General features: G+C 50.3%; 1 protein-coding gene across 1 annotated transcript; it reads right to left on the bottom strand.

Annotated features, from left to right (window-relative positions):
- Positions 1-16,429: 16,429 nt before the first annotated feature.
- Positions 16,430-39,442, bottom strand: TBX22 (T-box transcription factor 22). Its single transcript, XM_083160673.1, has 6 exons — positions 39,345-39,442; positions 39,072-39,246; positions 33,769-33,933; positions 26,960-27,024; positions 26,791-26,876; positions 16,430-17,531 (listed from the first exon to the last, which is right to left on the bottom strand). Exons 1-6 carry the CDS (start codon positions 39,440-39,442, stop codon positions 16,957-16,959), a joined length of 1,164 nt encoding a protein of 387 aa, XP_083016799.1. The 3' UTR covers positions 16,430-16,956.
- Positions 39,443-72,089: the final 32,647 nt, after the last annotated feature.

Raw genomic sequence — 72,089 nt, forward strand, 5'->3', positions numbered from 1 at the left:
AACACAATGGGTGCAGCTAGCAGGTCTGAATGACCCCCTATGTCTGATGGACGAGGTGACCGTCCCGGGGAATAGGGAGAATGTATATAACGTGTATCACCCCCTAATAACACAATGGGTGCAGCTAGCAGGTCTGAATGACCCCCTATGTCTGATGGATGAGGTGACTGTCCCGGGGAATAGGGAGAATGTATATAACGTGTATTACCCCCTAATAACACAATGGGTGCAGCTAGCAGGTCTGAATGACCCCCTATGTTTGATGGATGAGGTGACTGTCCCGGGGAATAAGGAGAATGTATATAACGTGTATCACCCCCTAATAACACAATGGGTGCAGCTAGCAGGTCTGAATGACCCCCTATGTGTGATGGACGAGGTGACCGTCCCGGGGAATAGGGAGAATGTATATAACGTGTATTACCCCCTAATAACACAATGGGTGCAGCTAGCAGGTCTGAATGACCCCCTATGTTTGATGGATGAGGTGACTGTCCCGGGGAATAGGGAGAATGTATATAACGTGTATCACCCCCTAATAACACAATGGGTTCAGCTAGCAGGTCTGAATGACCCCCTATGTCTGATGGATGAGGTGACTGTCCCGGGGAATAGGGAGAATGTATATAACGTGTATCACCCCCTAATAACACAATGGGTGCAGCTAGCAGGTCTGAATGACCCCCTATGTCTGATGGAAGAGGTGACCGTCCCAGGGAATAGGGAGAATGTATATAACCTGTATCACCCCCTAATAACACAATGGGTGCAGCTAGCAGGTCTGAATGACCCCCTATGTCTGATGGAAGAGGTGACCGTCCCAGGGAATAGGGAGAATGTATATAACGTGTATCACCCCCTAATAACACAATGGGTGCAGCTAGCAGGTCTGAATGACCCCCTATGTCTGATGGACGAGGTGACCATCCCGGGGAATAGGGAGAATGTATATAACGTGTATTACCCCCTAATAACACAATGGGTGCAGCTTGCAGTGCTGAATGACCCCCTATGTCTGATGGAAGAGGTGACCATCCCAGGGAATAGGGAGAATGTATATAACGTGTATCACCCCCTAATAACACAATGGGTGCAGCAAGTAGGTCTGAATAACCCCCTGTGTCTGATGGACGAGGTGACCGTCCCGGGGAATAGGGAGAATGTATATAACGTGTATCACCCCCTAATAACACAATGGGTGCAGCTAGCAGGTCTGAATGACCCCCTATGTCTGATGGACAAGGTGACCGTGTCGGGGAATAGGGAGAATGTATATAACGTGTATTACCCCCTAATAACACAATGGGTGCAGCTAGCAGGTCTGAATGACCCCCTATGTCTGATGGACGAGGTGACCGTCCCGGGGATTGGGGAGAATGTATATAACGTGTATCACCCCCTAATAACACAATGGGTGCAGCTGGCAGGTCTGAATGACCCCCTATGTCTGATGGACGAGGTGACCTTCCCGGGGAATAGGGAGAATGTATATAATGTGTATCACCCCCTAATAACACAATTGGTGCAGCTGGCAGGTCTGAATGACCCCCTATGTCTGATGGACGAGGTGACCGTCCCGGGGAATAGGGAGAATGTATATAACGTGTATCACCCCCTAATAACACAATGGGTGCAACTGGCAGGGCTGAATGACCCCCTATGTCTGATGGACGAGGTGACCGTCCCGGGGAATAGGGAGAATGTATATAACGTGTATTACCCCCTAATAACAAAATGGGTGCAGCTAGCAGGTCTGAATGACCCCCTATGTCTGATGGACGAGGTGACCGTCCCGGGGAATAGGGAGAATGTATATAACATGTATTACCCCCTAATAACACAATGGGTGCAGCTAGCAGGTCTAAATGACCCCCTATGTCTGATGGACGAGGTGACTGTCCCGGGGAATAGGGAGAATGTATATAACGTGTATCACCCCCTAATAACACAATGGGTGCAGCAAGTAGGTCTGAATAACCCCCTGTCTGATGGATGAGGCGATCGTCCCGGGGAATAGGGAGAATATATATAACGTGTATTACCCCCTAATAACACAATGGGTGCAGCTGGCAGGTCTGAATGACCCCCTATGTCTGATGGACGAGGTGACCGTCCCGGGGAATAGGGAGAATGTATATAACGTGTATTACCCCCTAATAACACAATGGGTGCAGCTAGCAGGGCTGAATGACCCCCTATGTCTGATGGAAGAGGTGACTGTCCCGGGGAATAGGGAGAATGTATATAACGTGTATTACCCCCTAATAACACAATGGGTGCAGCTAGCAGGTCTGAATGACCCCTATGTCTGACGGACGAGGTGACCGTCCCGGGAAATAGGGAGAATGTATATAACGTGTATCACCCCCTAATAACACAATGGGTGCAGCAAGTAGGTCTGAATAACCCCCTGTGTCTGATGGACGAGGTGACCGTCCCGGGAAATAGGGAGAATGTATATAACGTGTTCACCCCCTAATAACACAATGGGTGCAGCTAGCAGGTCTGAATGACCCCCTATGTCTGATGGACAAGGTGACCGTGTCGGGGAATAGGGAGAATGTATATAACGTGTATTACCCCCTAATAACACAATGGGTGCAGCTAGCAGGTCTGAATGACCCCCTATGTCTGATGGACGAGGTGACCGTCCCGGGGATTGGGGAGAATGTATATAACGTGTATCACCCCCTAATAACACAATGGGTGCAGCTGGCAGGTCTGAATGACCCCCTATGTCTGATGGACGAGGTGACCATCCCGGGGAATAGGGAGAATGTATATAACGTGTATCACCCCCTAATAACACAATGGGTGCAACTAGCAGGGCTGAATGACCCCCTATGTCTGATGGACGAGGTGACCGTCCCGGGGAATAGGGAGAATGTATATAACGTGTATTACCCCCTAATAACAAAATGGGTGCAGCTAGCAGGTCTGAATGACCCCCTATGTCTGATGGACGAGGTGACCGTCCCGGGGAATAGGGAGAATGTATATAACATGTATTACCCCCTAATAACACAATGGGTGCAGCTAGCAGGTCTGAATGACCCCCTATGTCTGATGGACGAGGTGACTGTCCCGGGGAATAGGGAGAATGTATATAACGTGTATCACCCCCTAATAACACAATGGGTGCAGCAAGTAGGTCTGAATAACCCCCTGTCTGATGGATGAGGGGATCGTCCCGGGGAATAGGGAGAATATATATAACGTGTATTACCCCCTAATAACACAATGGGTGCAGCTGGCAGGTCTGAATGACCCCCTATGTCTGATAGACGAGGTGACCGTCCCGGGGAATAGGGAGAATGTATATAACGTGTATCACCCCCTAATAACACAATGGGTGCAGCTAGCAGGGCTGAATGACCCCCTATGTCTGATGGACGAGGTGACCGTCCCGGGGAATAGGGAGAATGTTTATAACGTGTATTACCCCCTAATAACACAATGGGTGCAGCTAGCAGGTCTGAATAACCCCCTGTGTCTGATGGACGAGGTGACCGTCCCGGGGAATAGGGAGAATGTATATAACGTGTATCACCCCCTAATAACACAATGGGTGCAGCTAGCAGGTCTGAATGACCCCCTATGTCTGATGGACGAGGTGACCGTCCCGGGGAATAGGGAGAATGTATATAACGTGTATCACCCCCTAATAACACAATGGGTGCAGCTAGCAGGTCTGAATGACCCCCTATGTCTGATGGATGAGGTGACTGTCCCGGGGAATAGGGAGAATGTATATAACGTGTATCACCCCCTAATAATACAATGGGTGCAGCTAGCAGGTCTGAATGACCCCCTATGTTTGATGGATGAGGTGACTGTCCCGGGGAATAGGGAGAATGTATATAACGTGTATCACCCCCTAATAACACAATGGGTGCAGCTAGTAGGTCTGAATGACCCCCTATGTCTGATGGATGAGGTGACTGTTCCGGGGAATAGGGAGAATGTATATAACGTGTATTACCCCCTAATAACACAATGGGTGCAGCTAGCAGGTCTGAATGACCCCCTATGTTTGATGGATGAGGTGACTGTCCCGGGGAATAGGGAGAATGTATATAACGTGTATCACCCCCTAATAACACAATGGGTGCAGCTAGCAGGTCTGAATGACCCCCTATGTCTGATGGACGAGGTGACCGTCCCGGGGAATAGGGAGAATGTATATAACGTGTATCACCCCCTAATAACACAATGGGTGCAGCTAGCAGGTCTGAATGACCCCCTATGTCTGATGGACGAGGTGACCGTCCCGGGGAATAGGGAGAATGTATATAACGTGTATCACCCCCTAATAACACAATGGGTGCAGCTAGCAGGTCTGAATGACCCCCTATGTCTGATGGATGAGGTGACTGTCCCGGGGAATAGGGAGAATGTATATAACGTGTATTACCCCCTAATAACACAATGGGTGCAGCTAGCAGGTCTGAATGACCCCCTATGTTTGATGGATGAGGTGACTGTCCCGGGGAATAAGGAGAATGTATATAACGTGTATCACCCCCTAATAACACAATGGGTGCAGCTAGCAGGTCTGAATGACCCCCTATGTGTGATGGACGAGGTGACCGTCCCGGGGAATAGGGAGAATGTATATAACGTGTATTACCCCCTAATAACACAATGGGTGCAGCTAGCAGGTCTGAATGACCCCCTATGTTTGATGGATGAGGTGACTGTCCCGGGGAATAGGGAGAATGTATATAACGTGTATCACCCCCTAATAACACAATGGGTTCAGCTAGCAGGTCTGAATGACCCCCTATGTCTGATGGATGAGGTGACTGTCCCGGGGAATAGGGAGAATGTATATAACGTGTATCACCCCCTAATAACACAATGGGTGCAGCTAGCAGGTCTGAATGACCCCCTATGTCTGATGGATGAGGTGACTGTCCCGGGGAATAGGGAGAATGTATATAACGTGTATTACCCCCTAATAACACAATGGGTGCAGCTAGCAGGTCTGAATGACCCCCTATGTTTGATGGATGAGGTGACTGTCCCGGGGAATAGGGAGAATGTATATAACGTGTATCACCCCCTAATAACACAATGGGTGCAGCTAGCAGGTCTGAATGACCCCCTATGTCTGATGGACGAGGTGACCGTCCCGGGGAATAGGGAGAATGTATATAACGTGTATCACCCCCTAATAACACAATGGGTGCAGCTAGCAGGTCTGAATGACCCCCTATGTCTGATGGATGAGGTGACTGTCCCGGGGAATAGGGAGAATGTATATAATGTGTATCACCCCCTAATAAAACAATGGATGCAGCAAGTAGGTCTGAATAACCCCCTGTGTCTGATGGACGAGGTGACCGTCCCGGGGATTAGGGAGAATGTATATAACGTGTATCACCCCCTAATAACACAATGGGTGCAGCTAGCAGGTCTGAATGACCCCCTATGTCTGATGGACGAGGTGACCGTCCCGGGGAATAGGGAGAATGTATATAACGTGTATAACCCCCTAATAACACAATGGGTGCAGCAAGTGCCTCGGTCTGGGAGTAGTTTGTGCCTCTCCCCCACCCCGCACACAGGTGAATGGGGCTGATTAGCTGCTAACCGCTGCCAGCTGTGGGTTACTCAGTGAGGAAATTGTTAGCATCACGCCCAGCGCAGGAAACACTCCCTGTCTGTCATGGACGAGATGCCGATCTAGGACTTTATTTCCCAATATTTAAAGAGTAATAACCTTTCTCTGAGCGCCTGGGAAATGTGCGCACAATAACGAGGCACTAACGAGCAATCAGCCACAGTCTGAGAAACAAAATATGTTTGTTTCACGGTAATGCTCTGTACACACAGTGCTCAATGCAGCATGTCTCCCTGAAGGAGAGGGGCGGGTAGGTAAGTATGATGTACACACAGTGCTCAATGCAGCATGTCTCCCTGAAGGAGAGGGGCGGGTAGGTAAGTATGGTGTACACACAGTGCAATGCAGCATGTCTCCCTGAAGGAGAGGGGCGGGTAGGTAAGTATGGTGTACACACAGTGCAATGCAGCATGTCTCCCTGAAGGAGAGGGGCGGGTAGGTAAGTATGATGTACACACAGTGCAATGCAGCATGTCTCCCTGAAGGAGAGGGTCGGGTAGGTAAGTATGGTGTACACACAGTGCTCAATGCAGCATGTGTCCCTGAAGGAGAGGGGTGGGTAGGTAAGTATGATGTACACACAGTGCACAATGCAGCATGTCTCCCTGAAGGAGAGGGGTGGGTAGGTAAGTATGATGTACACACAGTGCTCAATGCAGCATGTCTCCCTGAAGGAGAGGGTCGGGTAGGTAAGTATGGTGTACACACAGTGCTCAATGCAGCATGTGTCCCTGAAGGAGAGGCGCAGGTAGGTAAGTATGATGTACACACAGTGCACAATGCAGCATGTCTCCCTGAAGGAGAGGGACGGGTAGGTAAGTATGGTGTACACACAGTGCTCAATGCAGCATGTCTCCCTGAAGGAGAGGGACGGGTAGGTAAGTATGATGTACACACAGTGCTCAATGCAGCATGTCTCCCTGAAGGAGAGGGGCAGGTAGGTAAGTATGGTGTACACACAGTGCTCAATGCAGCATGTCTCCCTGAAGGAGAGGGGCGGGTAGGTAAGTATGGTGTACACACAGTGCACAATGCAGCATGTCTCCCTGAAGGAGAGGGGCAGGTAGGTAAGTATGATGTACACACAGTGCAATGCAGCATGTCTCCCTGAAGGAGAGGGGCTGGTAGGTAAGTATGATGTACACACAGTGCTCAATGCAGCATGTCTCCCTGAAGGAGAGGGGCAGGTAGGTAAGTATGATGTACACACAGTGCTCAATGCAGCATGTCTCCCTGAAGGAGAGGGGCAGGTAGGTAGGTATAGTGTACACACAGTGCTCAATGCAGCATGTCTCCCTGAAGGAGAGGGGCAGGTAGGTAGGTATAATGTACACACAGTGCTCAATGCAGCATGTCTCCCTGAAGGAGAGGGGCAGGTAGGTAAGTATGATGTACACACAGTGCACAATGCAGCATGTCTCCCTGAAGGAGAGGGGCGGGTAGGTAAGTATGGTGTACACACAGTGCTCGATGCAGCATGTCTCCCTGAAGGAGAGGGGCAGGTAGGTAGGTATGATGTACACACAGTGCTCAATGCAGCATGTCTCCCTGAAGGAGAGGGGCGGGTAGGTAAGTATGATGTACACACAGTGCACAATGCAGCATGTCTCCCTGAAGGAGAGGGGCGGGTAGGTAAGTATGGTGTACACACAGTGCTCGATGCAGCATGTCTCCCTGAAGGAGAGGGGCGGGTAGGTAAGTATGGTGTACACACAGTGCTCGATGCAGCATGTCTCCCTGAAGGAGAGGGGCGGGTAGGTAAGTATGGTGTACACACAGTGCTCGATGCAGCATGTCTCCCTGAAGGAGAGGGGCGGGTAGGTAAGTATGGTGTACACACAGTGCTCGATGCAGCATGTCTCCCTGAAGGAGAGGGGCGGGTAGGTAAGTATGGTGTACACACAGTGCTCAATGCAGCATGTCTCCCTGAAGGAGAGGGGCTGGTAGGTAAGTATGATGTACACACAGTGCTCAATGCAGCATGTCTCCCTGAAGGAGAGGGGCAGGTAGGTAAGTATGGTGTACACACAGTGCTCAATGCAGCATGTCTCCCTGAAGGAGAGGGACGGGTAGGTAAGTATGATGTACACACAGTGCTCAATGCAGCATGTCTCCCTGAAGGAGAGGGGCAGGTAGGTAAGTATGGTGTACACACAGTGCTCAATGCAGCATGTCTCCCTGAAGGAGAGGGGCGGGTAGGTAAGTATGGTGTACACACAGTGCACAATGCAGCATGTCTCCCTGAAGGAGAGGGGCAGGTAGGTAAGTATGATGTACACACAGTGCAATGCAGCATGTCTCCCTGAAGGAGAGGGGCTGGTAGGTAAGTATGATGTACACACAGTGCTCAATGCAGCATGTCTCCCTGAAGGAGAGGGGCAGGTAGGTAAGTATGATGTACACACAGTGCTCAATGCAGCATGTCTCCCTGAAGGAGAGGGGCAGGTAGGTAGGTATAGTGTACACACAGTGCTCAATGCAGCATGTCTCCCTGAAGGAGAGGGGCAGGTAGGTAGGTATAATGTACACACAGTGCTCAATGCAGCATGTCTCCCTGAAGGAGAGGGGCAGGTAGGTAAGTATGATGTACACACAGTGCACAATGCAGCATGTCTCCCTGAAGGAGAGGGGCGGGTAGGTAAGTATGGTGTACACACAGTGCTCGATGCAGCATGTCTCCCTGAAGGAGAGGGGCGGGTAGGTAAGTATGGTGTACACACAGTGCTCGATGCAGCATGTCTCCCTGAAGGAGAGGGGCGGGTAGGTAAGTATGGTGTACACACAGTGCTCAATGCAGCATGTCTCCCTGAAGGAGAGGGGCTGGTAGGTAAGTATGATGTACACACAGTGCTCAATGCAGCATGTCTCCCTGAAGGAGAGGGGCAGGTAGGTAAGTATGGTGTACACACAGTGCTCAATGCAGCATGTCTCCCTGAAGGAGAGGGGCAGGTAGGTAAGTATGATGTACACACAGTGCAATGCAGCATGTCTCCCTGAAGGAGAGGGGCAGGTAGGTAAGTATGATGTACACACGGTGCTCAATGCAGCATGTCTCCCTGAAGGAGAGGGGCAGGTAGGTAAGTATGATGTACACACGGTGCTCAATGCAGCATGTCTCCCTGAAGGAGAGGGGCGGGTAGGTAAGTATGGTGTACACACAGCGCTCAATGCAGCATGTCTCCCTGAAGGAGAGGGGCAGGTAGGTAAGTATGATGTACACACGGCGCTCAATGCAGCATGTCTCCCTGAAGGAGAGGGGCAGGTAGGTAAGTATGATGTACACACGGTGCTCAATGCAGCATGTCTCCCTGAAGGAGAGGGGCAGGTAGGTAAGTATGGTGTAAACACAGTGCTCAATGCAGCATGTCTCCCTGAAGGAGAGGGGCAGGTAGGTAAGTATGATGTACACACGGTGCTCAATGCAGCATGTCTCCCTGAAGGAGAGGGGCGGGTAGGTAAGTATGGTGTACACACAGTGCTCAATGCAGCATGTCTCCCTGAAGGAGAGGGGCAGGTAGGTAAGTATGGTGTACACACAGCGCTCAATGCAGCATGTCTCCCTGAAGGAGAGGGGCAGGTAGGTAAGTATGATGTACACACCTTTAGCTGTATGTGCTGCTATAGAGGTAGGATGGATCTGTGACACTTGTATATTGGGGATTATTCTAGTCTGTTCAGTTCCCAGTGCGGACCGATGTTTTCGTTAACTGCATACGATGAGGGCGAGCAGGCAGTGAACTACAACCTACCAGTGCGGACAAAGGGAAATCCCCCCAGGTCACACAAACACAGAATGTAGGGACTGCACCCAGCAGAAGCGGTGTAGGTAACGCCTCCCCTGCGATGTAGGTAACGCCTCCCCTGCGGTGTAGGTAACGCCTCCCCTGCGGTGTAGGTAACGCCTCTCCTGCGGTGTAGGTAACGCCTCTCCTGCGGTGTAGGTAACGCCTCTCCTGCGGTGTAGGTAACGCCTCTCCTGCGGTGTAGGTAACGCCTCTCCTGCGGGGTAGGTAACGCCTCCCCTGCGGTGTAGGTAACGCCTCTCCTGTGGTGTAGGTAACGCCGTGACGCCTCTCCTGCGGTGTAGGTAACGCCTCCCCTGCGGTGTAGGTAACGCCTCTTCTGCGGTGTAGGTAACGCCTCTCCTGCGGTGTAGGTAACGCCTCCCCTGTGGTGTAGGTAACGACCTGACGCCTCCCCTGTGGAGTAGGTAACGCCTCCCCTGTGGTGTAGGTAACGCCGTGACGCCTCTCCTGTGGTGTAGGTAACGCCTCTCCTGTGGTGTAGGTAACGCCTCCCCTGTGGTGTAGGTAACGCCTCCCCTGTGGTGTAGGTAGCGCCTCTCCTGTGGTGTAGGTAGCGCCTCTCCTGTGGGGTAGGTAGCGCCTCTCCTGTGGGGTAAGTAGCGCCTCTCCTGCGGGGTAGGTAGCGCCTCTCCTGCGGGGTAGGTAGCGCCTCTCCTGCGGTGTAGGTAGCGCCTCTCCTGCGGTGTAGGTAGCGCCTCTCCTGCGGTGTAGGTAGCGCCTCTCCTGCGGTGTAGGTAGCGCCTCTCCTGCGGTGTAGGTAGCGCCTCTCCTGCGGTGTAGGTAGCGCCTCTCCTGCGGTGTAGGTAGCGCCTCTCCTGCGGTGTAGGTAGCGCCTCTCCTGCGGTGTAGGTAGCGCCTCTCCTGCGGTGTAGGTAGCGCCTCTCCTGCGGTGTAGGTAGCGCCTCTCCTGCGGTGTAGGTAGCGCCTCTCCTGCGGTGTAGGTAGCGCCTCTCCTGTGGTGTAGGTAACGCCTCCCCTGTGGTGCAGGTGACGCCTCCCCTTTGGTGTAGGTAACGCCGTGACGCCTCTCCTGTGGTGTAGGTAACGCCTCTCCTGCGGTGTAGGTAGCGCCTCTCCTGCGGTGTAGGTGACGCCTCTCCTGCGGTGCAGGTGACGCCTCCCCTGCGGTGCAGGTGACGCCTCCCCTGCGGTGCAGGTGACGCCTCCCCTGCGGTGCAGGTGACGCCTCCCCTGTGTAGGTAGCGCCTCTCCTGCGGTGTAGGTAACGCCTCTCCTGCGGTGTAGGTAACGCCTCCCCTGCGGGTAGGTAACGCCTCCCCTGCGGGGTAGGTAACGCCTCCCCTGCGGTGTAGGTAGCGCCTCTCCTGCGGTGTAGGTAGCGCCTCTCCTGCGGTGTAGGTAGCGCCTCTCCTGCGGTGTAGGTAGCGCCTCTCCTGCGGTGTAGGTAGCGCCTCTCCTGCGGTGTAGGTAGCGCCTCTCCTGCGGTGTAGGTAGCGCCTCTCCTGCGGTGTAGGTAGCGCCTCTCCTGCGGTGTAGGTAGCGCCTCTCCTGCGGTGTAGGTAGCGCCTCTCCTGCGGTGTAGGTAGCGCCTCTCCTGCGGTGTAGGTAGCGCCTCTCCTGCGGTGTAGGTAGCGCCTCTCCTGCGGTGTAGGTAACGCTTCCCCTGTGTAGGTAGCGCCTCTCCTGCGGTGTAGGTAGCGCCTCTCCTGCGGTGTAGGTAACGCCTCTCCTGCGGTGTAGGTAACGCCTCTCCTGCGGTGCAGGTGACGCCTCCCCTGTGTAGGTAGCGCCTCTCCTGCGGTGTAGGTAACGCCTCTCCTGCGGTGTAGGTAACGCCTCCCCTGCGGGGTAGGTAACGCCTCCCCTGCGGGTAGGTAACGCCTCCCCTGCGGGTAGGTAACGCCTCCCCTGCGGTGTAGGTAACGCCTCCCCTGCGGTGTAGGTAGCGCCTCCCCTGCGGTGTAGGTAGCGCCTCTCCTGCGGTGTAGGTAGCGCCTCTCCTGCGGTGTAGGTAGCGCCTCTCCTGCGGTGTAGGTAGCGCCTCTCCTGCGGTGTAGGTAGCGCCTCTCCTGCGGTGTAGGTAACGCTTCCCCTGTGTAGGTAGCGCCTCTCCTGCGGTGTAGGTAGCGCCTCTCCTGCGGTGTAGGTAACGCCTCTCCTGCGGTGTAGGTAACGCCTCTCCTGCGGTGTAGGTAACGCCTCCCCTGTGTAGGTAGCGCCTCTCCTGCGGTGTAGGTAACGCCTCTCCTGCGGTGTAGGTAACGCCTCCCCTGTGTAGGTAGCGCCTCTCCTGCGGTGTAGGTGCTTTGAGGATACTGGCGGCCGTGCTCCCCGTACATCTGCTGACAATAAGGTCACGTTACATATTAGCAGTCAGCACAAATTTGTAAACATTCACGTTGGAAAGTTCTGCAGGAAATGCAATTTGCCCGGTCTCCTCGCTGACGCTTTATTGGAACAGCATGTAGGGCTGGCAGCGATGGGATGTTTGCTGAGCTGGATCACTGCCTTCCTCTGCGTTCATTGCCATACAATCCGCATTGGTTTACATAATTGTCATACAAATTGTCATGTAATTAGGGGGTAAGCTGTAACGGATTAGCCGCACAACCCCGGACTTCCATCTTCTATCCTGCAGAGGGGGGGGGGGGGTACGGCTCAGTAACCCTCCACTGAGCGCTGCTAATGAGCTGCAGCTACAGGGGGATACAGGACACGGTGGTTATCTTAGCTGGGAAAGTGTGTGGTTACTGGTGGCAACTTTCACCACAACAGCGAGAACATGGCTGGTGGCGTGTGGGCCTCACCGCCTGGTTCCTTTCACTCTCGCTCTCTCTATATATACATATATACTCACACACACACACTGTTTAGCCCTAGGAGCTGACACTCACTTCGCATTGTAACAATTTGTGTCTTCTGCGCTGAATCCAGCATTGTAGTTACCTGCTGTCTGTTACATTTTCTCAGTGTAACTAATTACAGCTCAATTACGATAAATTGATTACAAACCAATTGTTGCAGGTATCTCACACTTTGATTGATAACTGGTATGTAGTGCATTAACATAATTATCTGTGGCACTGAATGAATCCTTTCATTTGAACTTACAACTGCTGTTTTTTACACCCTTCGCTAATTTAGCATTTGTATTTCTATTATTACATTACGTAAGGGATGTTACCAATATTCTTAATCAGCTGTCCCGAGCACCTGTGCTAACATTATTGGCAATCCTAGCTCACTGAAAATTAATATTTGCTGTGACTGCTAGCTTCTGCTAATGTAGTTATATGCGCCCAAGTTACCATCACCCTACATAACTCTAAGTGGCATTAACTAACAGGTTGAGAGAAGAGAAAATTTGCAGTCACCTGCAACCTTTATTGTATTACTGACCATCAATCTAAGGTCACTAGACATCCCTCTTCTCATAAAACTATTTCTGCTCTTATTTTTGTCTTGCACAAGCAACCGTGCTACCACCCACTGAAGTGCAAACTTTACTTCCTTCTACACTTCACCACCCTGGTGGTATCGCTCAACTTCTGTTCACTACAGATTTTCTGTACACAGAAGATAGCAGCAAACACCAGGGACAGGGTGAAGGGGTACCTTATACCTTATTTCTATATTGGGTTCTCTCATTTCTGGGGGACCCTGGATCCGACTCTGCGCTGTACTTTGTATAACAGAGCCGGACAGGTCACCCCTAGAAACAGCAGAAACTCCCTCATCTACATTCTGACACCTGTGACGCTCTCGGAGTCCACTCAACTGTGCATTCACTGATTAACGTCACATGCACAGGCAGCAGCGACTCCCTGAGCATACCTATACTCAGGTGTCTCTATATCTATACTATACTGCCAGCGACCAGCAACTCAGATCCACCCAGTCCAGACCATTCTGTCACCTACAGGAATACGATTACTAATTGAATTTAGCTTATTCTGACATTTTATTCTAAATATTGATTGGTATTTGAGGCTTACCACTGTCTAGTAGGATTCCATACGTGTATATGTATATACTGTGATTTATTGGATTATTTTCTCTGCTGAATCCCCAGACAGACCTACTCTGAAATAATATTTCACTACTTTCTCACGTACTTTACTCATAAGTGTTATCTGTTTGTCTGTACTGTTTGTCTTCTCTTGACCCGTAAATAGGGCCATGTTTTAACTAATAAAGTTTGTATTAACAGTAATTCATTTTCATTAGAAGGCTGTGCCCCACCCGGGAGTCTTTTTTTGATATCCTCTCTTGGATATCTAAACTTTTTGACTACAATTACCCCACTCCCTGGGAGCACCTCCACAAGTCTATTATATAAATTATACTTTATCACATTGATTGGAGTATGCCTTCTTACCCCTTGTCATTATAGCCCAGTGCCCTCGGCCTCTCCCCTCCCCCCTTCCCCTCTCTTTTGCAACTCACTTCTCTTTGTAAATGAAACTTCAGCGCATGCAAACACAAAAGGGAGACGGCGATTCCATTCCACGGGTTTGTGTCGGTAACGATATAATATGGTTCCAATGAGTCAACGCTGGCGCGGTGCGGACATGAGACCGCCATTAGGCCGGGATCCGTCTGTATAAACCAAGGCAGATGGTAGAATTCATCCCCCGTGACCCTGTAAATAGAGTTTTATAATGACATTATTATAGTCCCTAGATAAGTAATGGCTCTTTCATAAAATAAGAAAATCATATTTTCTAGGTAATAATTATTACTGCCCCCATTAATGTCAGTGGTGACACCCAATAAACCCGCCGCCGTTACAGCCTCAATAATCCGTCGTCTTCTTAGCGTTTGATGTTTGACGGGCAGTTGCAGCTGGATTTATTGCAGCATTTCTGTTCAGCCGGCGTATCATCCGCACTTTGCCCTTATTAATAAAATCTTCTTAATAACATCTCCCCCTTCGTCTTTCTTCCTATGAATGGGTGGGTGAGGGGGGGACACTGTGACCCCACGTGGGAACAGTTACTTGTTTTAACCGTATTTGCCCAGATTTCTATTCTCTGAAATGACACAGAAGTGATACCTGCAGGCAATAACGAGACAGTGCAATAGTCCATGATAAATAATAGTCAGGAGTTCTAAAGGGTTTGTAGGAACAGTGACCTGATTCAGGCAAGGGACCAAAGCATGCTGCACTGCAGGTGGGGCAGAGTTAGATTTGGGTGGGCAGTGTTCAAACCGAAATCTAAGCTGGAGCGGGGGGTGCTGTGTGCAGAGAGCCGGGCAAGGGAACGCAGAGCGGAAGTGGGCACACTGAGTGGTGAGCGCCGCGAGGGGACCAGAGAGCCGGATAGCATATGGGAAGGCGGTCGGCGGGCGCACATTCAAAAACACATACAAATGAATGGGCAGCCAGTGATTGGCTAGATAGCTCTCTCAGCCAATCAGCCCATGTTACATCTGCCGCACCTGCAGCGCAGGCCTTGCCAACAGGTGTGATTCCGGCTCTAAGATGCCTGTGTATGACAGATGCAGGGCTGCCATCAGGGGGTAGCTGAGGGTACAGCTGTCCCGGGCAGTGTAGCGGCAGCCCCAGACAGACGGGCTGTATACAACACTGATGCTTTCATTTCGGTTGAGGTATAATAAATGTACAGTGTGTAGGTAGTAAGGAGGCGTTTTAGTTTTTAGGCCCAATCTTGTTTATTCCCTTCTGTGACCACCATCAGTATCCTGTGTACCCTCGCGGGCTCGCTTCCAGCAGGGTGGCCCACTTCTATCACCATACTTTACTATTTCCAATAGATGCCCACGGAGAAAACATGTGAAACCTTGCAAGAAAACCGCGTCGACCATATGTTTGTCTATCTTCCGGATACCTCTATTTCACTGCTGCACTGCCGGTCAGCTCCTAACTGCCATTTTTCAAACCTCTGGTAACATGGCAGGTAGGAGCTGAGTGGTCGGTACTCTCCCCATAGCTGCCTACCCTCCTGCATTCTGCAGGAGACTCCCTGAAATAGCAGCAATCTCCCTCATTAGTCCAGCAATCTCCCCCATGTCACCTAGCCCACATTACACTGTTACATCATAGTAACCTCCCCTCCTGCATTCTGCAGGAGACTCCCTGAAATAGCAGCAATCTCCCTCTCTCCCTCATTAGTCTAGCAATCTCCCTCATGTCACCTAGCCCACATTACACTGTTACATCATAGTTACCTCCCCTCCTGCATTCTGCAGGAGACTCCCTGACATAGCAGCAATCTCCCTCTCTCCCTCATTAGTCTAGTAATCTCCCTCATGTCACCTAGCCCACATTACACTGTTACATCATAGTTACCTCCCCTCCTGCATTCTGCAGGAGACTCCCTGACATAGCAGCAATCTCCCTCGCTCCCTTATTAGTCTAGCAATCTCCCTCATGTCACCTAGCCCACATTACACTGTTACATCATAGTTACCTCCCCTCCTGCATTCTGCAGGAGACTCCCTGACATAGCAGCAATCTCCCTCTCTCCCTCATTAGTCTAGCAATCTCCCTCATTTCACCCAGACCACATTACACTGTTACATCATAGTTACCTCCCCCCCCCCCCCCTGCATTCTGCAGGAGACTCCCTGACATAGCAGCAATCTCCCTCTCTCCCTCATTAGTCTAGCAATCTCCCTCATGTCACCTAGCCCACATTACACTGTTACATTATAGTTACCTCCCCTCCTGCATTCTGCAGGAGACTCCCTGACATAGTAGCAATCTCCCTCTCTCCCTCATTAGTCTAGCAATCTCCCTCATGTCACCTAGCCCACATTACACTGTTACATTTTTGGGGAAAAGAGACAGATACATTTACACTGAATCATCAGCACCATTTCCCAGCACTGTACCAAGTATAGTAGCTCTTACTAACTGCTTTGGGCTCATCTACATTTGGATATAAGTCATTTTACAAGATTCCTCTCAGATGTAGCAGTACACACCCACGCTTCTAGGTGCCATGTTTTCAATTTATTGTCACAATCTCTCCATATATGGAACTAGACACGCCCTTTGGGTGGAGCATGACACGCCCCCTTAATGGGACGCTGTGCAAAATTCTATGACCAACTATAATCTCCCTGAAACTAGTTTTCAAAAGTAGGCAAGTATGTCTCTCCCCAGGGCTGCGGATTTTGTTGTGTGGACAGTTATGAGATTTGTAGAATAATAAACAGGAATAATAATAATGATAATTCTGGGCCGCGCTGCTGGCGGTTAGTTTATGGTAATAAAACAAGGACGGTTTATAAGTAAATAGGAGATACTGTCGCTGCAAACACGTATTCTGCGCTGAGCGGTACAGGAGCTGGCAGCACATATGTAAGTCTGTACCGGAACACGCGTGTTCTTGGCGCATTGTTTACCATTACATTATAACATGTACTATATATAATTATGGTCTGCGGGAGCCACCGGTGTTGGCAACAATCAGAAGGTTCCGCCATCAGATCCCCCACTAGTACGATTGTTCTGCATGATACAGCGGAGGTGATTATATAGGTGACACTGATTATGTCACAGGTCTGTATTGTCACTGTGTCCCCAATGTTCAACTACAGGCAATGATTGACGGACGGTGGCCAGTGGGGGTTACTGGGACGCACATCTCTGAACGAGCTGGGAAAATTGTCCGTCATCTTTCCATGGATTCCTGCGGTGATCAGGTGCGGCGGCACAGAGAGGTTGTAGCCATAAAAGCCGTAGGGGGGGTGTAATGAGCTGTTCAGGGCTTCCCGGGCAATGGCCGCAGAGGGGAATATGTTCCCAGATGTGGGCACTCTGTAGAACATCTGACTGGCAGGAGATTGGAGGCAGTGCCCCTTGAAGGTTTCCAGTCTGCTGCTTTTGGAGATGCCAAATGATGACAAGAAGGGGACGTCCACCATAAGCGGAGGGAGCACGTGGGTGCCAAGGCCGCCCTGTTTATCCGGGCCCGGTACCAAGAAGGAGCATTGTCTCAGGACAGCCCCTGGGCAGATCTTGTAGCAGAGTGGCAGATAGTTCTCCGGGCACGGGATGCCAAGGTTACAGGGGGGCAGGTGGAACGCAGGAGGGGAGCAGGATGGAGAAAGCAGAGGAGATGGTGCCCCACCACTGGAGGTGATGGGCGAGGAACCCGAACTGCCTCCTGGAAAGACAAAACGACACAAATCGTCACAATTCTGCCAATGGAGACACAGCGGCAATAGCCATATAAGTAGCAATAATAATGATAATAGTAATAACAGTATTTACTATAGACTACATAAATCACCCTGTGTGTATCATAGTTGCCCACCCTCCTGCATTCTGCAGGAGACTCCCTGACATAACAGCAATCTCCCTCATTAGTCTAGCAATCTCCCTCATGTCACCTAGCCCACATTAGACTGTTACATCATGGTTACCTCCCCTCCTGCATTCTGCAGGAGACGCAATCTCCCTCATTAGTCTAGCAATCTCCCTCATGTCACCTAGCCCACATTACACTGTTACATCATAGTTACCTCCCCTCCAGCATTCTGCAGGAGACTCCCTGACATAGCAGCAATCTCCCTCTCTCCCTCATTAGTCTAGCAATCTCCCTCATGTCACCTAGCCCACATTACACTGTTACATCATAGTTACCTCCCCTCCTGCATTCTGCAGGAGACTCCCTGACATAGCAGCAATCTCCCTCATTAGTCTAGCAATCTCCCTCATGTCACCTAGCCCACATTACACTGTTACATCATAGTTACCCCCCCCCCCCTGCATTCTGCAGGAGACTCCCTGATATAGCAGCAATCTCCCTCTCTCCCTCATTAGTCTAGCAATCTCCCCCATGTCACCTAGCCCACATTACACTGTTACATCATAGTTACCTCCCCCCCCCCCCTGCATTCTGCAGGAGACTCCCTGACATAGCAGCAATCTCCCTCTCCCCCTCATTAGTCTAGCAATCTCCCTCATGTCACCTAGCCCACATTACACTGTTACATCAGTTACCTCCCCTGCTGCATTCTGCAGGAGACTCCCTGACATAGCAGCAATCTCCCTCTCTCCCTCATTAGTCTAGCAATCTCCCTCATGTCACCTAGCCCACATTACACTGTTACATCATAGTTACCTCCCCTCCTGTATTCTGCAGGAGGACTCCCTGACATAGCAGCAATCTCCCTCTCTCCCTCATTAGTCTAGCAATCTCCCTCCTGTCACCTAGCCCACATTACACTGTTACATCATAGTTACCTCCCCTCCTGCAGGAGACTCCCTGACATAGCAGCAATCTCCCTCTCTCCCTTATTAGTCTAGCAATCTCCCTTATGTCACCTAGCCCACATTACACTGTTACATCATAGTTACCTCCCCTCCTGCATTCTGCAGGAGACTCCCTGAAATAGAAGCAATCTCCCTCTCTCCCTCATTAGTCTAGCAATCTCCCTCATGTCACCTAGCCCACATTACACTGTTACATTGTTTGGGGATAGAAGGAATGAGAGACAGATACATTTACATTGAATCATCAGCACCATTTCCCAGCACATTACCAAGTATAGTATCTCTTACTACATTTGGATATAAGTGATTTTACAAGATTCCTCTCAGATGTAGCAGTACACACCCACGCTTCTAGGTGCCACTTTCAAAATCTCTTTTCACAATCTCTCCATATATGGAATTAGACACGTCCTTTGGCTGGAGCATGACACACCCCCTCAAAGGGGCGCTGCGCTAAATTTTTATTACCAACTATAATCTCCCTGAAACTAGTTTTCAAAAGTAGGCAAGTATGGTGTGTATACTTAAGGGGTACACACACGGGGTGATTTCAGCCCCTTTTTCAAGCGATTTGATCAATTACAAAAAGGTGCACAGAACGCTCTATGTGTATGCGATGCAGGTGCAAGGTCCCTCGCAGAATATAACCATAGGAGAGGTGTGTGGGGCAAGAGAGGTAACACGTGGCAGGAGGGCCCTGCTCTCAGGCTCCCAGAGTATAACCATAAGAGAGGTGTATGGGGCGAGAGAGGTAACACGTGGCAGGAGGGCCCTGCTCTCAGGCTCCCAGAGTATAACCATAAGAGAGGTGTATGGGGCGAGAGAGGTAACACGTGGCAGGAGGGCCCTGCTCTCAGGCTCCCAGCATATAACCATAAGAGAGGTGTATGGGGCGAGAGAGGTAACACGTGGCAGGAGGGCCCTGCTCTCAGGCTCCCAGAATATAACCATAAGAGAGGTGTATGGGGCGAGAGAGGTAACACGTGGCAGAGGGCCCTGCTCTCAGGCTCCCAGAATATAACCATAAGAGAGGTGTATGGGGCGAGAGAGGTAACACGTGGCAGGAGGGCCCTGCTCTCAGGCTCCCAGAGTATAACCATAAGAGAGGTGTATGGGGCGAGAGAGGTAACACGTGGCAGGAGGGCCCTGCTCTCAGGCTCCCAGAATATAACCATAAGAGAGGTGTATGGGGCGAGAGAGGTAACACGTGGCAGGAGGGCCCTGCTCTCAGGCTCCCAGAGTATAACCATAAGAGAGGTGTATGGGGCGAGAGAGGTAACACGTGGCAGGAGGGCCCTGCTCTCAGGCTCCCAGAATATAACCATAAGAGAGGTGTATGGGGCGAGAGAGGTAACACGTGGCAGGAGGGCCCTGCTCTCAGGCTCCCAGAGTATAACCATAAGAGAGGTGTATGGGGCGAGAGAGGTAACACGTGGCAGGAGGGCCCTGCTCTCAGGCTCCCAGAATATAACCATAAGAGAGGTGTATGGGGCGAGAGAGGTAACACGTGGCAGGAGGGCCCTGCTCTCAGGCTCCCAGAATATAACCATAAGAGAGGTGTATGGGGCGAGAGAGGTAACACGTGGCAGGAGGGCCCTGCTCTCAGGCTCGCAGAATATAACCATCAGAGAGGTGTATGGGGCGAGAGAGGTAACACGTGGCAGGAGGGCCCTGCTCTCAGGCTCGCAGAATATAACCATAAGAGAGGTGTATGGGGCGATAGAGGTAACACGTGGCAGGAGGGCCCTGCTCTCAGGCTCCCAGAATATAACCATAAGAGAGGTGTATGGGGCGAGAGAGGTAACACGTGGCAGGAGGGCCCTGCTCTCAGGCTCCCAGAATATAACCATAAGAGAGGTGTATGGGGCGAGAGAGGTAACACGTGGCAGGAGGGCCCTGCTCTCAGGCTCCCAGAATATAACCATAAGAGTGGTGTATGGGGTGAGAGAGGTAACACGTGGCAGGAGGGCCCTGCTCTCAGGCTCCCAGAATATAACCATAAGAGAGGTGTATGGGGCGAGAGAGGTAACACGTGGCAGGAGGGCCCTGCTCTCAGGCTCCCAGAATATAACCATAAGAGAGGTGTGTGGGGCGAGAGAGGTAACACGTGGCAGGAGGGCCCTGCTCTCAGGCTCCCAGAATATAACCATAAGAGAGGTGCATGGGGCGAGAGAGGTAACACGTGGCAGGAGGGCCCTGCTCTCAGGCTCCCAGAATATAACCATAAGAGAGGTGTATGGGGCGAGAGAGGTAACACGTGGCAGGAGGGCCCTGCTCTCAGGCTCGCAGAATATAACCATAAGAGAGGTTTATGGGGCGAGAGAGGTAACACGTGGCAGGAGGGCCCTGCTCTCAGGCTCCCAGAATATAACCATAAGAGAGGTGTATGGGGCGAGAGAGGTAACACGTGGCAGGAGGGCCCTGCTCTCAGGCTCCCAGCATATAACCATAAGAGAGGTGTATGGGGCGAGAGAGGTAACACGTGGCAGGAGGGCCCTGCTCTCAGGCTCCCAAAGTATAACCATAAGAGAGGTGTATGGGGCGAGAGAGGTAACACGTGGCAGGAGGGCCCTGCTCTCAGGCTCGCAGAATATAACCATAAGAGAGGTTTATGGGGCGAGAGAGGTAACACGTGGCAGGAGGGCCCTGCTCTCAGGCTCGCAGAATATAACCATAAGAGAGGTGTATGGGGCGAGAGAGGTAACACGTGGCAGGAGGGCCTGCTCTCAGGCTCCCAGAATATAACCATAAGAGAGGTGTATGGGGCGAGAGAGGTAACACGTGGCAGGAGGGCCCTGCTCTCAGGCTCCCAGCATATAACCATAAGAGAGGTGTATGGGGCGAGAGAGGTAACACGTGGCAGGAGGGCCCTGCTCTCAGGCTCCCAAAGTATAACCATAAGAGAGGTGTATGGGGCGAGAGAGGTAACACGTGGCAGGAGGGCCCTGCTCTCAGGCTCCCAGAATATAACCATAAGAGAGGTGTATGGGGCGAGAGAGGTAACACGTGGCAGGAGGGCCCTGCTCTCAGGCTCCCAGAATATAACCATAAGAGAGGTGTATGGGGCGAGAGAGGTAACACGTGGCAGGAGGGCCCTGCTCTCAGGCTCCCAGAATATAACCATAAGAGTGGTGTATGGGGCGAGAGAGGTAACACGTGGCAGGAGGGCCCTGCTCTCAGGCTCCCAGAATATAACCATAAGAGAGGTGTATGGGGCGAGAGAGGTAACACGTGGCAGAAGGGCCCTGCTCTCAGGCTCCCAGAATATAACCATAAGAGAGGTGTATGGGGCGAGAGAGGTAACACGTGGCAGGAGGGCCCTGCTCTCAGGCTCCCAGAATATAACCATAAGAGAGGTGTATGGGGCGAGAGAGGTAACACGTGGCAGGAGGGCCCTGCTCTCAGGCTCACAGAGTATAACCATAAGAGAGGTGTATGGGGCGAGAGAGGTAACACGTGGCAGGAGGGCCCTGCTCTCAGGCTCACAGAATATAACCATAAGAGATGTGTATGGGGCGAGAGAGGTAACACGTGGCAGGAGGGTCCTGCTCTCAGGCTCCCAGAATATAACCATAAGAGAGGTGTATGGGGCGAGAGAGGTAACACGTGGCAGGAGGGCCCTGCTCTCAGGCTCCCAGCATATAACCATAAGAGAGGTGTATGGGGCGAGAGAGATAACACGTGGCAGGAGGGCCCTGCTCTCAGGCTCCCAGCATATAACCATAAGAGAGGTGTATGGGGCGAGAGAGGTAACACGTGGCAGGAGGGCCCTGCTCTCAGGCTCCCAGAATATAACCATAAGAGAGGTGTATGGGGCGAGAGAGGTAACACGTGGCAGGAGGGCCCTGCTCCCAGAATATAACCATAAGAGAGGTGTATGGGGCGATAGAGGTAACACGTGGCAGGAGGGCCCTGCTCTCAGGCTCCCAGAATATAACCATAAGAGAGGTGCATGGGGCGAGAGAGGTAACACGTGGCAGGAGGGCCCTGCTCTCAGACTCACAGAGTATACCATAAGAGAGGTGTATGGGGCGAGAGAGGTAACACGTGGCAGGAGGGCCCTGCTCTCAGGCTCCCAAAGTATAACCATAAGAGAGGTGTATGGGGCGAGAGAGGTAACACGTGGCAGGAGGGCCCTGCTCTCAGGCTCCCAGAATATAACCATAAGAGAGGTGTATGGGGCAGAGAGGTAACACGTGGCAGGAGGGCCCCTGCTCTCAGGCTCACAGAATATAACCATAAGAGAGGTGCATGGGGCGAGAGAGGTAACACGTGGCAGGAGGGCCCTGCTCTCAGGCTCCCAGCATATAACCATAAGAGAGGTGTATGGGGCGAGAGAGGTAACACGTGGCAGGAGGGCCCTGCTCTCAGGCTCCCAGCATATAACCATAAGAGAGGTGTATGGGGCGAGAGAGGTAACACGTGGCAGGAGGGCCCTGCTCTCAGGCTCCCAGCATATAACCATAAGAGAGGTGTATGTAACACGTGGCAGGAGGGCCCTGCTCTCAGGCTCCCAGAATATAACCATTAGAGGTGCATGGGGCGAGAGAGGTAACACGTGGCATTTTCTGTCTGTCGGACCCTAAATAGGAAGACTGGGATCTTCTCCTGTAATTATAGTAATAGCTGTAACTGCAGACAGAGGACCCATTATGTCATATCCTCCTCACTACACCCCCCCCCCCTCCCCCATTCCTGCCGCTCCGTCACAGGGTCCGGGGGTAGCGATCGGTCCTGCCCGTCATTATTCTGTGCTATGGGATCACTATCCAGCAATCTGTTGTATTATGAATATTAGCACATATTTATATAACACAGGGAGAGTTATGTGGACACATCTGTGCCAAGCAATCAGCACAGCCTATGACATGCCAGCCAATCACATACCTCCTAACTGATTACAGTGGGACAGTCACGCTATTTGGAGACTGTCCCTCCCCACGAGTGGCTGTGTCCCTGCGGGCGGGGGGCAGTTGTTGCTCTGTGCATGGCATCTCTTCAATGCAAGGAAGAGGAGCACTGGGCACAACGCTCCCACCCACTCTTCTCTTAGGCCCCACCCCCTTTCGGTCTGGCCACGCCCTTTGGGTTGCCCGAAGGAGCGGAAGGTTGGTACGGTGACGGACACTGCTTCTATGTCCTTCACATTGGGCGGAGATTTACTGTATCTAGCCTTGGTGAGAGATAAAGTGGAGAGAGATAAACAACCACCACAGCCTGTAACATGCAGTTACTACGTCTCTCATTATGGGGTACTTTTACTAAGATGGGATGTGTGTCCATAGCAACCAATTCAATGATCTCTATTAACTTCTAGAAAGTACTAAATAAATAAGTTAGAATCTGATTGGTTGCTATGGGCAACATCCCATATTCAATAGAACCCCTTGTTAGTAACATGTACCCCTATAAGTCCTCACATTGGGTGTGAAGATGTAGTATATTGGGAGACGTTGCCCATAGCAACCAGCTTTTGTCATTTTGTTAAACCTGTGGGTAGATTTATGTCCCGGCGACCAGGGGAATAATGCGTAATGCGCTATGCCCGTGCGTTATGGCAGGGGATAGCGCTTCCCCGATCTATGACACCTGCTGTGCGGCGGTGCGGGGCAGGAGGCATAGCGCTGGGGCGATATTTCATACTGAGACCCGGCCTCCTGCCTCATGTATGAACAGTCGGCATCGCTGACCGTTCCGCCCACTGCAGCTATCGACTCCGACAGCTGCAGGCAGCGATGCCCTATACCTACAGCAGGGACAGCGCTGTCCCTGCTGCTGGCTCTGAGCTGCGCTGGGATCTCGCGTGAGTAGCGAGATCCCGCGCAGTGAGCCAGCCGGGGGGGGGGGGGGGGGGGGAGGAGACGGCGCATCGGTATTCACTGATGCGCTGTCTCCAGGAGGGGACATCGCCGGAGGGGGGAGTTAGCGCTCCCCCGCTTCGGCAGACAAGGTGTTGATACATCTTGTCGGTCTCCCCTCCTGCTTGGCCGCGCTAATGAGACGAAGCAGGAAGTGTTATAGCGGCGCGTTTAGCGCCACCATAATAAATCTACCCCTCAATTAGATAAATGACAGTTGTAAGCTGATTGGTTGCTAAGGGCAAATTCTACCATTTATCTCTATCTAAGGTTAGATCCAATCTGCCAATCTGTGACTCTCCTGCTGTGGTGAGACTACAAATCCCAGCATGCCCTGCCACAGTTTTGTTGTTAGGGAATGCTAACACTGTGGCAGGGCATGCTGGGAGGTGGAGTTTCACAAACACACACAAAGAGAGATCATGCAAGTACACACTAAGAACACGGCTAATCGGAACAATTCTACAATAAACTGCGATTTACCACGGAGCCAATCTACCACAGTCAGGTGACCTCATCAGGTGGCGCCAGAGGCGTAACTAGAACTCTGCGGACCCCATAGCAAAATCTTGAAAGGGCCCCCAGCCGGCCGGAGGAATAGACGGAGACAGACTGACAAATGTGAGGGGGCTTTGATGAACAGGAGAGGGCATAGCCGGAGAGGCAGGGTGGCCCCTCTATCTACAGAGAGCGCAGGGGATGCAATTGTTATGGGGCACAATGACTTGTGGTGGCCCCAAGGCAATCCCAATGCACCCTTCAAAGTTTTATCATTTTTATTTTTAATCACTGCTGCCACAGGCCAGGTTGGGCATCACCTCCTCCCTGTATATCCAATAGTGTGCCACCCTCTGCCCGCATAGACCTAATTGTTCCCCATGTCCTCCAGTGTATAGCCATTGCTGAGTGAGGGGATGGAGGTGAAGCTGCTGCAGACTCTGGAAGCTGTACAATGGCTGCCGCTGCCCCATCCTGTCATCAGGAGCAATGCATGTCACTCACGGGGTGAGAGGACAGAGGACGGAGGTGAAGCCACATCATGTGCAGCTTCACCTCCATCCTCTCAACTAGTAAGTTACATGCTGGTCTCACTATCTTATAGAGGGTGCAGGGGATTGCCTTGCCGCCACCTCTCCCCCCCCCCCCCCCCCCCCCCCCCCTGCCGGGTGACTTCCAGAGCACGGAACCCCTCAGCCGGGTGACTTCATCAGGTGGGGCCCAGCTCTACAGCACAGAACCCCTCAGCCAGGTGACCTCATCAGGTGGGGCCCAGCTCCAGAGCACGGAACCCCTCAGCCAGTACCTCATGAGGTGGGGCCCAGCTCCAGAGCATGGAACCCCTCAGCCAGATGACCTCATCAGGTGGTGCCCAGCTCCAGAGCACTGGACCCTTCAGCCAGGTGACCTCATTAGGTGGGGCCTAGCTCCAGAGCGTGGAACCCCTCAGCCAGTACCTCATGAGGTGGGGCCCAGCTCCAGAGCACTGGACCCTTCAGCCAGGTGACCTCATTAGGTGGGGCCCAGCTCCAGAGCACGGAACCCCTCAGCCAGGTGACCTCATCAGGTGGAGCCCAATTCCAGAGCACGGAACCCCTCAGCCAGGTGACCTCATCAGGTGGAGCCCAATTCCAGAGCATGGAACCCCTCAGCCAGTACCTCATCAGGTGGGGCCCAGTTCCAGAGCACTGGACCCTTCAGGCCTTGCGCACATCTGCACTGTGCACACCTTGTCCCCCAGCCCGCGGGATCTCAGTCAGCATGCTGAGCAGAGTGCTGAGTCTGGGACACAGAGGGGAAGTGCCGTGCTGATAGTGATCGGCGCTCCCCTCTCTGTCCTAGACTTTTGGGCCAATTTTCACCCAATTCAGGCAGATCAGGCCGAGAAATTGGAATTGGACCCATCAGTGGCACCTTGATGGTGCTTGTTAGCACCCGCAATGTATTGTGTCCGATTCCATGCATAGGTGTTTAACAAAAAAATGTAAAAGAATGAGCGGCCGCTGATTGGATGAGAGAGCTCTCTCAGCCAATCAGCAAATGTCACCACCACCACTGCTAAAATCACATGTGAGCCTAACAGATGGACAGATAGTGTATGGGGGCCTTTACATCAATAGGAAGCAGCAGACAAGTGCTAGAAGTGTCACACATGTTAGTAGTGGTACTTATGGTACTTATGGTACTTAGGTTGTGCTGGCTCAGGGGGGCCTGTGCTCTGGATTTGGGCCTTAGGAATGTTATATTTCTCCATTGTACCTAATTGCCCCCAATGTATCAGTATCCTCTTACCAGGTGTCTCGCTCCCAAAAGCCTTGAAATCTAAGGCAAGAGACGGTCTCCAGGGGTATGTCTCCAGCAGCCCATCCAGGACACCTCTGTAAGAGAAAAGAGACATTACAGCGCGCAGGTCTCTCGCATGCAGGACTGTTGTATACATCACCGGCCGCAATGACGTCACCTGTTCCTGCCAGGATCCCTAAAACCCTTCGCAAAAGGATTCCTATCAATCTTCAGCTTCGTGATCTGCAGAGAGAAACAACGCAAATGAGCTTAATGTAATCCTGAAAAAGCAATAGACAGGCACAGGTGTGATGTGCAGGTGGGATAGACAGGCGCAGGTGTGATGTGCAGGTGGGATAGACAGGCACAGGTGTGATGTGCAGGTGGGATAGACAGGAACAGGTGTGATGTGCAGGTGGGATAGACAGGCACAGGTGTGATGTGCAGGTGGGATAGACAGGCACAGGTGTGATGTGCAGGTGGGATAGACAGGCACAGGTGTGATGTGCAGGTGGGATAGACAGGCACAGGTGTGATGTGCAGGTGGGATAGACAGGCACAGGTGTGATGTAAGGTGGGATAGACAGGCACAGGTGTGATGTGCAGGTGGGATAGACAGGCGCAGGTGTGATGTGCAGGCGGGATAGACAGGCGCAGGTGTGATGTGCAGGTGGGATAGACAGGCGCAGGTGTGATGTGCAGGTGGGATAGACAGGCGCAGGTGTGATGTGCAGGTGGGATAGACAGGCGCAGGTGTGATGTGCAGGTGGGATAGACAGGAACAGGTGTGATGTGCAGGTGGGATAGACAGGAACAGGTGTGATGTGCAGGTGGGATAGACAGGCACAGGTGTGATGTGCAGGTGGGATAGACAGGCACAGGTGTGATGTGCAGGTGGGATAGACAGGCGCAGGTGTGATGTGCAGGTGGGATAGACAGGCGCAGGTGTGATGTGCAGGTGGGATAGACAGGCGCAGGTGTGATGTGCAGGTGGGATAGACAGGCACAGGTGTGATGTAAGGTGGGATAGACAGGCGCAGGTGTGATGTGCAGGTGGGATAGAAAGGCGCAGGTGTGATGTGCAGGCGGGATAGACAGGCGCAGGTGTGATGTGCAGGTGGGATAGACAGGCGCAGGTGTGATGTGCAGGTGGGATAGACAGGCGCAGGTGTGATGTGCAGGTGGGATAGACAGGAGCAGGTGTGATGTGCAGGTGGGATAGACAGGCGCAGGTGTGATGTGCAGGTGGGATAGACAGGCGCAGGTGTGATGTGCCGGTGGGATAGACAGGCGCAGGTGTGGTGTGCAGGTGTGATATACAGGCACAGGTGTTGTGTGCAGGTGGGATAGACAGGCACAGGTGTGGTGTGCAGGTGTGATAGACAGGCACAGGTGTTGTGTGCAGGTGGGATAGACAGGCACAGGTGTTGTGTGCAGGTGGGATAGACAGGCACAGGTGTTGTGTGCAGGTGGGATAGACAGGCACAAGTGTTATGTGCAGGTGGGATAAACAGGAACAGGTGTGATGTGCAGGTGGGATAGACAGGAACAGGTGTGATGTGCAGGTGGGATAGACATGCACAGGTGGGATGTGCAGGTGGGATAGACAGGCACAGGTGTGATGTGCAGGTGGGATAGACAGGCACAGGTGTGATGTGCAGGTGGGATAGACAGGTGCAGGTGGGATAGACAGGCACAGGTGTGGTGTGCAGGTGTGATATACAGGCACAGGTGTTATGTGCAGGTGGGATAGACAGGCACAGGTGTGATGTGCAGGTGGGATAGACAGGCACAGGCGTGGTGTGCAGGTGGGATAGACAGGCACAGGCGTGATGTGCAGGTGGGATAGACAGGCACAGGCGTGATGTGCAGGTGGGATAGACAGGCACAGGTGTGGTGTGCAGGTGTGATATACAGGCACAGGTGTTGTGTGCAGGTGTGATAGACAGGCACAGGTGTGGTGTGCAGGTGTGATATACAGGCACAGGTGTTATGTGCAGGTGGGATAGACAGGAACAGGTGTGATGTGCAGGTGGGATAGACAGGAACAGGTGTGATGTGCAGGTGGGATAGACAGGCACAGGTGTGATGTGCAGGTGGGATAGACAGGCACAGGAGTGATGTGCAGGTGGGATAGACAGGCACATGTGGGATAGACAGGTGCAGGTGGGATAGACAGGCGCAGGTGGGATAGAGAGGCGCAGGCGCAATAGATAGGGGCAGGTGGGATATACAGTTGCAGGTGGAAAAGAAAGGCCCAGGTGCGATAGGTGCAGGTGGGATAGACAGGTGCAGGTGCAATAGACAGGGGCAGGTGTGATAGACTGGAGCAGGTGAGATAAACAGGCACAGGAGGGATAGAAAGGCGCAGGTGGGATAGACAGGCGCAGGTGGGATAGACAGGCACATGTGGGATAGACAGGTGCAGGTGAGATAGACAGGCGCAGGTGGGATAGTAAGGCACAGGCGCAATAGACAGGGGCAGGTGGGATATACAGTTGCAGGTGAAAAAGAAAGGCCCAGGTGTGATAGGTGCAGGTGGGATAGACAGGTGCAGGTGCAATAGACAGGGGCAGGTGTGATAGACTGGAGCAGGTGAGATAAACAGGCGCAGGAGGAATAGACTGGCGCAGGAGGGATAGACAGGCACAGGTGGGATAGACAGGCGCAGGTGAGATAGACAGGCGCAGGTGAGATAGACAGGCGCAGGTGGGATAGACAGGCGCAGGTGGGATAGACAGGAGCAGGTGGGATAGACAGGCGCAGGTGGGATAGACAGGCGCAGGTGGGATAGACAGGCGCAGGTGAGATAGACAGGCGCAGGTGGGATAGACAGGCGCAGGTGGGATAGACAGGCGCAGATGGGATAGACAGGAGCAGGTGGGATAGACAGGTGCAGGTGGGATAGACAGGAGCAGATGGGATAGACAGGTGCAGGTGGGATAGACAGGAGCAGGAGGGATAGAGAGGAGCAGGTGGGATAGACAGGTGCAGGTGGGATAGAGAGGAGCAGGTGGGATAGACAGGTGCAGGTGGGATAGACAGGCGCAGGTGGGATAGACAGCGCAGGTGGGATAGACAGGCGCAGGTGGGATAGACAGGAGCAGGTGGGATAGACAGGCGCACGTGGGATAGAGAGGAGCAGGAGGGATAGAGAGGAGCAGGTGGGATAGACAGGTGCAGGTGGGATAGACAGGTGCAGGTGGGATAGACAGGCCCAGGTAGGGCAGATACAATAGATAGGCGCAGGTGGGATAGTAAGGCGCAGGCGCAATATACAGTTGCAGGTGGAAAAGAGAGGCCCAGGTGCGATAGGTGCAGGTGGGATTGACAGGTGCAGGTGGGAAAGAAAGGCCCAGGTGCGATAGGTGCAGGAGGGACAGACAGGCGCAGGTGCAATAGACAGGGGCAGGTGTGATAGACTGGAGCAGGTGAGATAAACAGGCGCAGGAGGGATAGACAGGTGCAGGTGGGATAGACAGGTGCAGGTGGGATAGACAGGTTCAGGTGAGGTAGACAGGCCCAGGTAGTGCAGATACAATAGATAGGCGCAGGTGGGATAGTAAGGCGCAGGCGCAATATACAGGTGCAGGTGGGAAAGAAAGGCCCAGGTGCGATAGGTGCAGGAAGGACAGGCAGGCGCAGGTGCAATAGACAGGGGCAGGTGTGATAGACTGGAGCAGGTGAGATAAACAGGCGCAGGAGGGATAGACAGGCGCAGGTGGGATAGACAGGCGCAGGTGGGATAGAGAGGAGCAGGTGTGATAGGCAGGTGCAGGTGGGATAGACACAAGCAGGTGGGATAGACACAAGCAGGTGGGATAGACAGGCGCAGGTGGGATAGACAGGAGCAGGAGGGATAGAGAGGAGCAGGTGGGATAGACAGGTGCAGGTGGGATAGACAGGTGCAGGTGGGATAGACACGAGCAGGTGGGATAGACAGGTGCAGGTGGGATAGACACGAGCAGGTGGGATAGACAGGCGCAGGTGGGATAGACAGGCGCAGGTGGGATAGACTGGCGCAGGTGGGATAGACAGGCGCAGGTGGGATAGACAGGAGCAGGTGGGATAGACAGGTGCAGGTGGGATAGACAGGAGCAGGTGGGATAGACAGGCGCAGGTGGGATAGACAGGCGCAGGTGGGATAGACAGGCGCAGGTGGGATAGACAGGCGCAGGTGGGATAGACAGGCGCAGGTGGGATAGACAGGCGCAGGTGGGATAGACAGGAGCAGGTGTGATAGACAGGTGCAGGTGGGATAGACAGGAGCAGATGTGATAGACAGGCGCAGGTGTGATAGAGAGGCGCAGGTGTGATAGAGAGGAGCAGGTGTGATAGGCAGGTGGGATAGAGAGGAGCAGGTGGGATAGAGAGGAGCAGGTGGGATAGAGAGGAGCAGGTGTGATAGACAGGCGCAGCTGTGATAGAGAGGAGCAGATGTGATAGACAGGCACAGGTGGGATAGAGAGGAGCAGGTGGGATAGACAGGCGCAGGTGGGATAGACAGGCGCAGGTGGGATAGACAGGCGCAGGTGGGATAGACAGGCGCAGGTTGGATAGACAGGCGCAGGTGGGATAGACAGGCGCAGGTGTGATAGAGAGGAGCAGATGGGATAGACTGGCGCTGGTGGGATAGACAGGTGCAGGTGGGATAGACAGGTGCATGTGGGATAGAGAGGAGCAGGTGGGATAGACAGGTGCAGGTGGGATAGAGAGGAGCAGGTGGGGTAGACAGGCCCAGGTAGGGCAGATACAATAGATAGGCGCAGGTGGGATAGTAAGGCGCAGGCGCAATATACAGGTGCAGGTGGGAAAGAAAGGCCCAGGTGCGATAGGTGCAGGAGGGACAGGCAGGCGCAGGTGCAATAGACAGGGGCAGGTGTGATAGACTGGAGCAGGTGAGATAAACAGGCGTGGGAGGGATAGACAGGCGCAGGTGGGATAGACAGGCGCAGGTGGGATAGAGAGGAGCAGGTGTGATAGGCAGGTGCAGGTGGGATAGACACAAGCAGGTGGGATAGACACAAGCAGGTGGGATAGACAGGTGCAGGTGGGATAGACAGGAGCAGGAGGGATAGAGAGGAGCAGGTGGGATAGACAGGTGCAGGTGGGATAGACAGGTGCAGGTGGGATAGACACGAGCAGGTGGGATAGACAGGTGCAGGTGGGATAGACACGAGCAGGTGGGATAGACAGGCGCAGGTGGGATAGACAGGCGCAGGTGGGATAGACTGGCGCAGGTGGGATAGACAGGCGCAGGTGGGATAGACAGGAGCAGGTGTGATAGACAGGTGCAGGTGGGATAGACAGGAGCAGGTGGGATAGACAGGCGCAGGTGGGATAGACAGGCGCAGGTGGGATAGACAGGCGCAGGTGGGATAGACAGGCGCAGGTGGGATAGACAGGCGCAGGTGGGATAGACAGGAGCAGGTGTGATAGACAGGTGCAGGTGGGATAGACAGGAGCAGATGTGATAGACAGGCGCAGGTGTGATAGAGAGGCGCAGGTGTGATAGAGAGGAGCAGGTGTGATAGGCAGGCGGGATAGAGAGGAGCAGGTGGGATAGAGAGGAGCAGGTGTGATAGACAGGCGCAGCTGTGATAGAGAGGAGCAGATGTGATAGACAGGCACAGGTGGGATAGAGAGGAGCAGGTGGGATAGAGAGGAGCAGGTGGGATAGACAGGCGCAGGTGGGATAGACAGGCGCAGGTGGGATAGACAGGCGCAGGTGGGATAGACAGGCGCAGGTGGGATAGAGAGGAGCAGGTGGGATAGACAGGCGCAGGTTGGATAGACAGGCGCAGGTGGGATAGACAGGCGCAGGTGTGATAGAGAGGAGCAGATGGGATAGACTGGCGCTGGTGGGATAGACAGGTGCAGGTGGGATAGACAGGTGCATGTGGGATAGAGAGGAGCAGGTGGGATAGACAGGTGCAGGTGGGATAGAGAGGAGCAGGTGGGATACAGAGGAACAGGTGGGATAGAGAGGAGCAGGTGTGATAGAGAGGAGCAGGTGGGATAGACAGGTGCAGGTGTGATAGAGAGGAGCAGGTGGGATAGACAGGCGCAGGTGGGATAGACAGGCGCAGGAAGGATAGACAGGCGCAGGAGGGATAGACAGGCGCAGGAGGGATAGACAGGCGCAGGTGGGATAGACAGGCGCAGGTGGGATAGACAGGTGCAGGTGGGATAGAGAGGAGCAGGTGGGATAGACAGGTGCAGGTGTGATAGACAGGCGCAGGTGGGATAGACAGGCGCAGGTGGGATAGACAGGCGCAGGTGGGATAGACAGGCGCAGGCGGGATAGAGAGGCACAGGTGGGATAGAGAGGAGCAGGTGGGATAGAGAGGAGCAGGTGGGATAGACAGGCGCAGGTGGGATAGACAGGCGCAGGTGGGATAGACAGGCGCAGGTGTGATAGAGAGGAGCAGGTGGGATAGACTGGCGCTGGTGAGAGACAGGTGCAGGTGGGATAGACAGGTGCAGGTGGGATAGACAGGGGCATGTGGGATAGAGAGGAGCAGGTGGGATAGACAGGTGCAGGTGGGATAGACAGGTGCAGGTGGGATAGACAGGAGCAGCTGTGATAGAGAGGAGCAGGTGGGATAGACAGGTGCTGGTGGGATAGAGAGGAGCAGGTGGGATAGAGAGGAGCAGGTGTGATAGAGAGGAGCAGGTGGGATAGACAGGTGCAGGTGGGATAGAGAGGAGCAGGTGGGATAGACAGGCAGGCGCAGGTGGGATAGACAGGCGCAGGTGGGATAAATCAATCGTTTTCTGTACAGAATTCACGCCATATTCGGACGCGAGTGGCATTCGCACATGCGCAGATACGCCTCTGCACATGCGCAAACACAAACCATCGACCATCTGTCTGCATTCGGAGCCATCCGACTCAATCAGAATAAGTGCCTACTGTAAATCATTAGTCATTGATCAGTATTTATAACGTTCCTGGCGGTATAATAGGTAACAATGGCCACCCACCTGCTGGTTCTGGTACGCTGTTACCGTGGTGAATTCTGTTTCTGTGAATGAGAACGTTCTGACCCCCTCCGCTGGCAAGGACTGTATCTGGGAGAGGTCGAAGCGGGAGTCCTGGACAATGACGTGCACCCGAGGTTTGTACTTGTGCATGGACTGCAGGATAATCTGTAATATAACGCAGGGTTAGTGTGACCCGGGTGTAATCCCTGAGAGATGCATGGACTGTAAAATAATCTGTAATATAACACAGGGTTAGTGTGACCGGGGTGTAATACCTGAGAGGTGCATGGACTGCAGGATAATCTGTAATATAACGCAGGGTTAGTGTGACCCGGGTGTAATCCCTGAGAGGTGCATGGACTGTAGGATAATCTGTAATATAACGCAGGATTAGTGTGACCCGGGTGTAATCCCTGAGAGGTGCATGGACTGTACGATAATCTGTAATATAACGCCGGGTTAGTGTGACTGGGGTGTAATCCCTGAAAGGTGCATGGACTGCGGGATAATCTGTAATATAACGCCGGGTTAGTGTGACTGGGGTGTAATCCCTGAGAGGTGCATGGACTGCAGGATAACCTGTAATATAACGCCGGGTTAGTGTGACCGGGGTGTAATACCTAAGAGGTGCATGTACTGCAGGATAATATGTAATATAACGCCGGGTTAGTGTGACTGGGGTGTAATCCCTGAGAGGTGCATGGACTGCAGGATAATCTGTAATATAACGCCGGGTTACTGTGACCGGGGTGTAATACCTGAGAGGTGCATGGACTGTAGGATAATCTGTAATATAACGCAGGGTTAGTGTGACCCGGGTGTAATCCCTGAGAGGTGCATGGACTGTACAATAATCTGTAATATAACGCAGGGTTAGTGTGACCGGCGTGTAATACCTGAGAGGTGCATGGACTGTACGATAATCTGTAATATAACGCCGGGTTAGTGTGACCGGGGTGTAATACCTGAGAGGTGCATGGACTGTGGGATAATCTGTAATATAACGCCGGGTTAGTGTGACCGGGGTGTAATCCCTGAGAGGTGCATGGACTGCAGGATAATCTGTAATATAACGCAGGGTTAGTGTGACTGGGGTGTAATCCCTGAGAGGTGCATGGACTGCAGGATAATCTGTAATATAACGCCGGGTTACTGTGACCAGGGTGTAATACCGGAGAGGTGCATGGACTGCAGGATGATCTATAATATAACGCTGGGTTAGTGTGACCGGGGTGTAATCCCTGAGAGGTGCATGGACTGCAGGATAATCTGTAAAATAACGCTGGGTTAGTGTGGCCAGGGTGTAATCCCTGAGAGGTGCATGGACTGCAGCATAATCTGTAATATAATGCCGGGTTAGTGTGACCGGGGTGTAATCCCTGAGAGGTGCATGGACTGCAGGATGATCTATAATATAACACCGGGTTAGTGTGACCGGGGTGTAATCCCTGAGAGGTGCATGGACTGCAGGATAATCTGTAAAATAACGCTGGGTTAGTGTGGCCGTGGTGTAATCCCTGAGAGGTGCATGGACTGCAGGATAATCTGATAATCAGGATAATCTGTAATACAACGCCGGGGTAGTGTGGCCGGGGTGTAATCCCTGAGAGGTGCATGGACTGCAGGATAATCTGTAATATAACGCTGGGTTAGTGTGACCTGTGATCTATGTGAGTTGAGAACTGCCAGCTCCGGGGTGGCTCTGACCGAACACTCATGGCCTGATCCACGGCCTGCGATGTGGGTGCGCTGGCTGCTGCTCTGACTGCTCCTGCTGGGGTACCCGGCACACAGAGACAACCGAAGGATCCCCTGACACGTGAGCCGCTAACTATCTCCCCCCTCACACACACACACCCCAACCGGTGGTTGTTTTACCCCCTCCATCCCCTTGCCCCATCTCAATTCTAACTGCCGCTCCATCACTAATAACTGCCCCTGTCACATGGCTGACTGTCCTTCAACTATCCCTATAACCCCACTAACTGCGCCCTCACCACACTAATTGCACCTCCACACCACTAACAGTTATAGCCACTTACCCTGCTAACACATCATCTACCCTCCTGCCCCACTGACTGCACATCCTCTACCCTCCTGCCCCACTGACTGCACATCCTCTACCCTCCTGCCCCACTAACTGCACATCCTCTACCCTCCTGCCCCACTGACTGCACATCATCTACCCTCCTGCCCCACTGACTACACATCATCTACCCTCCTGCCCCACTGACTGCACATCATCTACCCTCCTGCCCCACTGACTGCACATCATATTCCCTCCTGCCCCACTGACTGCACATCATATACCCTCCTGCCCCACTGACTGCACATCATCTACCCTCCTGCCCCACTGACTGCGCATCATCTACCCTCCTGCCCCACTGACTGCACATCCTCTACCCTCCTGCCCCACTGACTGCACATCATCTACCCTCCTGCCCCACTGACTACACATCATCTACCCTCCTGCCCCACTGACTGCACATCCTCTACCCTCCTGCCCCACTGACTGCGCATCATATACCATCCTGCCCCACTGACCGCGCATCCTCTACCCTCCTGCCCCACTGATTGCGCATCATCTCCCCTCCTGCCCCACTGACTGCGCATCATCTACCCCCCTGCCCCACTGACTGCACATCATCTACCCTCCTGACCCACTGACTGCGCATCATCTACCCTCCTGCCCCACTGACTGCGCATCATCTACCCTCCTGCCCCACTGACTGCACATCATATACCCTCCTGCCCCACTGACTGCACATCATATACCCTCCTGCCCCACTGACTGCACATCATCTACCCTCCTGCCCCACTGACTGCGCATCATCTACCCTCCTGCCCCACTGACTGCGCATCATCTACCCTCCTGCCCCACTGACTGCGCATCCTATACCCTCCTGCCCCACTGACTGTGCATCATATACCCTCCTGCCCCACTGACTGCACATCATCTACCCTCCTGCCCCACTGACTGCACATCATATACCCTCCTGCCCCACTGACTGTGCATCATATACCCTCCTGCCCCACTGACTGTGCATCATATACCCTCCTGCCCCACTGACTGCACATCCTCTACCCTCCTGCCCCACTGACTGCGCATCCTCTACCCTCCTGCCCCACTGACTGCGCATCATCAACCCTCCTGCCCCACTGACTGCACATCATATTCCCTCCTGCCCCACTGACTGTGCATCATATACCCTCCTGCCCCACTGACTGCACATCATATTCCCTCCTGCCCCACTGACTGCACATCCTCTACCCTCCTGCCCCACTGACTGCGCATCATATACCATCCTGCCCCACTGACCGCACATCCTCTACCCTCCTGCCCCACTGACTGTGCATCATATACCCTCCTGCCCCACTGACTGCACATCATCTACCCTCCTGCCCCACTGACTGCACATCATATACCCTCCTGCCCCACTGACTGTGCATCATATACCCTCCTGCCCCACTGACTGCACATCCTCTACCCTCCTGCCCCACTGACTGCGCATCATCTACCCTCCTGCCCCACTGACTGCACATCCTCTACCCTCCTGCCCCACTGACTGCACATCATCTCCCCTCCTGCCCCACTGACTGCGCATCATATACCCTCCTGCCCCACTGACTGTGCCTCATCTACCCTCCTGCCCCACTGACTGCGCATCATCTACCCTCCTGCCCCACTGACTGCGCATCCTCTACCCTCCTGCCCCTCTGACTGCGCATCATCTCCCCTCCTGCCCCACTGACTGCGCATCATCTACCCTCCTGCCCCACTGACTGCACATCCTCTACCCTCCTGCCCCACTGACTGCACATCCTCTACCCTCCTGCCCCACTGACTGCACATCCTCTACCCTCCTGCCCCACTGACTGCACATCATCTACCCTCCTGCCCCACTGACTGCGCATCATCTACCCTCCTGCCCCACTGACTGCGCATCCTCTACCCTCCTGCCCCACTGACCGCGCATCATCTACCCTCCTGCCCCACTGACCGCACATCATCTACCCTCCTGCCCCACTGACTGCACATCATCTACCCTCCTGCCCCACTGACTGCACATCATCTACCCTCCTGCCCCACTGACTGCACATCATCTACCCTCCTGCCCCACTGACTGCACATCCTCCTCCCTTCATCGCAGCCTGCTCACAGCCAGCCTACAGGATGCCCTTAGGAAAAAAGCCTGGCAACGGAACCCGCCACTCCCCTACCACAGTATGGACCTCCACAACCCACCAAAGCGGCCCCTCAACACCCACACTACCCTCACACACACCCCTACCCCATCCACCGCTCCCACACCTCACCACAACCACAGACACACACCCGCACCCCCATCAGCACCACACCCACCCGCACATGCCTCTCCCACCACCCGCACTGACCCCACACCGCAGTCAAACACAACTGTAATACCCCCGCACACGACACTCCCTCACCCATGCAATCCTTGCACACACCAGCTACACACCCGCTCATCCCCAACCAAGTAACACTGCACCCACCCACCATACCCCCACAACCACACCTACTGCGCATACAGTACACCCACACCCACCTGCTAATAAACTACACCTGACCCTCAGTTACCAGCAGCACCCCTGCAACCGCTCCTCACCCACCCACAACACCACCACACCCGCCCCAGCCACGGCACCCCCGCAAGTGCAACTAAACCAACCCTCAGCACACCCGCACCCACCCCTCCCACACCCACAGCACCACTGGACACTCTCCACCACCTGCGGCAACCACTCACCCACCGCTTTCCCACCTGCCCTACTAATGCACCCACCCACAGCACCCCCACACCCGGGACTCAACCCGCAGTACCCTTCAAACCAACACCGCACCCACCCATCACCCATTCGCAGTACACATGAACCCATACCTTCCCCACCACCATTTTTACTGCACTCAAAGCACCCCCTCAACTACCCCTCACTCAACCGGTGCACCCAACCAACCCACACCACTCATACGAGGCACCCACACCTGCAACTTCACCGCCCGCAGTATCCCTGCACCCGCCATTCAACCACCCACACCAATCCCAATCAACCTCCCCCACCCACGGCACCCTCACCCACCCACGTCACCCACCAACCAAAGCAGCACCACATCCACTGACACATCCATTCGCCTGCGAGTATACGGGAGAGAAGTCATTCAATGGTCGCCAAGCAGCGAATGACTATACCACTGTCATTCACAAGCCACTTTCATGCGGCTGGGAAATGTCCGAGAACGGGGCAGAAGAGCACGTTGTGATATATAGAGAATATATACCTACATGTCCTTTGTCATCCATCTCATTGTTGGTTAGTTTGACCCGATCGAAGCTGATGATCTGACGCATCCAGGTGTCTCCGGAGCAGGGGGAGTCGGGGTGCAGGTAGAGTCGGGGGGTGATACAGGAATGGTCCGTGTTCCCAGCCACCATCCACTGAGAGCTGTGATAGACGTACCTGCAGGAGAGGCAGCGGCAGGTGAGCTACAGGTGTGTACAGGGGGCGTACACAGCGCCGCAGGGGGCGTGACCAGATGATGATAATGTGACACGGACCTGTAGCGCTTGGAGTCCACAGGGACGATGTCCATGGCGATATAATACTGCTTGGCCGCATCCAGACCTTTCACTTTGATTCGTACAGAGGGGAACATTCTCCTTACACAGGACAGAGATATAAATATTGTTATTCCACATCGACACTGTATATTATCACTCTGCATGGGGTACTGGAGGGGGCTGAGCAGGTGCTGCATGGGGTACTGGAGGGGGCTGAGCAGGTGCTGCATGGGGTACTGGAGGGGGCTGAGCACATGCTGCATGGGGTACTGGAGGGGGCTGAGCAGGTGCTGCATGGGGCACTGGAGGGGGCTGAGCAGGTGCTGCATGGGGTACTGGAGGGGGCTGAGCAGTTGCTGCATGGGGTACTGGGAGTGGCTGAGCACATGCTGCATGGGGTACTGGAGGGGGCTGAGCAGGTGCTGCATGGGGTACTGGAGGTGGCTGAGCAGGTGCTGCATGGGGTACTGGAGGTGGCTGAGCAGGTGCTGCATGGGGTACTGGAGGTGGCTGAGCAGGTGCTGCATGGGGTACTGGGAGTGGCTGAGCACATGCTGCATGGGGTACTGGGGGTGGCTGAGCAGGTGCTGCATGGGGTACTGGAGGGGGCTGAGCACATGCTGCATGGGGTACTGGGGGCGGCTGAACAGGTGCTGCATGGGGTAGTGGTGGTGGCTGAACAAGTGCTGCATGGGGTACTGGAGGCGGCTGAGCAGGTGCTGCATGGTGTACTGGAGGGGGCTGAGCAGGTGCTGCATGGGGTACTGGGGTGGCTGAGCAGGTGCTGCATGGGGTACTGGGGGCGGCTGAGCAAGTGCTGCATGGTGTACTGGAGGTGGCTGAGCTGGTGCTGCATGGGGTACTGGGGTGGCTGAGCAGGTGCTGCATGGGGTACTGGGGGCGGCTGAGCAAGTGCTGCATGGTGTATTGGAGGTGGCTGAGCACGTGCTGCATGGGGTAATGGGGGTGGCTGGATAATATAACGCTGGATAATATAACGCTGGATAATATAACGCTGGATAATATAATGCTGGGAATATAACGCTGGGAATATAACGCTGGGATATATAACGCTGGATAATATAACGCTGGATAATATAATGCTGGGGAATATAATGCTGGGAATAGAAAGCTGGGAATATAACGATGGGATATATAACGCTGGATAATATAACGCTGGATAATATAATGCTGGGGAATATAACGCGGGGGAATATAACGCTGGATAATATAACGCTGGGGATATAACGCTGGATAATATAACGCTGGATAATATAATGCTGGGGAATATAACGCTGGATAATATAACGTTGGATAATATAACGCTGGATAATATAACACTGGATAATATAACGCTGGATAATATAATGCTGGATAATATAACGCTGGATAATATAACGCTGGATAATATAACGCTGGATAATATAACGCTGGGAATATAACGATGGATAATATAACGCTGGATAATATAACGCTGGGGAATATAACGCTGGGAATATAACGCTGGGGGAATATAACGCTGGGAATATAACGCTGGATAATATAACGCTGGGGAATATAACGCTGGATAATATAACGCTGGGGAATATAACGCTGGGAATATAACGCTGGATAATATAACGCTGGGGAATATAACGCTGGGGAATATAACGCTGGGGAATATAACGCTGGATAATATAACGCTGGATAATATAACGCTGGATAATATAACACTGGATAATATAACGCTGGGGAATATAACGCTGGGGAATATAACGCTGGGGAATATAACGCTGGGGAATATAATGCTGGATAATATAACGCTGGGGAATATAACGCTGGGGAATATAACGCTGGGGAATATAACGCTGGGGAATATAACGCTGGGGAATATAACGCTGGATAATATAACGCTGGGGAATATAATGCTGGATAATATAACGCTGGGGAATATAATGCTGGATAATATAACGCTGGGGAATATAACGCTGGGAATATAACGCTGGGGGAATATTATTGCTTGGGAAAGTTTTGTACAATATTTGGCTGGATAATATAAATCTGGATAATATAGTATAAATGTGATGGGGGGGGGGGACTACATTCAGAAAACCCCATATAAGAATATTCGAATTTGAGAAACAATGTGCGATAAAATATACAATTTATTATACACAAAAATGGTACTTGTGACTTATCTGGGCGCCTGATGTTGAAATTGTATGCCAGTACCCTAAGCATGCGATTTGATGTGATTTCCCTTGAAATTCCCTTGAAGAGAAAATCGCGTTGCATTGTATGCTATTGTATTGCATGCGATGCGATTTGATGCGATTTGATGCGATTTTAATATGTACAGGCACCCAGATGCCTGTTTCATATGTGAAATGGCCCCCAGACCCCATTTTTAATTGTATAGCCACCCTGATGGCTAAATGACCCCCATTGTTAAAGCCACCCCACTATCAACGCCAACCCGAAGTGTGGCGAGCGCAGCGAGCCCGCGAGGGGCGGCGGTACGCGTCCTCCGACCTTTTCATACCCCCACTATCCACGTCGGCGTGGAGTTGATTTTATATAGTGTGGCGAGCGCAGCGAGGGGTCGTGGATACCTTCACAGCTATACGCGTCCCCTTGCGGGCTTCACAGGTATCCGCGTCCCCTCGCGGGGCTTGCTGCGCTCGCCACACTATATAAAATCAACTCCATGCCGATGTGGATAGTGGGGGTATGAAAAGGTCGGAGGACGCGTACCACCACCCCTCGCGGGCTCGCTACGCTCGCCACGCTTCGGGTTGGCGTTGATAGTGGGGTGGCGTTAACAATGGGGGGCAGTTAGCCATCAGGGTGGGTATACAATTAAAAATGGGGTCTGAGGGGCAAAATCGCATCGCATGCAATCTGATTGTATGCGATGGGATTTGACGCGATTTTTAGGTGCGATGATGAAAATCTGGCGCCCAGATAAGTCACAAGTACCACAAAAATTCATATGGACTTAAATAAAGCAACCTCCCGGGGTATAGTATAATAATGATGATAATATCAATATACATAAATATAAGCACAATGATTAGCAGCCGGTTATCAGGTGTCAGGTTTTCTGTGAACACTTTTTATTTGTTAGTATTATTATTATATTGTAATTTATTTATAAGGCGCCACAAGTGCACATAAAACATTGGCGGCTGCTAATCCCCCTTCATTCCTTATAAACAACAATGATAACAGAGGTTACGTGTTGTTAGTATCTTTAGAGTATTTAACCAATGTGGCATTGTGCTTAGATTTATTTATATTGATATTATTATTATACTATACCCGGGGAGGCGGCTTTATTGCTTTATTTAATTGTATAGGTTTTTTTGTGTATAATAAATTGTATATATTATTGCAAATTGTTTCTCATGTATATCACTAAGCGCCACAAGATTTGAATATTCCTGTCCGCTGGATTATATAATGATGAATAATATAACGCTGGTTAATATTATACTGGGAATATAACGCTGGTTAATATTATACTGGATAATATAATACTAGACAAAAAAACGCTGGATAATATAACGCTGGGAATATAATGCTGGAAATATAACGCTGAGTAATACAACACTGGATAATATAACGCTGGGAATATAACGCTGGGGATATAACACTGGACAATATAACGCTGGGAGTATAACACTGGATAATATAACTCTGGATAATATAATGCTTGATAATATAACGCTGGGTAATATAACGCTGGGTAATATAACGCTGGGAATATAATGCTGGATAATATAACGCTGGATAATATAACGCTGGGGAATATAACGCTGGATAATATAATGCTGGATAATATAACGCTGGATAATATAACGCTGGATAATATAACGCTGGATAATATAACGCTGGATAATATAACGCTGGATAATATTACGCTGGATAATATAACGCTGGATAATATAATGCTGGGGAATATAACGCTGGGTAATATAACGCTGGGAATATAAAACTGGAAAATATAACGCTGGGAATATAACGCTGGGAATATAATGCTGAGTAATATAACCCTGGATAATATGACGCTGGGAATATAACGCTGGGAATAAAATGCTGGATAATATAACGCTGGATAATATAACGCTGGGGAATATAACGCTGGGGAATATAACACTGGGGAATATAACGCTGGATAATATAATGCTGGATAATATAACGCTGGATAATATAACGCTGGGAATAGAACGCTGGGAATATAACACTGGGGAATATAACGCTGGATAATATAACGCTGGGAATATAACGCTGGGATTATAACGCTGGATAATATAACGCTGGATAATATAACGCTAGATAATATAACGCTAGATAATATAACGCTGGGAATATAACGCTGGATAATATAACGCTGGGATATATAACGCTGGATAATATAACGCTGGATAATATAACGCTGGATAATATAACGCTGGATAATATAACGCTGGGAATATAACGCTGGGGAATATAACGCTGGGGAATATAACACTGGATAATATAACGCTGGGGATATAACGCTGGGAATATAACGCTGGGGAATATAACGCTGGGGAATATAACGCTGGGGAATATAACGCTGGATAATATAACGCTTTATAATATAACGCTGGGGAATATAACGCTGGATAATATAACGCTGGGGAATATAACGCTGGGAATATAATGCTGGGAATATAACGCTGGGGAATATAACGCTGGGGATATAACGCTGGGGGAATATTATTGCTTGGGAAAGTTTTGTACAATATTTTGCTGGATAATATAAATCTGGATAATATAACTATGCATAGTATAAATGTGATGGGGGGGGGACTACATTCAGAAAACCCCATATAAGAATATTCAGAATATTCAAATTTGAGAAACAATGTGCGATAAAATATACAATTTATTATACGCAAAAATTCATATGGACTTAAATAAAGCAACCTCCCGGGGTATAGTATAATAATGATGATAATATCAATATACATAAATATAAGCACAATGATTACAGCCGGTTATCAGGTGTCAGGTTTTCTGTGAACACTTTTTATTTGTTAGTATTATTATTATTATTATAATTTAATTTATTTATAAGGCGCCACAAGTGCACATAAAACATTAGCGGCTGCTAATCCCCCTTCATTCCTTATAAACAACAATGATAACAGAGGTTACGTGTTGTTAGTATCTTTAGAGTATTTAACCAATGTGGCATTGTGCTTAGATTTATTTATATTGATATTATTATTATACTATACCCCAGGGAGGCGGCTTTATTGCTTTATTTAATTGTATAGGTTTTTTTGTGTATAATAAATTGTTTATTTTATTGCAAATTCTTTCTCATGTATATCACTAAGCGCCACAAGATTTGAATATTCTTGTCCGCTGGATTATATAATGCTGAAAAATATAACGCTGGTTAATATTATACTGGATAATATAATACTAGACCAAATAACGCTGGATAATATTACGCGCTGGGGAATATAACACTGGATAATATAACGCTGGATAATATAACGCTGAATAATATAACGCTGGTTAATATTATACTGGTACTGGTGGGAAAAGGGGAGAGTTGGAGTCGGAGAAACCAGCGCGGCGATTTCCCAGGCACGGGTAAGCTGCGAGCATTGAGAACACGGCGGTAAGTCCACTACTGTGGATTATCATATACCAGCTTATACAGTATTTGTTACGGATAACCCACTTATGCCAGTTCAGAGGCACACGTGGAAAATCCTATTCCCGGTACCATTGTATAACATATAACCGGTTACCTGGGGCCACTGTTGCCTGGCCACACGTGTATGACGTTATCTGTCTGTATATACCGGTATTACCTGGAGTAATTTATCTATGTGACACACCTAAACAGCAAAGGATGCACGCACTATTAATAAATAGTAAATTATTACATGTTTATACAAAAGTGACCTGTTAGCTGCTAAGTGATCTCTTTATTTTGAAACCGAATCTAATAACACCAGGAATACTTAAATCACATTGCTCATATCGCTACTTAGCAATCAGGGACAAACTAATCTCCCATATACCAATACATTCTTGGATATAACATATCTCTCTTTTTTGCACAGTATGTCTCTCTAGGCATAAACCTGTCTGGTGATATCGCTTATTTCCTATCAATGCAATTTTGCAATGGGACACAGCAGCGTATTGCACAGATAGACCTATCTTTTCCTATACAGGCACCCACTGTTATTCAGGAGTACTCTCATCCCCAGAAAAGGAATTCGGCAGGACCCTGCACTGGTTTGATATCAACATGGCACCTTATACCTGAATAGGGGGAAAGCAGACACTCTACTGTAATATAGCGCAGTTGTCGCTGGGTACCGCTCACTACCCATTAATGTATGTACAATGGGTAGCAGTAGCCTACTAACACGACTAACGTAAGCCGTCTCTTTCCCACACTTGTGTTCTTATTCTAATAGTACTCTCATATCCCCACTTACGAACTCGGCTAGACCCTGCGCTGACCATTTTTCAACAGGGCACCTTGTTCAAAAGAAAGGTGGAGACAGCAGATACTTCTATTTGCTACTTTAACCTTTTCTTTTTACAGAATAACTACTGTGCACATAGACACATTCTGTGTTTAAGCAATCATTTATGTAATTATATGCTTATGAGATTACCTACAACCGGAGGAAACCCTAGCGCTGATCTCCAATCTCCCTAACGAGGGGGAATATATCTGCCTACCAATTACCATACTTACTATTCCCGAATAGAGAGGGGGATAATAATTACCTACAATTATAACTATACATTAAAATAGACATAAGGCTAAAAGGGTACCAGGCAAGCATTTAAAAGACATGGGGAACTGACCAGAACCATTAAAATAAATAATATTTCGCTAGCTTTTAGAATTTACTAACAGTGCTTTACCTAGAGACTATAACCTAGGATATTCATCTAGCAGTGGACATTAGAATATCCCTGCAATATATGTTTTGTGTTGTCTGTCAGTATGTTAACAAAAGTATTTTAATAAAATAAATAATAAAAGTTATGTATTAATATAATTCATCTTTACATTGCTATCGAACTGATTCTTTCTTTTTCCAAGCGTGCCCCCAAACAAAGGAGAGTACTTTTTTTCTTGTCCTTCTTAAATAATGTTATACTGGGAATATAACGCTGGTTAATATTATACTGGATAATATAATACTAGATAAAATAACGCTGGATAATTTAACGCTGGTTAATATAACACCGGATAATATAACGCTGGATAATTTAACGCTGGATAATATAACGCTGGATAATATAACGCTGGATAATATAACGCTGGATAATATAACGCTGGATAATATAACGCTGGATAATATAACGCTGGATAATATAACGCTGGATAATATAACGCTGGATAATATAACGCTGGATAATTTAACGCTGGATAATTTAACGCTGGATAATATAATACTGGGAATATAACACTGGATAATATAGTGCTGGATAATATAACACTGGATAATATAATGCAGAATAATATAACGCTGGATAATATAACACTAAATAATATATTGCTGGATAATAAAATTGCTGGGAATATAACGCTGGATAATACAATGCTGGATAATATAACGCTGGATAATATAACGCTGGATAATATAACGCTGGATAATATAACGCTGGATAATATAACGCTGGATAATATAACGCTGGATAATATAACGCTGGATAATATAACGCTGGGAATATAACACTGGATAATATAACGCTGGGAATATAACGCTGGATAATATAACACTGGATAATATAACACTGGATAATATAACACTGGGTAATATAATGCTGGATAATATAAGGCTGGGAATATAACGCTGGATAATATACACTGGGAATATAACGCTGGATAATATACGCTGGGAATATAATGCTGGATAATATAATGCTGGATAATATACCGCTAGATAATATAACGCTGGATAATATAACGCTGGATAATATAACACTGGATAATATAACGCTGGATAATATAACGCTGGATAAAATAACACTGGATAATATAACGCTGGATAATATAACGCTGGATAATATAACGCTGGATAATATAACGCTGGGAATATAACACTGGATAATATAACGCTGGGAATATAACGCTGGATAATATAACACTGCATAATATAACACTGGATAATATAACACTGGGTAATATAATGCTGGATAATATAAGGCTGGGAATATAACGCTGGATAATATACACTGGGAATATAACGCTGGATAATATACGCTGGGAATATAATGCTGGATAATATAATGCTGGATAATATACCGCTAGATAATATAACGCTGGATAATATAACGCTGGGTATATAACGCTGGGTATATAAAGCTGGATAATATAACACTGGATAATATAACGCTGGGTAATAAAACGCTGGGGAATATAACGCTGGATAATATAACGCTGGGAATAAAACGCTGGATAATATAACGCTGGATAATATAACGCTGTATAATATAACGCTGGATAATATAAAGCTGGGAATATAATGCTGGATAATATAACGCTGTATAATATAACGCTGGATAATATAACGCTGGATAATATAACGCTGGGGAATATAACGCTGGATAATATAACTCTGGATAATATAACGCTGGGGAATATAACGCTGGATAATATAACTCTGGATAATATAACGCTGGGGAATATAACGCTGGGGAATATAACGCTGGATAATATAACGCTGGATAATATAACTCTGGATAATATAACACTGGGAATATAACGCTGGGGAATATAACGCTGGATAATATAACTCTGGATAATATAACGCTGGGAATATAACGCTGGGGAATATAACGCTGGATAATATAATGCTGGGGAATATAACGCTGGATAATATAATGCTGGATAATATAACGCTGGATAATATACGCTGGATAATATAACACTGGGGAATATAACGCTGGGGAATATAACGCTGGGGAATATAACGCTGGGGAATATAATGCTGGATAATATAAAGCTGGGAATATATTGCTGGATAATATAACGCTGGATAATATAATGCTGGATAATATAAGGCTGGATAATATAACGCTGGATAATATAAAGCTGGGAATATAATGCTGGATAATATAACGCTGGATAATATACGCTGGACAATATACGCTGGGTATATACTAGTGACCTCTTTGGCTGAATCTCCTGCTTTTGGTATCGTACCTTCCGGCTTTGGTGATGATCATCTCGGTTCCTATCTCGTGAAATCTCCGCCACAGCTCGCAGCCCTGCAGTTCCACCCGTATTGCGTTGTGAGGAGCGATGTCCGGAGAAAGGGGTGGCGAGGATTTGGGCCGTTTCTCTGCTGGGGACAGAGCAACAAGGGGTTATATAGCCAGTTGGGTTCCCCGGAATATCCCTGGCTGATATTTACCACAGAGGTAATAATAGAATACTTGGGGAATCACTGGCCCGTGGGGTTTCGGGGACCACATCCTAAATAACACGCAGAACTCCCATATAGTGGTTCCCTGTGAACCCCATAATCCCAGCAGGTTGGTGGCACCTCCGGAGTTGTGTGTCCCAGTGAGGCGCCCAGATATCAGCAGTGGTGTCGGTAGGGGGGTGTGGGGGTATCTCTGGGTATTTGGGGGATATTCTCCCTATAAATCTCTCCTGTAAAGCAGCTTCCACAGATCCGCAACACTAACCAGGCTCCTCATCCTGGGGGACAATCCGGCAAAGTGTGGCCCCCTCCGCGGCCCCCGGGGCCCCATGCTGACTCTTCCCTTCACGCTCCTCCAGCGCTCTCTTAGTAGAAGAACCCACTAATGCCTCCACAGAAAAAGCGTAAGCTCTTGTGCTCAGGGACATCCCTGTGCCAGACAGATGTAACTTCGGGACAGTGAAGTCTCCAATGTTCCCCAAATCTCTCCCCCTCTGATGTGCTGGGAGCTGAGGCAGGAGGAGGACAGGGGGGGCCTGTCCTGAAGTCAGAGCCCTCCAATCAGTGTGGGGGAGAGGGAGGGGGCGTGTTCTAGTGAAGATGCTGCCTGTCCCATCAGTTACATTGTAGCATGTTACACAGTGTGGTGTCAGGGGAAGGGCAGATGTACTAAGCCTTATGGAGCATACACACAAGTGATCTGTACAACCCAGTGCGCAGTCCCACACGTCGCCATCGCCCGCTCAGATATTCAGTGCATGCGCCGGGTCTAGATCGCTCAGCATGGATCGCATGTGTGTCACCCTGTGTGTATGCGGCTTTAGAGAGGGAAAAGTGGAGAGAGATAAAGGGGCCTATGTACTAAGTCTAGAGAGAGAGATAAAGTACAAAGTAATCAGCTCTTGTCAGATATTACAACCAGCCTGTGGATGCGCTTCATGATATTTTTTTACTAAACGACTTGTTCTTACTTAGACATCAATGTCGGCGTAGATGAAGAATATAAGAGTGTGCCGACATGTTACACTAACTGGGGTCCACGCTGACATGTGTCGACCCTCTGACCCTGAGAACTGATTGCATGTTGAACCATTGTCTGTCTAATAGTCCACCTACTAGATGGTACTTTACTTCTCACCACTGTATCACTCTACCAGGCTTAGTACATCTGTCCCTCACTGGTATACAGGGAAACAGCTGCTATGTATCCAGGGCCGGTGCAAGGCACCGGAGTGCCCCAGGCGAGTCGGGGTGGGGGCGCCCCGGTGCCGGGGTACCTGCTGCGCCATCTGGGGAGCGGGCAGGGGGGTCCAGGCTTGTGTCTGACAGGAGCCAGCCCTGCAGTGGTGTCCACGGCGCTGAGTATAAAGCTGGCGGCGGTGGGGGCTCCCTTCAGTGAATAAGAAATCACTAGCGCTATGCGGCGGCGCGGGAAGCGCTTCTGTTTTGAAAACACTGGCCGCACGGCGCACGCTGATTGGCTGAATCTTAAGCTTAAGCTTTATACTCAGCGCCGCAGGAGGTACCCGCGCGACAAGGACACCACTGCAGGCTTCGGTCAGAAGCCGGCATGGACCCCCTTTGCACGGGTGGCGAGGGTCGAACTGCCGCCCTCCAGTGGCACAGAGCTACAGGACAGGTGCAGTGTTACACAGTGTGGTACCGGGGGGCACAGAGCTACAGGACAGGTGCAGTGTTACACAGTGTGGTACCGGGGGGCACAGAGCTACAGGGCAGGTGCAGTGTTACACAGTGTGGTACCGGGGGGCACAGAGCTACAGGACAGGTGCAGTGTTACACAGTGTGGTACCGGGGGCACAGAGCTACAGGACAGGTGCAGTGTTACACAGTGCGGTACCGGGAGGCACAGAGCTACAGGACAGGTGCAGTGTTACACAGTGTGGTACCGGAGGCTCAGAGCTACAGGGCAGGTGCAGTGTTACACAGTGTGGTACCGGGGGCACAGAGCTACAGGACAGGTGCAGTGTTACACAGTGTGGTACCGGGAGGCACAGAGCTACAGGACAGGTGCAGTGTTACACAGTGTGGTACCGGGGGGCACAGAGCTACAGGACAGGTGCAGTGTTACACAGTGTGGTACCAGGGGGGAACAGAGCTACAGGACAGGTGCAGTGTTACACAGTGTGGTACCGGGGGGCACAGAGCTACAGGACAGGTGCAGTGTTACACAGTGTGGTACCGGGGGGCACAGAGCTACAGGACAGGAGCAGTGTTACACAGTGTGGTACCGGGGGGCACAGAGCTACAGGACAGGTGCAGTGTTACACAGTGTGGTACCGGGGGGGCACAGAGCTACAGGACAGGTGCAGTGTTACACAGTGTGGTACCGGGGGGCACAGAGCTACAGGACAGGTGCAGTGTTACACAGTGTGGTACCGGGGGGCACAGAGCTACAGGGCAGGTGCAGTGTTACACAGTGTGGTACCGGGGGCACAGAGCTACAGGGCAGGTGCAGTGTTACACAGTGTGGTACCGGGGGGCACAGAGCTACAGGGCAGGTGCAGTGTTACACAGTGTGGTACCGGAGGCTCAGAGCTACATGACAGGTGCAGTGTTACACAGTGTGGTACCGGGGGGGCACAGAGCTACAGGACAGGTGCAGTGTTACACAGCGCGGTACCGGGGGCACAGAGCTACAGGACAGGTGCAGTGTTACACAGTGTGGTACCGGGGGGCACAGAGCTACAGGACAGGTGCAGTGTTACACAGTGTGGTACCGGGGGGCACAGAGCTACAGGAAAGGTGCAGTGTTACAGTGTGGTACCGGGGGCACAGAGCTACAGGACAGGTGCAGTGTTACACAGCGTGGTACCGGGGGGCACAGAGCTACAGGACAGGTGCAGTGTTACACAGTGTGGTACCGGAGGCTCAGAGCTACAGGACAGGTGCAGTGTTACACAGTGTGGTACCGGGACGCACAGAGCTACAGGACAGGTGCAGTGTTACACAGTGTGGTACCGGGGGGCACAGAGCTAAAGGGCAGGTGCAGTGTTACACAGTGTGGTACCGGGGGGCACAGAGCTACAGGGCAGGTGCAGTGTTACACAGTGTGGTACCGGGGGGCACAGAGCTACAGGGCAGGTGCAGTGTTACACAGTGTGGTACCGGAGGCTCAGAGCTACAGGACAGGTGCAGTGTTACACAGTGTGGTACCGGGACGCACAGAGCTACAGGACAGGTGCAGTGTTACACAGTGTGGTACCGGGGGGCACAGAGCTACAGGGCAGGTGCAGTGTTACACAGTGTGGTACCGGGGGCACAGAGCTACAGGGCAGGTGCAGTGTTACACAGTGTGGTACCGGGGGCACAGAGCTACAGGGCAGGTGCAGTGTTACACAGTGTGGTACCGGGGGCACAGAGCTACAGGGCAGGTGCAGTGTTACACAGTGTGGTACCGGGGGCACAGAGCTACAGGACAGGTGCAGTGTTACATAGTGTGGTACCGGGGGGCACAGAGCTACAGGGCAGGTGCAGTGTTACACAGTGTGGTACCGGGGGGCACAGAGCTACAGGGCAGGTGCAGTGTTACATAGTGTGGTACCGGGGGGCACAGAGCTACAGGACAGGTGCAGTGTTACACAGTGTGGTACCGGGGGGCACAGAGCTACAGGACAGGTGCAGTGTTACACAGTGTGGTACCGGGGGGCACAGAGCTACAGGACAGGTGCAGTGTTACACAGTGTGGTACCGGGGGGCACAGAGCTACAGGGCAGGTGCAGTGTTACACAGTGTGGTACCGGGGGGGGCACAGAGCTACAGGACAGGTGCAGTGTTACACAGTGTGGTACCGGGAGGCACAGAGCTACAGGACAGGTGCAGTGTTACACAGTGTGGTACCGGGGGGCACAGAGCTACAGGACAGGTGCAGTGTTACACAGTGTGGTACCGGGGGGCACAGAGCTACAGGACAGGTGCAGTGTTACACAGTGTGGTACCGGGGGGCACAGAGCTACAGGACAGGTGCAGTGTTACACAGTGTGGTACCGGGGGCACAGAGCTACAGGGCAGGTGCAGTGTTACACAGTGTGGTACCGGGGGCACAGAGCTACAGGACAGGTGCAGTGTTACACAGTGTGGTACCGGGGGGCACAGAGCTACAGGACAGGTGCAGTGTTACACAGTGTGGTACCGGGGGGCACAGAGCTACAGGGCAGTTGCAGTGTTACACAGTGTGGTATCGGGGGGCACAGAGCTACAGGGCAGGTGCAGTGTTACAGTGTGGTACCGGGGGCACAGAGCTACAGGGCAGGTGCAGTGTTACACAGTGTGGTACCGGGACGCACAGAGCTACAGGGCAGGTGCAGTGTTACACAGTGTGGTACCGGGGGGCACAGAGCTAAAGGGCAGGTGCAGTGTTACACAGTGTGGTACCGGGGGGCACAGAGCTACAGGGCAGGTGCAGTGTTACACAGCGTGGTACCGGGGGCACAGAGCTACAGGACAGGTGCAGTGTTACACAGTGTGGTACCGGGGGCACAGAGCTACAGGACAGGTGCAGTGTTACACAGTGTGGTACCGGGGGGCACAGAGCTACAGGACAGGTGCAGTGTTACACAGTGTGGTACCGGGGGGGGGGGGCACAGAGCTACAGGGCAGGTGCAGTGTTACACAGTGTGGTACCGGGGGGCACAGAGCTACAGGACAGGTGCAGTGTTACACAGTGTGGTACCGGGGGGCACAGAGCTACAGGACAGGTGCAGTGTTACACAGTGTGGTACCGGGGGGCACAGAGCTACAGGGCAGGTGCAGTGTTACACAGTGTGGTACCGGGGGGCACAGAGCTACAGGGCAGGTGCAGTGTTACACAGTGTGGTACCGGGGGGGCACAGAGCTACAGGACAGGTGCAGTGTTACACAGTGTGGTACCGGGGGGCACAGAGCTACAGGACAGGTGCAATGTTACACAGTGTGGTACCGGGGGGCACAGAGCTACAGGACAGGTGCAGTGTTACAGTGTGGTACCGGGGGGCACAGAGCTACAGGACAGGTGCAGTGTTACACAGTGTGGTACCGGGAGGCACAGAGCTACAGGGCAGGTGCAGTGTTACACAGTGTGGTACCGGGGGGCACAGAGCTACAGGACAGGTGCAGTGTTACACAGTGTGGTACCGGGGGGGCACAGAGCTACAGGACAGGTGCAGTGTTACACAGTGTGGTACCGGGAGGCACAGAGCTACAGGACAGGTGCAGTGTTACAGTGTGGTACCGGGGGGCACAGAGCTACAGGACAGGTGCAGTGTTACACAGTGTGGTACCGGAGGCACAGAGCTACAGGGCAGGTGCAGTGTTACAGTGTGGTACCGGGGGGCACAGAGCTACAGGACAGGTGCAGTGTTACACAGTGTGGTACCGGGGGGCACAGAGCTACAGGACAGGTGCAGTGTTACACAGTGTGGTACCGGGGGCACAGAGCTACAGGACAGGTGCAGTGTTACACAGTGTGGTACCGGGAGGCACAGAGCTACAGGTCAGGTGCAGTGTTACACAGTGTGGTACCGGGAGGCACAGAGCTACAGGGCAGGTGCAGTGTTACACAGTGTGGTACCAGGGGGGAACAGAGCTACAGGACAGGTGCAGTGTTACACAGTGTGGTACCGGGGGCACAGAGCTACAGGACAGGTGCAGTGTTACACAGTGTGGTACCGGGGGGCACAGAGCTACAGGACAGGTGCAGTGTTACACAGTGTGGTACCGGGGGGCACAGAGCTACAGGACAGGTGCAGTGTTACACAGTGTGGTACCGGGGGGCACAGAGCTACAGGACAGGTGCAGTGTTACACAGTGTGGTACCGGGGGGCACAGAGCTACAGGACAGGTGCAGTGTTACACAGTGTGGTACCGGGGGCTCAGAGCTACAGGGCAGGTGCAGTGTTACACAGTGTGGTACCGGGGGCACAGAGCTACAGGACAGGTGCAGTGTTACACAGTGTGGTACCGGGGGGGCACAGAGCTACAGGACAGGTGCAGTGTTACACAGTGTGGTACCGGGGGGGCACAGAGCTACAGGACAGGTGCAGTGTTACAGTGTGGTTCCGGGGGGCACAGAGCTACAGGACAGGTGCAGTGTTACAGTGTGGTACCGGGGGGCACAGAGCTACAGGACAGGTGCAGTGTTACACAGTGTGGTACCGGGGGCACAGAGCTACAGGGCAGGTGCAGTGTTACACAGTGTGGTACCGGGGGCACAGAGCTACAGGGCAGGTGCAGTGTTACACAGTGTGGTACCGGGACGCACAGAGCTACAGGGCAGGTGCAGTGTTACACAGTGTGGTACCGGGGGGCACAGAGCTACAGGGCAGGTGCAGTGTTACACAGTGTGGTACCGGGAGGCACAGAGCTACAGGACAGGTGCAGTGTTACACAGCGTGGTACCGGGGGGCACAGAGCTACAGGACAGGAGCAGTGTTACACAGCGCGGTACCGGGGGGCACAGAGCTACAGGACAGGTGCAGTGTTACACAGTGTGGTACCGGGGGGGGCACAGAGCTACAGGACAGGTGCAGTGTTACACAGTGTGGTACCGGGAGGCACAGAGCTACAGGGCAGGTGCAGTGTTACACAGTGTGGTACCGGGAGGCACAGAGCTACAGGACAGGTGCAGTGTTACACAGCGTGGTACCGGGGGCACAGAGCTACAGGACAGGAGCAGTGTTACACAGTGTGGTACCGGAGGCACAGAGCTACAGGACAGGTGCAGTGTTACACAGTGTGGTACCGGGGGGCACAGAGCTACAGGACAGGTGCAGTGTTACACAGTGTGGTACCGGGGGGCACAGAGCTACAGGACAGGTGCAGTGTTACACAGTGTGGTACCGGGGGGCACAGAGCTACAGGGCAGGTGCAGTGTTACACAGTGTGGTACCGGGGGCACAGAGCTACAGGGCAGGTGCAGTGTTACACAGTGTGGTACCGGGGGCACAGAGCTACAGGACAGGTGCAGTGTTACACAGTGTGGTACCGGGGGGCACAGAGCTACAGGGCAGGTGCAGTGTTACACAGTGTGGTACCGGGGGCACAGAGCTACAGGACAGGTGCAGTGTTACACAGTGTGGTACCGGGGGCACAGAGCTACAGGACAGGTGCAGTGTTACACAGTGTGGTACCGGGGGGCACAGAGCTACAGGACAGGTGCAGTGTTACACAGTGTGGTACCGGAGGCTCAGAGCTACAGGACAGGTGCAGTGTTACACAGTGTGGTACCGGGGGGCACAGAGCTACAGGACAGGTGCAGTGTTACACAGTGTGGTACCGGAGGCACAGAGCTACAGGACATGGGCAGTGTTACACAGTGTGGTACCGGGGGGTACAGAGCTACAGGACAGGTGCAGTGTTACACAGTGTGGTACCGGGAGGCACAGAGCTACAGGACAGGAGCAGTGTTACACAGTGTGGTACCGGAGGGCACAGAGCTACAGGACAGGTGCAGTGTTACACAGTGTGGTACCGGGGGCACAGAGCTACAGGGCAGGTGCAGTGTTACACAGTGTGGTACCGGGAGGCACAGAGCTACAGGACAGGTGCAGTGTTACACAGTGTGGTACCGGGGGGCACAGAGCTACAGGACAGGAGCAGTGTTACACAGTGTGGTACCGGGGGCACAGAGCTACAGGGCAGGTGCAGTGTTACACAGTGTGGTACCGGGGGCACAGAGCTACAGGACAGGTGCAGTGTTACACAGTGTGGTACCGGGGGGCACAGAGCTACAGGGCAGGTGCAGTGTTACACAGTGTGGTACCGGGGGGCACAGAGCTACAGGACAGGTGCAGTGTTACACAGTGTGGTACCGGGGGCACAGAGCTACAGGACAGGTGCAGTGTTACACAGTGCGGTACCGGGGGGCACAGAGCTACAGGACAGGTGCAGTGTTACACAGTGTGGTACCGGGGGCACAGAGCTACAGGGCAGGTGCAGTGTTACACAGCGTGGTACCGGGGGGCACAGAGCTACAGGGCAGGTGCAGTGTTACACAGCGCGGTACCGGGGGGCACAGAGCTACAGGGCAGGTGCAGTGTTACACAGTGTGGTACCGGGGGCACAGAGCTACAGGACAGGTGCAGTGTTACAATGTGGTACCGGGGGGGGCACAGAGCTACAGGACAGGTGCAGTGTTACACAGTGTGGTACCGGGGGGCACAGAGCTACAGGGCAGGTGCAGTGTTACACAGTGTGGTACCGGGGGGCACAGAGCTACAGGGCAGGTGCAGTGTTACACAGCGCGGTACCGGGGGGCACAGAGCTACAGGACAGGTGCAGTGTTACACAGTGTGGTACCGGGGGGCACAGAGCTACAGGACAGGTGCAGTGTTACACAGTGTGGTACCGGGGGCACAGAGCTACAGGACAGGTGCAGTGTTACAGTGTGGTACCGGGGGGCACAGAGCTACAGGACAGGTGCAGTGTTACACAGTGTGGTACCGGGGGCACAGAGCTACAGGACAGGTGCAGTGTTACACAGTGTGGTACCGGGGGCACAGAGCTACAGGACAGGTGCAGTGTTACACAGTGTGGTACCGGGGGCACAGAGCTACAGGACAGGTGCAGTGTTACAATGTGGTACCGGGGGGGGCACAGAGCTACAGGGCAGGTGCAGTGTTACACAGTGTGGTACCGGGGGGCACAGAGCTACAGGACAGGTGCAGTGTTACACAGTGTGGTACCGGGGGGCACAGAGCTACAGGACAGGTGCGGTGTTACACAGTGTGGTACCGGGGGGCACAGAGCTACAGGACAGGTGCAGTGTTACAATGTGGTACCGGGGGGGGCACAGAGCTACAGGGCAGGTGCAGTGTTACACAGTGTGGTACCGGGGGGCACAGAGCTACAGGACAGGTGCGGTGTTACACAGTGTGGTACCGGGGGGCACAGAGCTACAGGACAGGAGCAGTGTTACACAGTGTGGTACCGGGGGGCACAGAGCTACAGGGCAGGTGCAGTGTTACACAGTGTGGTACCGGGGGGCACAGAGCTAAAGGGCAGGTGCAGTGTTACACAGTGTGGTACCGGGGGGCACAGAGCTACAGGGCAGGTGCAGTGTTACACAGTGTGGTACCGGGGGGCACAGAGCTACAGGACAGGTGCAGTGTTACACAGTGTGGTACCGGGGGGCACAGAGCTACAGGACAGGAGCAGTGTTACACAGTGTGGTACCGGGGGGCACAGAGCTACAGGACAGGTGCAGTGTTACACAGCGCGGTACCGGGGGCACAGAGCTACAGGACAGGTGCAGTGTTACACAGTGTGGTACCGGGGGGCACAGAGCTACAGGACAGGTGCAGTGTTACACAGTGTGGTACCGGGGGGCACAGAGCTACAGGACAGGTGCAGTGTTACACAGTGTGGTACCGGGGGGCACAGAGCTACAGGACAGGTGCAGTGTTACAGTGTGGTACCGGGGGGCACAGAGCTACAGGACAGGTGCAGTGTTACACAGTGTGGTACCGGGGGCACAGAGCTACAGGACAGGTGCAGTGTTACACAGTGTGGTACCGGGGGGCACAGAGCTACAGGACAGGTGCAGTGTTACACAGTGTGGTACCGGGGGGCACAGAGCTAAAGGGCAGGTGCAGTGTTACACAGTGTGGTACCGGGGGCACAGAGCTACAGGGCAGGTGCAGTGTTACACAGTGTGGTACCGGGGGGCACAGAGCTACAGGACAGGAGCAGTGTTACACAGTGTGGTACCGGGGGGCACAGAGCTAAAGGGCAGGTGCAGTGTTACACAGTGCGGTACCGGGAGGCACAGAGCTACAGGACAGGTGCAGTGTTACACAGTGTGGTACCGGGGGGCACAGAGCTACAGGACAGGTGCAGTGTTACACAGTGTGGTACCGGGGGCACAGAGCTACAGGACAGGTGCAGTGTTACACAGTGTGGTACCGGAGGCTCAGAGCTACAGGACAGGAGCAGTGTTACACAGTGTGGTACCGGGGGGCACAGAGCTACAGGACAGGTGCAGTGTTACACAGTGTGGTACCGGGGGGCACAGAGCTACAGGGCAGGTGCATTGTTACACAGCGTGGTACCGGGGGGCACAGAGCTACAGGACAGGTGCAGTGTTACACAGTGTGGTACCGGGGGGCACAGAGCTACAGGACAGGTGCAGTGTTACACAGTGTGGTACCGGGAGGCACAGAGCTACAGGACAGGTGCAGTGTTACACAGTGTGGTACCGGGAGGCACAGAGCTACAGGACAGGTGCAGTGTTACACAGTGTGGTACCGGAGGCTCAGAGCTACATGACAGGTGCAGTGTTACACAGTGTGGTACCGGGGGGCACAGAGCTATAGGACAGGTGCAGTGTTACACAGTGTGGTACCGGGGGGCACAGAGCTACAGGACAGGTGCAGTGTTACAGTGTGGTACCGGGGGCACAGAGCTACAGGACAGGTGCAGTGTTACACAGTGTGGTACCGGGGGGCACAGAGCTACAGGACAGGTGCAGTGTTACACAGTGTGGTACCGGGGGCACAGAGCTACAGGACAGGTGCAGTGTTACACAGTGTGGTACCGGGGGGCACAGAGCTACAGGACAGGTGCAGTGTTACACAGTGTGGTACCGGGGGCACAGAGCTACAGGGCAGGTGCAGTGTTACACAGTGTGGTACCGGGGGGCACAGAGCTACAGGGCAGGTGCATTGTTACACAGCGTGGTACCGGGGGGCACAGAGCTACAGGACAGGTGCAGTGTTACACAGTGTGGTACCGGGGGGCACAGAGCTACAGGACAGGTGCAGTGTTACACAGCGTGGTACCGGGGGGCACAGAGCTACAGGACAGGAGCAGTGTTACACAGTGTGGTACCGGGGGGCACAGAGCTACAGGGCAGGTGCATTGTTACACAGCGTGGTACCGGGGGGCACAGAGCTACAGGACAGGTGCAGTGTTACACAGTGTGGTACCGGGGGCACAGAGCTACAGGGCAGGTGCAGTGTTACACAGCGTGGTACCGGGAGGCACAGAGCTACAGGACAGGTGCAGTGTTACACAGCGTGGTACCGGGGGCTCAGAGCTACATGACAGGTGCAGTGTTACACAGCGTGGTACCGGGGGGCACAGAGCTACAGGACAGGTGCAGTGTTACACAGTGTGGTACCGGGGGGCACAGAGCTACAGGACAGGTGCAGTGTTACACAGTGTGGTACCGGGGGGCACAGAGCTACAGGGCAGGTGCAGTGTTACAGTGTGGTACCGGGGGGCACAGAGCTACAGGACAGGTGCAGTGTTACACAGTGTGGTACCGGGGGGCACAGAGCTACAGGACAGGTGCAGTGTTACACAGTGTGGTACCGGGGGGGGGGGGGGCACAGAGCTACAGGGCAGGTGCAGTGTTACACAGTGTGGTACCGGGGGCACAGAGCTACAGGACAGGTGCAGTGTGGTACCGGGGTAAACAGAACTACAGGACAGGTGCAGTGTTACAATGTGGTACCGGGGGGGCACAGAGCTACAGGGCAGGTGCAGTGTTACAGTGTGGTACCGGGAGGCACAGAGCTACAGGACAGGTGCAGTGTTACACAGCGTGGTACCGGGGGCTCAGAGCTACAGGACAGGTGCAGTGTTACACAGCGTGGTACCGGGGGGCACAGAGCTACAGGACAGGTGCAGTGTTACACAGCGTGGTACCGGGGGGCACAGAGCTACAGGACAGGTGCAGTGTTACACAGTGTGGTACCGGGGGGCACAGAGCTACAGGACAGGTGCAGTGTTACACAGTGTGGTACCAGGGGGGAACAGAGCTACAGGACAGGTGCAGTGTTACACAGTGTGGTACCAGGGGGGAACAGAGCTACAGGACAGGTGCAGTGTTACACAGTGTGGTACCAGGGGGGCACAGAGCTACAGGACAGGTGCAGTGTTACACAGTGTGGTACCGGGGGCACAGAGCTACAGGACAGGTGCAGTGTTACAGTGTGGTACCGGGGGGTACAGAGCTACAGGACAGGTGTAGTGTTACACAGTGTGGGGCACAGAGCTACAGGACAGGTGCAGTGTTGCAGTGTGGTACCGGGGGGCACAGAGCTACAGGGCAGGTGCGGAATATGTGTGCGCTTTATAAATAACTGGTAATAATAGTCTCTGTACAGCGCTGCGGAATATGTGTGCGCTATATAATAACTGGTAATAATAGTCTCTGTACAGCGCTGCTGAATATGTGTGCGCTATATAATAACTGGTAATAATAGTCTCTGTACAGCATTGTGGAATATGTGTGCACTATATATAATAACTGGTAATACTAGTCTCTGTACAGCGCTGCGGAATATGTGTGCGCTATATAATAACTGGTAATACTAGTCTCTGCACAGCACTGCGGAATATGTGTGCACTATATAATAACTGGTACTAATAGTCTCTGTACAGCGCTGCGGAATATGTGTGTGCTATATAAATAACTGGTAATAATATTCTCTGTACAGTGCTGCGGAATATGTGTGCGCTATATAATAACTGGTAATAATATTCTCTGTACAGCGCTGCGGAATATGTGTGAGCTATATAATAACTGGTAATAATAGTCTCTGTACAGCGCTGCGGAATATGTGTGCACAATATAAATAACTGGTAATAATATTCTCTATACATCGCTGCGGAATATGTGTGCACTATATAAATAACTGGTAATAATCTCTGTACAGTGCTGTGGAATATGTGTGCGCTATATAAATAACTGGTAATAATATTCTCTGTACAGCGCTGCGGAATATGTGTGCGCTATATAATAACTGGTAATAATATTTTCTGTACAGAGCTGCGGAATATGTGTGCGCTATATAATAACTGGTAATAATCTCTGTACAGTGCTGCGGAATATGTGTGCGCTATATAAATAACTGGTAATAGTCTCTGTACAGCACTGCGGAATATGTGTGCGCTATATAATAAGTGGTAATAATAGTCTCTGTACAGCGCTGTGGAATATGTGTGCACTATATAATAACTGGTAATAATATTCTCTGTACAGAGCTGCGGAATATGTGTGCGCTATATAATAACTGGTAATACTATTCTCTGTACAGCGCTGTGGAATATGTGTGCGCTATATAATAACTGGTAATAATATTCTCTGTACAGCGCTGTGGAATATGTGTGCGCTATATAATAACTGGTAATAATATTCTCTGTACAGCGCTGCGGAATATGTGTGCGCTATATAATAACTGGTAATAATAGTCTCTGTACAGCGCTGCGGAATATGTGTGCGCTATATAAATAACTGGTAATAATATTCTCTGTACAGAGCTGCGGAATATGTGTGCGCTACATAAGAATAAATAATGAATAAATAAACTGTAAATAAATAAACTACTATTATACTATAACTCAATGAATACAGCCTATTACAATATAAGTACTATAAAGCTAATACAACCTATTATACAGTATATAACTGAGAGTATACAACCTATTATATATAACTGCTATAATAATATAACTCAGTGTATACAACCTATTACATATATGGCTGATGTGAAATATCACTGAGATCGCCATATGACCTACACAGAAAATAATCTGCAGCAGTGGGAACACTACCTGGGAGAGGATTTAAGCAGAGATTAAAGAAACTTCAAAATGTAAAATGATCACAACAATATAATACATAGAATAATAATAATAATTAGTAGTAGTTATATCACTGTTATATCAATATTATTATTATTATTATTATTATTAGTAGTAGTAGTAGTAGTAAGTGTTATTTTTCTTAATTATTATTATTAGTTAGTGTTATTTTTAATTATTATTATTAGTGTTATTTGTATTTATTATTATTAGTTAGTGTTATTTTTATTTATTATTATTATTATTATTATTAGTTAGTGTTATTTTTATTTATTATTATTATTATTAGTTGGTGTTATTTTTATTTATTATTATTATTATTATTATTATTATTATTATTATTAGTTAGTGTTATTTTTATTTATTATTATTATTAGTTAGTGTAATTTTTATTTATTATTATTATTATTATTAGTTAGTGTTATTTTTATTTATTATTATTATTATTAGTTGGTGTTATTTTTATTTATTATTATTATTATTATTATTATTAGTTAGTGTTATTTTTATTTATTATTATTAGTGTTATTTTTATTTATTATTATTAGTTAGTGTTATTTTTATTAATTATTAATATAATTTTAATAATAATTATTATAATAACGCTAATAAAAATAATAGTAATACCAATAACAGTTATGATGTTAAGAACAACAATAATAACAGGGATAATTCCAGCGATAACAAAAATAACAACAATAACATCATCCCCAACATAATGGTGGTGATAATAGTAACATCATAATCATCATAATAATATAAGTTATTATTACTGACTTTATTAATGCTAACATCATAATGGATATTATTGGTGTTAATATTATTATTATTAGAATGATTAATATTCATTATTATCTTATTATTACCATCATTATAATTTTTATTATTAACATCATATTAATAATAAGTAGTATCACTGTCATTATAATTTTTATTAACATCTTAACTATGATTGTTATTAGAGTTGTTGTTATTATTCATTATTATAATATTACCATTATTATCATTGTTATTTTTAACATTATTATTATTATTATAATTATTATGATAATGTCCCTATAGATTGTAATGCCCCTTTCCCACTGCAGCCTTAAAACGGTATTTTGCCGATTTTTTAGGGCAAAATACCGTTTAAGGCTGCAGTGGGAAAGCGCCAGAGTTGAAATACCGTTTAAAGTTAAACGGTATTTCAACCCGTTTTCAGAGCAGGGTTTTACACGGTAATCTACCGTTTAAGAGGCAATGGGAATGCATCTTAAACGGTAGAGATGATGGCTGATTTTTTCAGCCATCATCTCCGTGTGTGTACGCTGCCGGGCTGAAAGATTAACCACTTTCAGCCCGGCGGTACGCCCCGCTGCCACCCCCCGCCCCGGCCCTCCCCCTCCTGTCATACTCACTTGTCCACGCTGCCCCGCTGTGTCCGGCTGGCTGCTGCTGCGGCTGGATGCCGTTAGCGACGCTGGCCGGGTCCGGCCACATGCCCCGCCTCCCTCTGTCCTGCTCCACACGGAGCAGCACTGGCCACCAATGTTTTATTTTGTAAGCCAGTAATATATAGATTGCTGGCACATGCCAGCAATCTATATATTTCTGGAACCACTGGGCACCATTGAGAATCCTAAGCCAGTAATATATAGATTGCTGGCACATGCCAGCAATCTATATATTTCTGGAACCACTGGGCACCAATGAGAATCCTAAGCCAGTAATATATAGATTGCTGGCACATGCCAGCATTCTATTTATTACAGGCACCACTGGGCACCAATGATTTAGTTATTAGGCAGTAATATATACATAGCTGGCACTGGCCAGCAATGTATATTTTACTGTCCACCATGGGTTAAATTGAGCTGACACATAGCACAAATGTTGACAGCTGCGGGATTTGTACGCACCACTGGCCCCTCCCCCTCCTTTTATTATGTGAAAACAACTGTAGGTCAGGGTTGCCAACCCTCCCGGAATCTGGGGGACCCCCCTGAACCCCCCGAATCGCGGCATGTAAATGCCGCAATCCGCAGGTCTCAGAGGAGGGGGCGGAGCTAAAATGGCACAATCGCGTCATTTTAGCCCCGCCCCCTCCATGGATATCAGTAATTTCTACTATTTCCCGTAGTGGGGGCGGGGCTTAATGACGTCACCGTCAAGCCCCGCCCCCGATCGGGTAAGGAAAGTCTCCTCTCCGGGCTTCTCCCGGAGAGGAGCATTAAAAAGTCGGCAACCCTGCTGTAGGTGTGCACCTTTTTAACCCTGAAAAGCCCATTAAAGTCACAGGCACTCATTTGTGCTGTAAAAACGTTTTGAAGAGCTAAAACGTTTTACCTGCAATGGGAATGGTACTTAAATGGCATTTAAAACTGTAATCTGCTGCAGTGGGAATGCTAAATACCGTTTAAGATTACCTGTAACTTAAAACGGGTCTGCAGTGGGAAAGCAGCATAAGCTAGCAGCAGGGCCCTCCTACCTCCAAGTCTGTTGTTACCCAGTTTGTTCTATCACTGTCTACTATTGTAAAGCGCAACGGAATCTGCTGCGCTATATAAGCCGCTGTAACGGAATCTGCTGCGCTATATAAGACGCTGTAACGGAATCTGCTGCGCTATATAAGACACTGTAACTGAATCTGCTGCGCTATATAAGACGCTGTAACGGAATCTGCTGCGCTATATAAGACACTGTAACGGAATCTGCTGCGCTATATAAGACGCTGTAACGGAATCTGCTGCGCTATATAAGACGCTGTAACGGAATCTGCTGCACTATATAAGACGCTGTAACGGAATCTGCTGCGCTATATAAGACACTGTAACGGAATCTGCTGCGCTATATAAGACGCTGTAACGGAATCTGCTGCGCTATATAAGACGCTGTAACGGAATCTGCTGCGCTATATAAGACACTGTAACGGAATCTGCTGCACTATATAAGACGCTGTAACGGAATCTGCTGCGCTATATAAGACGCTGTAACGGAATCTGCTGCGCTATATAAGACGCTGTAACGGAATCTGCTGCACTATATAAGACGCTGTAACGGAATCTGCTGCGCTATATAAGACACTGTAACGGAATCTGCTGCGCTATATAAGACGCTGTAACGGAATCTGCTGCGCTATATAAGACGCTGTAACGGAATCTGCTGCGCTATATAAGACACTGTAACGGAATCTGCTGCGCTATATAAGACACTGTAACGGAATCTGCTGCGCTATATAAGAACCTGTAACGGAATCTGCTGCGCTATATAAGACACTGTAACGGAATCTGCTGCGCTATATAAGACACTGTAACGGAATCTGCTGCGCTATATAAGACACTGTAACGGAATCTGCTGCGCTATATAAGACACTGTGACACAATCTGCTGCGCTATATAAGATATTGTAAATAAATAAATTACTACTACCATTTATGTATATAGCGCACACATATTCCGCAGCGCTGTACAGAGAATAGTTGAACACTCACATCAGCCCCTGCCCCAGTGGTGCTTACACTCTATATTCCTTACCACATGTACACACATTACAGAGAGCGTATCAGTCACACACAGACGTTTTAGGTTTAGTTTTGTTTGGAGCCAATTAAGCTACCAGTATATTTGTGGTGGTAACCGGAGTACCCAGAGGAAACCCACGCAGGAGAATATACAAACTCTACACAGTTAAGGACATGGTGGGAATCTGGCATTATCATTTGTTATTATTGGTTTTATACATTATTATAATCACCATCATTATCACTGTTATTTGTAATATAATTTGTGTTATTATTATCGCTGCATTATCATTGTTATTATCATTGTTATGAATAAATCCATATTATTTTGATCCTTATTAATACTGATAATATTTTTATCATGATCATCTTAACAAGTGTTATTATTACTTTGTCATAATTGAAATCTTTATCTTGTTATCTTAGTCATCGTCACCATCTTTTTCACAATTTTTTTTAAATGTTCCCATTTACTATAATGAATTTTGTTATCATTATGGAATTGTTAGTATCACCTTAGTTATTATTATGTTTGCAGATGTTTCATGTTTTATTACATCTAATAATAATAATAATAATAATAATAATAATAATAATATATTATTATTTACATAAATAAAATTAATTTTGGTGATTATAATTGAATTCACTTGGATTGGGAGAATTCACTAAGCCCAATAATGTATAATAATGTTTATAGTAGTGTTTGTGTTATCAGTTGTATACACACTGATTGGCTCTGCTCCCTATCCAGCTGTCCGTGCCTAATGTTTGTTTTTCTCCTAAACCCTCACTCCCGTACCCCCCCCCCACCACCACCACCACCACCCCCGGCCCAAACTGTGACTCAGATGATTGTTTAATTGTCCAGATAATGTACAGTGTGTTAGTGGGTACACACGGTGAGATTTTGCTTGCGATTCGAGTCGCTTATGATCGACTCGGGATCTAATCGAATGGTACGCAAAATGCATTTGATTTGACTATATATAGTACAGATCTGTACTATATAATCTTGGCTGCCAAGATTATTTTTCTATTCGTTTTACACTACACAGAAGATCGCATTGGGATCGAATCTGCATCAAATGTAGAAAAACCATTCAATGCCCATTCGATTTTTTTCTTCTTCTTCTATAAGCAAAATCTAATAGAAATATAGTGCATATCACCACTGATATTTATGAGCTAGATAGACAGATTTGAGATAGATAGATATATAGATAGATAGATAGATAGATAGATAGATAGATTAGGATATAGATAGATAGATATGAGATAGATAGATAGATATGAGATATATAGATAGATAGATAGATATGAGATAGATAGATAGATATATAGATAGATAGATAGATAGATAGATAGATAGATATGAGATAGATAGATAGATAGATAGATAGATAGATAGATATGAGATAGATAGATAGATAGATAGATAGATATGAGATAGATAGATAGATAGATATGAGATAGATAGATATATAAATATGAGATAGATAGATAGATATGAGATAGAGAGATAGATATATCGCTCTCATATCTATCTATCTCATATCTATCTATCTACCTCATATCTATCTATCTACCTCATATCTATCTATCTATCTATCTATCTCATATCTATCTATCTCATATCTATCTATCTATCTCATATCTATCTATCTATCTCATATCTATCTATCTATCTCATATCTATCTATCTATCTCATATCTATCTATCTATCTCATATCTATCTATCTCATATCTATCTATCTGTCTATCTATCTCATATCTATCTATCTGTCTATCTATCTCATATCTATCTATCTGTCTATCTATCTCATATCTATCTATCTAATATCTATCTATCTAATATCTATCTATCTATCTATCTATCTCATATCTATCTATCTCATATCTATCTAACTATCTATCTAATATCTATCTATCTCATATCTATCTATCTCATATCTATCTATCTCATATCTATCTATCTCATATATATCTATCTAATATCTATCTATCTATCTATCTATCTATCTATCTATCTCATATCTATCTATCTCATATCTATCTATCTATCTATCTATCTATCTATCTATCTATCTATCTATCTATCTATCTATCTATCTATCTCATATCTATCTATCTATCTCATATCTATCTATCTATCTCATATCTATCTATCTATCTATCTATCTATCTATCTCATATCTATCTATCTATCTATCTATCTCATATCTATCTCATATCTATCTATCTATCCCATATCTATCTATCTATCTATCTATCTATCTATCTATCTATCTATCTATCTATCTATCTATCTATCTATCTCATATGTATCTATCTATCTATCTATCTATCTCATATCTATCTATCTATCTATATCATATCTATCTATCTATCTCATATCTATCTATCTATCTATCTATCTATCTATCTATCTCATATGTATCTATCTATCTATCTATCTATCTCTCTCATATCTATCTATCTATCTATCTATCTATCTATCTATCTATCTATATCATATCTATCTATCTATCTATCTATCTATCTATCTATCTAATCTATCTATCTATCTATCTCATATCTATCCCATATCTATCTCATATATATCTATCTATCTATCTCATATCTATCTATCTATCTATCTATCTATCTATCTATCTATCTACCATCCAGCCAGCAGCATAGCGGCACATTTGGGGTCCGGCCGGTGCGGCCCAGCCCCCCCGCTCCCGGCTTTTCCGGCTGGATATAGTGATGTGGAGCATGTGTAGTACAGGGAACGGTTCTGTAGCCTGGGGAGAATAACTCTGCATTATGAAGCCATCCATCACTTGGGGACCCCAGCTTGTGGCAGGGAACATACGCCCCCTGTCCGGGCACACCCCGTGTACTGCGTGACCCTATATAACAGCACCATGCAGAGCTGAGAGAGGACAGTTCTTACTTCAGCTCAGGATAAACCCCAGGAGACAGTCAGAGATGAGACCCCACTAACGCCGCAGAGACCCTACTTCCAGCCAGCACAAATGTTAGAGCTTCAGTGTATTTCTTCTATTTGCTGGATGGGAAACGAGACTCGATGTCATATCTGTGAAATGATCCTGACACTTCCCTGTAAGTGATGAAGGGAGAACACAGACTGCGCCCGGGCACAGAGGACAGAGGGGGACCAGTAATCTCACTGCCCCTCACAAAGAAACATAGTGTTACATTATTCCAGCTCTGACTGGCACGTGTGAGCCAGAGACAGGAGAGGGGGGGGTGGGGTGGGGGTAGAGAGAGTGCGACAGGAGGAAGAGAGCAGGAGTGAGACCGTGCGGGAGAGGTAGAGAGCTACAGAGATGGAACAAAACAGAGGAGAGGGAGAGAAAGAATGAGGGAGAGGGAGGGGTTAGAGAGAGGAGGGATGGAGAGTGAGAGAGGTAGAGTGGGGAGAGAGAAAAATAGTCAGAGAGGGGGACCAAAGAAGAGAGAGAGAAATAGAGAGAGAGAGGGAGAAGAGAGAGGGCTGGAGTGGGAGAGAGGGGTAGATAGAAAGCTAGAGAAGATAGGGGTAGAGTGGGAGAGTAGATAGAGAGAGGGAGAGGAAGAGAGAGTGGGAGGAGAGATGGAGAGAAGGGTGGATCGGAAGAGTGGAGAGAGATGGAGGAAGAGGGGGACAAGAGAGAAAGAGAGAAAAGAAAGGCAAGAGAGAGAGATAGGGGTAGAGTGGGAGAGTAGAGAGAGATGGAGAGAGTAGAGAGATGGGGAAGAGACAGAGTGGGGGGGAGACAAAGAAAGAGAAATGGAGAAGGAAGAGAGAGGGGTGGAGTGGGAGAGAGTGGAGAGAGGGACAAGAGAAAGAGAGGGACAGAGTGGGATGGGCAGAGAGAGAGGAGGGAAGAGAGAGAGGGTGGAAGAGAGAGGGAGAGAGAGGCAAAAAGAAAGAGAAGAGGAAAGATAAAGAAGGCGGAAGAGAGAGAGAGGGTTGGAGTAGGAAAGAGAGTGTAGAGACATGGAGAGAGAGGGAAGTGAGAGGGTGGAAGAGAGATACAGGGAGATAGAGGGTTGGATTGGGAAAGTAGAGACAGATTGAGGGAGAGAGGGAAGAGATAGAGAGGAAAGAGGGAGGGGAGAGGGAGGCAGAGAGAGGGGTGGAGTGGAAAAGTGAGAGAGAGATAGAGGGAGAGGGGCAATGGAGAGGGAGAATAGGGGGAGGGAGATGGAGGGAGAGGGTTATGGTCCTAGCGGATCACGTAGCCGACCACTAATGGTGGATAGAGTCTAGTTAGCACCTATAGTCGGCAGCGTTAGATCAAACAGTAACAGAAGATCGATGCTAGCAACAAGTCCACCGCAACGCTGTCGCCAGTGACGCATTTCACCATTCCATCAAGACATCGTCGATCCATTGACCGGATACGTGAGAGAAATAAAGTAAGAGAGATGGGGGGAGATGGAGAGAGATAGAGTAAGAGAGAGGGGGAGATGGAGAGACACAGAGTAAAAGAGAGGGGGAGATGGAGAGAGATAGAGTAAGAGAGGGGGATATGGAGAGAGATAGAGTAAAAGAGAGGGGGAGATGGAGAGACACAGAGTAAGAGAGGGGGGGAGATGGAAAGAGATAGAGTAAGAGAGAGGGGGAGATGGAGAGAGATAGAGTAAGAGAGAGGGGGAGATGGAGAGACACAGAGTATAAGAGAGGGTGAGATGGAGAGAGATAGCGTAAGAGATAGGTGGGGGATGGAGAGAGATAGAGTAAGAGAGAGGGGGAGATGGAGAGAAACAGAGTAAGAGAGGGGGGAGATGGAGAGAGATAGAGTAAGAGAGAGGGGAGATGGAGAGAGATAGAGTAAGAGAGAGGGGGAGATGGAGAGAGATAGAGTAAGAGAGAGGGGGAGATGGAGAGACACAGAGTAAGAGAGAGGGGGAGATGGAGAGAGATAGAGTAAGAGAGAGGGGGAGATGGAGAGAGATAGAGTAAGAGATAGGTGGGGAATGGAGAGACACAGAGTAAGAGAGAGGGGGAGATGGAGAGAGATAGAGTAAGAGAGAGGGGAGATGGAGAGAGATAGAGTAAGAGAGAGGAGAGATGGAGAGAGATAGAGTAAGAGAGAGGGGGAGATGGAGAGACACAGAGTAAGAGAGAGGGGGAGATGGAGAGAGATAGAGTAAGAGAGAGGGGGAGATGGAGAGAGATAGAGTAAGAGATAGGTGGGGAATGGAGAGACACAGAGTAAGAGAGAGGGGGAGATGGAGAGAGATAGAGTAAGAGAGAGGGGGAGATGGAGAGAGATAGAGTAAGAGAGAGGGGGAGATGGAGAGACACAGAGTAAGAGAGAGGGGGAGATGGAGAGAGATAGAGTAAGAGAGAGGGGGAGATGGAGAGAGATAGAGTAAGAGAGAGGGGGAGATGGAGAGACACAGAGTAAGAGAGAGGGGGAGATGGAGAGAGATAGAGTAAGAGAGAGGGGGAGATGGAGAGAGATAGAGTAAGAGAGAGGGGGAGATGGAGAGACACAGAGTAAGAGAGAAGGGGAGATGGAGAGACACAGAGTAAGAGAGAGGGGGAGATGGAGAGAGATAGAGTAAGAGAGAGGGGAGATGGAGAGACACAGAGTAAGAGAGAGGGGGAGATACAGTAGATGTGCAGAATGAACCAGCAGACCGTCCTGGCTGATGGTGTATATACTGTTATCGCTACCCCAGGCTGACCCTCAGCCATTACAACGTGATCCTCTAGACTTCCACACATGGAAAATGTGCTGTGTTTTCCCTGGTTCCCTATTCCCTATTCACCGGCACCATGGACAGAACATTTGCCATTTAAGACACATTTGTCTCCACATTAGGAGGTAACGTGACTAGCAGACCCCAGCCAGGGACGAGGGTGGGGGGAGGCTGGTAAGCAGAGGCCGGGGGGGGGGGGGATATTGTGCATTATATCAGACTTGAAATGTGTTGCAATATGGTTTTTGGATTTGATAGTTTTTCGAAACAATTTTATGGGATAGTGTGAGCGGGACAGGGGGACGGAAAGAGATAAAAATATGATATGTAGGAATTATTATGTACTATTGGCCGTGTAATACACAGTGACCTATTCATATCAGTGCCTGGATAGACCCGATGATTACAGTGCTGCTTTGTTATATTCAGCACAATATGGTATATCATATGTGTGTGTGTGTGTGTGTGTATGTATATATATATATATATATAATCCACAGACGTGTCGCACTACAGCCAATTTC

The sequence above is a fragment of the Crinia signifera genome, chromosome 9 (genome assembly GCF_055691185.1).
Source record: "Crinia signifera chromosome 9, ASM5569118v1, whole genome shotgun sequence".
NCBI classification, from domain to species: Eukaryota; Metazoa; Chordata; class Amphibia; order Anura; family Myobatrachidae; genus Crinia; species Crinia signifera.

Bases quoted from the DNA above. Each gene is read 5' to 3' on its own strand.
- TBX22 (XM_083160673.1), bottom strand. From the start codon at position 39,442: ATGTTCCCCTCTGTACGAATCAAAGTGAAAGGTCTGGATGCGGCCAAG. The intron at 39,247-39,344 runs GTCCGTGTCACA...CCTCTCCTGCAG, and splicing joins GTGGACTCCAAGCGCTACAG to GTACGTCTATCACAGCTCTC. The intron at 33,934-39,071 runs GTAGGTATATAT...GTTATATTACAG, and splicing joins AGATGGATGACAAAGGACAT to ATTATCCTGCAGTCCATGCA.